This window comes from Falco peregrinus, chromosome 7 (assembly GCF_023634155.1).
Source record: "Falco peregrinus isolate bFalPer1 chromosome 7, bFalPer1.pri, whole genome shotgun sequence".
NCBI classification, from domain to species: Eukaryota; Metazoa; Chordata; class Aves; order Falconiformes; family Falconidae; genus Falco; species Falco peregrinus.
In genome coordinates, this window is record NC_073727.1 from 48,564,010 (window position 1) to 48,624,957 (window position 60,948).

The 60,948-nt window shown below is 39.4% G+C and overlaps 1 long non-coding RNA gene across 1 annotated transcript; it reads left to right on the forward strand.

The window, feature by feature from the left end:
• Nucleotides 1-35,428: 35,428 nt before the first annotated feature.
• Nucleotides 35,429-53,831, forward strand: LOC114013936 (uncharacterized). The gene is made up of 4 exons (XR_003557201.2): nucleotides 35,429-35,543; nucleotides 40,287-40,498; nucleotides 40,783-40,942; nucleotides 53,449-53,831. It is a non-coding gene; the product is annotated as an uncharacterized LOC114013936 (long non-coding RNA).
• Nucleotides 53,832-60,948: the final 7,117 nt, after the last annotated feature.

Genomic DNA, 60,948 nt, shown 5'->3' on the forward strand with positions numbered 1-60,948 from the left:
ATGGGAATTTTTTTTGGGGGGGAGTGGGGAATAATAAGAGGTGAAGGAAGAATCAAAGGGTAAGTAAGAGAGAAATTACCTGGGGAGAGAGAAAGGAAGGGGAAAAAAAAGTGTAGGTATGTATTTTGTTATAGATTAACAGCCTACACAGACAAGAATCCTAAGGTCCCTGCTTGGGGTGGGTGTCCGAGGGCATTGAGGAACGCTGGTGAATGCAGTGTAAGGAAGCTAGTGCCAGAGCGCTTTTGCTCAGCTGAAGCATCTGTCCGCCTTGCCTGCCCGGGCGCTCACCACACCGGTTTCTCACAGCCAGGTGGGCCCCAGGGAGTGTTGTGGCAGAGACACTCTGTGTGTGCTGTGTTTCTGCAGCAAAGCACAGGGGTTCGCCCAGCGCCCCCAGCTTACCAGGGACCTTGGCAAAGGAGGATGCAGGCAGTATCTAGCTCTTTGTTTTCTTACAGGGTCCTTCTCCAAACCGTTTCTTCAAATTTCTTAGATGAGGTTCCTTTTTTTGAAAGGGACAATTTATGCAGCTTTTAAAGTATTGGATATACTTTGTGTCAATAACTCACGTTTATTACAAACCAGGCACTAAGAGACATACCCTGTCGAGACTATCTGGCACAACTCTTGACTTCAGACACATACATTATATTGTTTGTTAGCAGATACAAAGTTTTAAGAACTTTTCCCAACTTTTTCAAACAATAAGAAAGTTATAGCAACAGCTGGTTGGAGAGAACAATGCAGTTATCTAAGAGTGATTTGTTATCTACTATTTCCCCCAGTCAGCTGCGATATTTAAAAGCCACCAGTCTCCTGCCAGGTCTCCCCTGCCTCGCCAGCCCCTCTGCCCCATGCTCCCTGCCCAGCCCCTCCACCTCTCTGGCCTCTTAGCTGGGAGTTTCTGGTAAAGACTTTTGCAGCTAATTTGTGTCTTGAAAGACACAGGTGCAAACATCTTCTGAGCCTGAGAGCTGATCAGGGCAGGAGCCAGGAGTGAATCACACCCTATAGATGTCAACATTTTTTGTGCTGTGACTTTCTATGAATGAACATATGAAGGGAGAGGTGCTGTTAACTACAAAGGATTGAAGTGACTTCTGTCTTCAAAGCTTTGCCGCTACTTGTCATTAGTTATGTTAATTCAAAAGGAGAAAAAAAGGAGACCTTTTGACTGATGAGAATACCTTGACAGACAGTTAAAACCTCTCCTGGAATATTAAAGAGGGATTATATGAGATTCCTCTCCAAACAGCAAATTAAGCAAATATAATGTCCCCTGGAATAAGCCAAGAGCCCCTGCATCCGTAAAGATACAAAAGTCTTCATGAAAAGATGAACCTATTTAAAATATTGAAGTAGTAAATAGAAAAAAAAATACTTAATGTGAGCTTTCTTCATAATAGATTTTGTTGACAGTTATTAAAATAAAAGTCCAAGAAAGTGCTGCAAATCCCATACAAAGGCCCTTGGAGGGGGTAAGACTTAAGGAAACAGACCCCTTATTGTCTTGGTGTTGTGGCATGTAATCTGCAGAATGAAATGCAGATCTTTGTTAAGGTTATTACAGACATTGCATTTCTTCCAGAAGTGTCTCCATACAGAAAGAAGCATGGACTACTCTGGAAGGTCTTTATGCTGCAGAGATTGAGGGCTTGAAGAAAAAGGGAGTCCAAGCAAAAGTCTCCATGCAGGCACAATATTTTATATGTTTGAGTTTGTTTGGTTTATTTAAACTCCTTTTTCCCCTCCTATTAATAGTTGCTTAACATGTCCATATTTTTAAATGCATATCCTTATTCAGACCAAAGACCTATCTTCTATCCACCATACGAAATTATGTAGCTCCACAGCAGACATCAGAACTAAATGGTTAAATGTTAGATTAAAATCAGCCCAGAACCTGTACAAAGTCAGTTTCAAGAAAGCTGCTGTAAATTTGGCCCAGAAAGTCTAAGGAACCTCATAGTTTTGCCGCAACAATAGGATAGAAAATGGCAGCAGAAATGTTACTCTTATTTTTTGTCTGACACTGTCTATGTGACTTCAGAAAACTTCATTATGGAAAACTATATTCAAAAGACTTGTATGAAAAATTAAAAATCCATTAATATATTTTAAAAACATGCCATCAACAATAGTATTAAAGTTCCCAAGGAAAGGCACAATATACGATGCTTATTTTCCCTTGTACAAAAAGACTGAGCAGAGAATAATGTACTACTGATCAATAATTAGGATGATAAATGTCTGCAAAGTTGTTCTGTCACATTATACGACAAGCACTGATTGAGAGGTGGACTTCCGATGACAGCTGTAATTTTTTAAGCATAGGTGGTAGCTGTGTGTATGAAGTACGCAGGCTTGCCAAGACACCTTTGCTTGGAAATCCCTAAAATCAGAACAATGGGAAATTGTTAAACCGAGCAGGTGTTTACTGCAGAAAAAGGCAGTCTGAGGTACATGAAAAAAGATTAAATCCTCTGGGAAAATTTATCTAAAGTGCAAGCTGTAAACCCTCTGCAAAACCTTTCCATTATGTCCACGGGTACTGAGGCAACATTGGCTTCTCCTTAGGAAGGGAACACTTTAAAATCTGGGGCAGAGAAAGGGAGGGCTGTGATGTGTAAAGCACTGAATCGGATTGAGCTGTGACTCAGGGTACTTAAGACAAGTCCAAAGTCCTTTATTTATGTCCCATGACAATGGAGACAACTGTTTATGTGCAGGTGATTGATAAGTGACATATATCAGCCTAGCAAAATCCTGTTTATTTTATCAACTAGAGGAACTGAAAAAGAGTAAAGCAGCATAAAGGCAGGGCTATACAGGGATGCAGGACTTTGAGTGAGAGTGTTTGTAACGAATAAGCATCATGTCTGCACATTCATGTACTTATATGCATATATATGTAATAGAACAGTTTATATGTCATAAGAACACTCATTTTCAATCATAATTCCTTAGACTGTGATATCTCTGAGACAGGGCTCTTCCCCAAGCCGCAATTTTTCTACTTCTTTTTTTGCCAACAGCCCATCTTGTTGGTGGGCTATGTGTGGAACGAGGCCAACAGTAAACATTGATAATATACCTGAGTAAGTAGAATTGGTAGCAGGACTCACAATTTAATTCCGGGTTGTATAGGCTGCTGCAGGTAAAGAAATACCCCGCTGAAATGACCCCCACGCTGAAGCCCTGCCTCCAGCCAGAATGGGTACGGAGAGCCTTAAGCAACCTAAGAGGGGATTAAGAGTTACTGGCCATAGTTTACTGTCCTCAACCAGAAGCAGCAGCACTTGGGCAACAAAATGAGTTCATATATTCCCTCAATTTTGCTGACCCCTGAGGGTGATACAGATGCCAAGAACTCTCACCCTGCTTGCACTGTAGCAGAGGGCATAAGCAGGAGCTCCTAGATGCTGTTTAAATCCAGCTGGGGACCCTCCTTCTTTCATAAAGCAGCAGTAAGTCAGCAGTACTGTCACTGATGAATTCACATCACAAATCCATGTTTACAGATTTGCATCAAGGTGGGATAATGTCAGCGAGAAGCTTCGCAGACTCTAGGTCATTTGAGGTTATATATACACTCGGGGCTGCCCAATTTCATGTATTTCTAGTGGGACTGAACAGGTCTCTGGGATTTCTTCTGATAATAGTCCCAATCAATTCTGCCCGGTATTTGACATAAAACCCTGAGCTAGGCTTGACATTTCTGTTCATGTTCTAACTAGTACATCAGAGGAGTTTAATGTAAAATGGAGGAAAGGAGTGTCTGAATCCTCCAGTGAGAGCTAGAAAATGACTTGCTAAATCTTACTTTCTCATGCATTTAGAAAGCAGGAGCATGTCACGTGAGGGAAGGATAGTTTATACTACCATTGCTGTCATTTGAAAGTTATTTAAGAATGGGGATAATATAAAGTAATAATTTTGCCAGAGTTTCCTGCCAAAGATTTTAGCTTATCTCATTCTCATTACCCACCCACACCATTTTCCTTAGTTTCCTCATATTCCAATTATTGCCTGACAATATCCTGTATCTCCTGCCACCTCCTGGCTACAGGAATGATACTAGAAATGGCAACGAAAATCCTTGAGTAGAATAAATTCTTCCCTATGAGCACTTGCAGTAACATCCAGATAAAGGCTGTGATGGATGGCCCTCGAGGTGTGTTTCTTAACAGCCTGGGACAGATGGTTGCTCAGTTATCCAAATCCCAATTTTCCTCCTACCCTGCACAGTTCCAGAATATTCTTTCTTCAGAAAGTCTTGCTGAGCACTGCCTTCCAAACCTTTCCGACTACAGATTTTGCAATAATTGAAAAGCAGTGTACAGCTTAGCTGACAGCCAAAACTGCAGGTGATGCTTCAGAAGCCCTCATTTACAGAGTCAGGGATATGGATTTCCATAAGGACAGCTTTGTAAGTTCACCTTTTCCTTTTTTAATTAACCCCTACTTGCATTATACTTTGCATGGGGATTCATTATCTGTTTTACTGATAAGTTTTGATAAGCTTCTTATGTTGGTTAGAAATAAAAAGTGATGGTAGTCAAGGGAAGTTTTAAAGTGGCTATGTTTTAGATTTGTGAATCTTTATTTTGAAAGCCACGTAGGTAATGCTTGGGCTTCATAAAGGCAGAAGCTATAAAAACTTCATTGCTCCTTCTAACACTTTACAAAATAACTTCTTTTGCTATTGTGCTCTTTGTAAGAAATTATTCATGGTAGAAGCAGAAACCATATGGGACTTTAAAAGAGTATTTGCCTTTACTTATTTTCAGTTTCAGAATGATGCTCAGGTGCATTCCCATAAAATAATTATAGCATAATCTACATTGAAGGACCTCTTTGGAGGTCATCTTGTCCAGCCCCTGCTTAAAGCAGGGCTAACTTCAGTATCAAAGCAGGTTGTACAGAGCCATTCCCAGTCGAGCTCTGAAAACCTCCAAGGACGGAGATACCCAGACTCTGGGAAATTTGTTCCCATATTGAAGCACCCTCAGTGTGAATTTTTTCCTTGCATCCAATTGAAACTCCTCTGCAATTTGTGACTGTCACCTCTTGTCTTTTCATTGTGTGCTTCTGGGAAAAGTCTGACTCTTCATATTCTCCCCTTTAGGGAGCTGAGGGTAGCAATTAGATTGCCCTTAGCCTGCTCTTCTCCAAGCTAAGCACACCCAGCTGCCCCAGTCTTTCATCCTAGGTCATGTGCTCCAACTTCCAGTCCTCTTTGTGGTCCTCACAACTTTATCACAAATGATACAATAAATAAGTAATGCAACCCAAATGTCTTTTGCAAGTGGCCTGGGTAATGTGAAGAAGGATTTCCTTATTCCATTTGGATTAAAATAGAAACAATTGTTTTTGCAGTGCTTTTGTGCAAACTGGAATAGGAAAGAACACAAATAATGACATTGGGCATGGAAATACAAGGACAGGAGGGAGCAGAAGTGTCACTGTGTCCCACTAGCCTTTATAACCTGCTCCCCTGTACTATGTGTGAGAAGCCATGAAGCTAATATGGCACGGCTGATACACTGCAGCTTGCTTTTTTGGAATTCCCCAGGCACGGATGGAGAGCAGTGGAGGATATGGAGCACTAAATAGCTGCTCTTGGTGAGAGATCCTGCAACATGATGCCAGTGGGACTCAGTCCCTCATAAAGGCTGGGCTGCCCTAAAACTAAAGGAAATCACTTACTGGACTTACCCAAAATCAGATCTGAAAAGTTGCTTGCAGTTTCCAGAATCAGTACCTTATTTAAAACACTGGGTCTGATTCATCACTCCATTATAAAGGTTTAATGGAGTGGTGAATCACATTCATCATTTTCAAAAACTTGGAAGCATTGGTAGAACTTCTCTCAAGTCATAAGTTTCAGAATGTGTTTTGCACATTTTAGCATAAGAATTTACATTTAAATTTAAGAAGGGGGTAACACACAATAATCATAATGAAAGGGGTAATAGCAAAATTTTCACTGTACTATTGTATTAGAATAATCACTTTCTGGAAACATTCCATAGCAAGAAAAAGAAAACTTGTAGCACTACTGATTTACATTTTTGCCTTGAGATTACGATAGTCTGACACTCTTTGCCAGGTTTAAGTATGAATGCAATTGAAAAACATGATTTCAAGACATTAATTTCTGGAATATTTCATTTCTGGAGGGTATTTTTGACTGCTTGTTATAATGTTCAAAATCCTGTGTCCCTTTTTTATCCAAGTCATCTTTTTATTTATCCTCACTTTCTTCACCCCTTTTATCTTCTGTCATCCAACTTGCAAGTAGAACAGGGAGAGAGGAAGGGGAAAGGGTATAAGGGACAAGGAAAAACCAGTCCATTCACTTTAATTCTCTATATAGGTTTAAAAATATTCTGCAAGCATTTTCAATTTCTTTATCGAAACATTTCAACCAGCTCTAGCAGTTTAGCTGGAAATTGCCTAAGGTAATTCTATCATGAACAGGAAGATAGATATCCTCATATCATTCATGTTTCCCTGGGTATGATGTTTGGCAAATAAAAGAAAAATTGTGGCAGATGAAATCGACATGTCCTTTCCCAATTCTTATTGTCGTTTATTAGCTGGAACAGAACTGCTTGATTGTTTTTCATTTTTTTTTTTTGGCTGATCTTTCTCTCTTATTTAAAAGGAATAAAACCAGTTGGGCTGGAAAGTCTCTCACAATCTCATAAACTGCCTCTGCATTATACTGCACATTTTCTTCTGCATGGTGTCAGTTATAGAATATTTCATATAAGAAAGCTTTGGGAAATCTGAACTGTGATTGCAGTATATGCATTTTTGCTCTCGAAAGGCAGTGTATTTAAGCAAGACTCATACCATGATTCCCGAGACCTGTTTCTAATCCTGTTAATGCCTCATTTTATGACCTTGGGCAAAACTCTCTGCCCTTCAGGCCAATCATCTGTTACCTAAGAACAGACATCTGAGATACTTTAGGGGCATTATGAAGCTTGATCAAAACCTGTAGACTTCTCTGAGGTGCTCGAAGGAAAGTGTTACCAAAGTGGTGTACATATACCCTACCAACAAACACCTTCTGCAAGCCTTATCCTGAGGCAGAGAGTAGAGATCATAGGCTACACGTTTTGTTTAATTTGCTGTCCTCTGCCTGCTACCGATTGCATACATGAGCAGAAACAATCACTGCCCGTTTCCCCATTCATGTGCTTTTGTAAGCAAACGCAAGCAGTGAAGAAAGCATGGTCTGACACTGACCTTTGGGGCTCCACTGGGCTGTCCACTTTGCCAAAGCTAGGATTTACTGGTTGTTCACTGAGCTGCCATCAACACAATATAGTGGTTTGTCCTCTCTCTTACTGGTTTTGTACAAGAGAACAACATGAGGAAAAATAAACTTCAACCTAGGATGCCCTCAGTGCAGGGTGGGACCACACTGGGAGTACAAGGTGTAAAGGAGAGATGAAAAGCAGGAGAGAGCTATCCATCTGAAGGATGTTTTATTCCGTGAGTGCTTTATCAGCCATAATGTACCCGTCACTACCTCAGCCAGTGGGGTGGCAAAAGACAGGCATTATTAAATCTGTCTTCTTTGCTAAACCTCTCAATACTCGTATATGCAATAGTTTCTAGGTACTCATCACTAATGGAATGTTTAAAGCTTTTTAAAGATGACCTTCCATTGATATTGGTATTGGTATCGAATATACATCAAAAAGATATATTTGTTTATCATGAAACTTCATATGAAAATGTTGAGACCTGAAAAAACGCATGCATTTGGGGCCACACACACACAGATGTCTACATCTGTGTTTCTATTTCTCTTCTTCTTGCAATATTGGGCCTTAAATTTACAAATATGCTAACACTGGTCAGAAGAAAACAGATTCAGTTTGGATAAAATTGTTAGATAACAGTTTAGCTTGAAGGGCATTTTCCAGATGTGAAATACCCATAATTTCCCATAATTGACTAGAAAATATATGATTTTTTTGAATTTTGCATAGTTTTATAGCATTTACAGAAAATACACTTCCTAGCTAAGGGCTTTCATGGCTTCCCCCAATTATGTCAATGTGACAAAACAGCTTACTAAAGCATGCTTTGAAGTATATAGATTATGTATATACTGATCAACAGGTATACATCTCCTGGTAGTTTATAGTTACATGGTTAGATCCTATGCTAGACACCAAAGGTAGATACTTCTCATCATTTATTGCAAATGCTCCAAAACTGACCCAATTAAAATAAATGTACAAGTGCTAAACCCCACAAACTACGGCCACCTACTTCTGCATTTCTTCAGGAAGCATTATTAATTATTGGAGTGTAGTTTAGAACATGTCAGCACTTGCCAGGAAGGGTAGCTGAGACGTGGAGGTCACCTTCTGTTGCAGGTGAAATTTCAGTCCTCTTTACCAAATGGGTGGTACGGACAAGGATGCTTGGTGAGCTTTTTGAAGAGGGTCTCCCAGATCCTACCTGTGCTGTTTTACAGCTTACTTCCTCTGAAAGTCTTCTTCAGGCCACAAAAACCTCTTCCAGTTATTCACAGTTAGCCTCCATTCTCCTCCAGACATGGAAAGTGCACTTATCCCTGTTTTCTGACTATATACTCATATAGGGTTGGTAAATTCTTTACTTTGGGATTAACACTCCTGTTCCAGCCCCACAGACAGTCAGTCATTTTACTTATTGGTATTACACCGTCTGACCTTCTTCAGTATCGGTCAAGCACACTTGCCTCATCATTTGCCTTGTTGCCACCTGGCCCTTCAGTTGCTGATCGGGTTAGTCCAAGTTACACAGCTTCTCCAGATAAGACAGCATACAGAGGGAAATCCTACTTGGAAAAAGGAGATGCAAGGGGAGCAAAAATATTCTCCTGAAGCACTGATCTAAGTTACCCCTTACATGCAAAGACTGTCATATAAATGAAAAAAAAGCAAATTAAATAGTAATAAAGCTTCCAAGCTATGAATTGAAGAAATCTGAAGTATGGTAGCATGGTGTTCACATTTTTCTCTGCCTTTTCTTATATGATACTGACAGATTATTTCAAATCTAAAATGTTTTATTTTAACAATGTTAGGATTTATGCAATATGCTCCCATGCTGGTTCATCTCCTTTAGCAATCTGTCCTCCAGGCTGAGATGCTGGTCAAAATGTGGATGTAAGTGTTCAGATAAATTACATCACTGGCATAATATACATAGCTTTTAACTGACTGGTGAATTCAGCTGCTAGTCTGATGATCACACATATCTTATTCCTTTCAGTAATTCAGGTAATATTTGGCTGGGTTTATAGCGCACTTCATGTAGATGCTTTATCCAACAGACCTGAAGCCAGGAGAGCTCAAATGGGAGGGATTTGGAAAGATGAAAATATAAGACAAAAACATATAAATGGAGTATCTTGGGTTTTATCCAAGGAAAATATCAACTGCTGTGCACAATACTTTGATCTTAAAGGTTATGAGGCAATTCAAACCCTTACTTCAGTTTTACTCACAGCACAATAATTACTGCTCCCTTCTTAAAGTGAAAAACTACATCCTTCCCTTTTTTTCTGAGGGTCACATTATAGCGTCCTGTGTACATTCCTTCATCTCTGCAGAAGCAATGAGGCAAGAAAATCAGAACACAGGAAGGCTTCTAGCAGAGGCATGTCCAAATGAACAAGGAGAAAGGCAATGAATGGGGAAAGGGAAGAAAGAAAAGTAGATAAGAGGGGCCAATAGACTATATAACTAGGCTTCTGGTACCTGGCAGGTTGCTAGCAAGATGACAGTGTTGCCTTTTCTAAACAGGATCTTTGATGTGGGATGTGCAAAAGCTGGAGCTTCTGCCCCAGTACATCTCCAAAAGGTCACTATTTTTCATAACCTACTATGGACGTGTTTAACCTGCTGCCTATAGCATGGCAAGTAGTTCAGCTCACTGGCCCCGTTGCTGTCTGCTCTGCAGATCCTCCCTCATCTTGTCTTTTCCTATGATCCAAAGTCTGTTCACATGATAGGGGAACTTGGGACTGTAGAGGAATAAGGCAGTGGGCTGGTTAACACTGACAACATGCAGCTGTGGCCTTGCTTTGAAGGCAGTGGGTTGATTGACATGGATGATGTGCAGCTGTAGCTCGTTCCCACAAAGCGGTTAAATAGCCCTGAGGAGTATAGGATGAGAGGCTGGATGGAGGAGGAGTCTGGAGAAGAAAGAGTGTGGGTGTAATGGAGCTAAGGAGCGGTGTGGTCTGGCCTTGGGAGGATAGACAAACAGCATGGACAGTGCAATCTGACCCGTGGTAAAGCCTTCTTGCAGCTTGCCTGTGCTGTGACAATTGGTGCTCTGTGTGAGACAAACTGATCCAGACTCCAGCTACAACAGGGATGACCGGTTCACAGCCACAGTCAGGTACTGTTAAGTGTGGTCCATAAAAATGGAGAGGGCCTTGGTGTCACTAGGCACAAAAGGAGGTGTGTAATAGGGTTGCAGAGATGATGGGGACATTTGCTTCAGCAGTGCACTCTAGGTCTGAAATGAAAAACTAAACATGAAAACACCTGCTGAATGCAGGTTTGTAGAAGAAAGAGACCTTACTCAGGGGCAAGGAGCAATAATGAGTCGCTCAGGCCAGTAAATAGTACAGATAACTTTTTATTAAATATATTGGACAGTTATTCTGTTTTTTCTTCTTTCCTTTACATATGGCATGCTATTCTGATTTATGTTATGAGACTTAAGGTGCTTAGTTAACTGCAAAAGCCCCATTGTTTTATCTGAATCCGAACCAGGTTGTTGCATTTTATGACAAGGTGTTCTACAACTTAAGCAAACATTGTATTTAAAAAGCAAGTCAACAACCTCTTTGCATTGTTTCTCATTTCCAGCTTTTCAATTTCATGACCCTTTCCTTTGTTTCTGTTTCATAAGACAGCTTTAATGGAATTTTCCAGACAAACTGCTCTATGTTGATACTTATTTTGGACACTGTATCCAGTATCTTCCATAAGACAATATTGAAAAGAAGTTTGAAGCTATTTTTATTTATACTGTGTTTGAAATGGACTTAATTCTCATTTGAATGAACGGTTCATGCCATATTTCCATCGTTCTTTTTAATGAAATAGCATTCAGGATATTTTTTGAACAATTTTGCTGCACAGCCAGCTTTATTCTCCAGAAGTCTTTGCATATGATTCCTCCTGAGCCCTTCCTGAGGCTGGATGCCAAGTACAAGGCATAGCACTGGAGGTACAAATGGTGTTCTGAAATTACTTGTTTTATTTTCAGTCTTGTTTATTGCTGAGATGATCTTTGCTTTCCTATGTGTGTGTGGAAGAAGATGGAGTTCCTTAAACTGTGCTTATTGCAGTAGAGGGGCTTTACAGTAAAAGCTATTACCTGTGGACTGCCGGTACCAGAACTTTCCAGGTAGCAGAGAGTGGTGGAACAAATTCTGTTTAATACCTCAACTTTTGGAGCCAGATTGACTTCAAAACTTTTTGACAGTCAAATGTTATATAGTAAATTGCAATATGTGTATGTATTTCTAGAGGGTTAGTGACTAGACTTACTTGAAATGATGAAGTTATGGTGCTGTTTCCCTTGTGAGATATTTAAGTTTTGTTTTTCCTATCATTTCAAAACCATTCAAAAGTACCCATTTAATATAGTCACAGAAGAATTACTCTTCTTTCTTTTTTTCCTTTTTGAGTTCAAATGAGGCCACACTTATAACTTCATTAGTTCTCCAGAAATCTAGAGAAGGAATGATGTTCCACATATGAGATCAAACAAATGGGGTGGGATAATATATTTCATGGAAGGCTGTTGTTCTGCTGGAATTTTGATGGCTTCTAAGAGGTAATTGTAATCCTTCCCCTTCTTGCCATTAAAGTTCATCGGACCTTGTCCACACACGCAGGGACAAATATCTACTTTTAAATCAGCAGACCAGTTACCTGTTAACCCCATAATCGGGGAGAGACTGTCACAGCAGTCACAGCATCCCGCTGCTGGAGCCCACCAGAGGCAAAGGGCCTTGTACTCAGGTCACAGGCCAGAGAGTGGCCAGTGAACACCCATGTGTGTGCCCAAAAGCTGAAACGAGTTTCACTCCTGTCAGAGGTACCTATGGAGAGATGTAGCATTAATTATACATGCAACTTGGGATCCAGCAACATCATATGAGGTTCTGTACTGCAAGCCATGGGTTTCTGATGCTGTCAGCAGCTTTTCAGTTCAGCACAGCAGCGGTCTAATTAAAATGGCCATCAAAGCAGAGCTGAACTGCATTAAATGGCTCTTATTAATGTCATATTTAATTTAGTGGTTCACTGTTGAAGGCATTCATTACTGTCCTTTGCTAGGATTTGAACTTCTGATCAAAGTTTTGTAAATGATATTTACATGTCAAGAAATCTAAACATGCTGTTTACATATCTCATAGCTCTTCTGTCTTCTTACTCCCCACTAGATATGTTGCATCTGGGTTGCCAGCTAACCTTAAGCTGCTGCTTTAGAACATCCTGAGAAACTTTGAAGAGGTGGGGGAATTGCAACAAGGGGGAATGGCACCAGCTTTTATTCCTGTTTTATCTCTGTCCTTCACACAATTTTTTGGTCTAATTGCACAAGTCAGTCTGGTCTCTTCTGTTTCATAGACATGATGGGATGGCTGGACCTTCCCATTGATCAGCAGTGTTCTGACTGTTGTGCACTAAAATTACAGAAGGCTGAATTCCAATCTTTGATAGAAATGCCTGCTATTTTTAGAGGTCAGATGAGCTGTGGAGGGAAATTCTCACCTTCAGGCACTGCAGAATTACTACATTCTTCTCAGAACTGTTCCTTCTTGTGGGATAGTCAGGAGCGAAAAAGGAATCTGTCACCAAAACCCACATATACACAGAAGAAGGAGAAAAAAAGACATTCTAAAAAGATACCGTTACATTTTATGCTCTTTTACAGATGGCTGTGTTTTTATTTTAAAGCTTAGATAACATTTTTCTGAAATAGAATGGAAGAAAACATAAACCTAGATAAGAAAAAACTATGACTGAACTCTATCCAAATCACAATTACATAATATTAGTGTATATGCTACCAATGTATACACTGCCCTACTGTAAAATAACATCTTTCAAGGAACATGTGGAAACTCTACATTACTTATTTTAGTATGACAAGAAGTCACACTTTTTGTGTGACAGAAGCATGACAAAATTAGAAAAACATCTCTGCTGAACACTCTAAGTGAAGTCACTATGAAAAATTCAAAATTTGGAGTAGAATGGAGATATTTGGCATCTTTGGTGAACCAGGAAAGATGTCAAAATGTGTATCAGAATTGCAGCCAAGGAGAAATTGATGAGTTTGGACAGAATTCACAGAAACATTTTTTTCTGTGCCCATGAAAATTACTTTTTTGTGTCTGTCTAGTCCCCACCTAAACAACAATATTAATTAAATTAACATCAAAAATATTTCAATAAATTGGAGGAATTCCAGTTTTGGAGAGGGGCAACAAAATAGTTCTTTTGTAGTGGCATGATAGGACACTAATATAACCACACACCAAGAAGCTGGTTATTAGAGGAGAATAACACTAAATGTTTGAAGAATATAAACACTGCATAACTGGAAGAACAAGTCAAGTGATTCAAACGCTGCTCATCTGAAATGAATGGGATGAAACTCTGCAAATGCTCAGATGAATGTTAGAATGTAATATTTTACAGTTTCAGGATATTAGAATGTCAGAAACTGTTACTCCACAGAAGAGCAAGTCTCATCTCATTATTTAAAAGAGGATGGGGAAGAAAACATGACTTTTTAAAAAATCCTATGTATCTCTGAAAGTGAGTCTTTAATTTTGAGCAAGTTAAATCTTTTGTCATGAGTAGGATTATATGGAATTAGTAGTTCACTGAGAGTCTTTACTAAAAGAAACAGAGATGTGCTTAACGCAAATGCATTAGTTCACTGTAATATCCTAGCACAGCAAGTCAGCCTTGTAATAAGCGTAGCCTGCCTTTCTGGAGCACTGAGCTTCAGTGCAAACCCTTGGATGTTTTGGCAATATCTATACCAGTAATTGAAAAAGGAAGTTTCCTAGGGGCTGTAATTCAATCATCTGTATTATAAAAAATTTTACGATGGTACCAATATGCTTTAGGACCACAGCCCAAGCATTGCCACTTCTTTGTTTGGGTTTTTGGGTTTTTTTTTAACAGAAACTGTAGCTGTTACAATCCTGAAATTTTCCTTGGGAGTGTGTCATTTCAGCTGAATCTTTCATAATTATTTGGCTAGCAAAGCAAAAAATTGTTGCTTTCTGGCTGAACTGATCTTAATGGAAATATTTTGGTTTGGTTTTAATTTTTTAAGCTGTTTCAATGAACTTTAAGTTAGAAGAAAGGAAAGTATTTTCATTACCTCTCTGAACTATATTCTTGGCAGCTCTCAGGAACTTTCTGTCAGAATTCTACAGTCAAATTAAAGGACTAATCAAAGGTGATTTTTCTCTTATACTGATTTGATTCTCCTCTTCTTCTGTACACAGCCTTTTTTTTTTCTTTCCTTGCCAAAGACCGTGTATTTTCTCCAAACTCATTGATTAATCCTGATTAATTGATGACTAATTAATTGATTGAGTAATTGATGAGTGAAGTTTTCTTTTTGGAGTACAATGGGTTCACCCAAAGTTACCTTGAAAAATAAAAATTTCAGGCTCTCTAACAAATCTCCTTCCATGGTTGATATCAGTGTGATATAGTTGTTCTGGAGAAATATTAAGCACACAGGCTGACTAGGGTATTAAGGTATAATACACTGGTTTCCATTTGTTTAGTAGTAGTTTTGCCTTATTTACAATTTGATAATTTTAATTACAGCAGGAAAAGAAACAAGTATGTTCTCCTGTCTATAGTCACAGACAACTTCGGTTGTTTGTACTTCAGAAAGCGAAGTGAGGGTGGCCCTCTCTTTCCTTCATGGTTTGTTTGCTTCCTGCTGTTTTTTAGTTTACGTTTTTATTAAACCTGTCAATTTTTGTTTGTCAAATACATATGTTCTGTAGAATTCTCTAAAACAGAACAAATTTCAGGTAATAGTGTGCTTTTATGGGTTTCTGTATGTATTTTCCTATCCTTTGTGGGAGCGGGCAGGATATGGTCCGTGGCTCCAGAGAAATGACCAGGGTTTGGTCAGCTGTAGAGGAAGAAGTGGTCCCTGGTGCTGTTCCATTCTAATAGAACTACCAGAGAAACCATGTTCTTAAGAAACACAGACTGAATTGGACGGCAAGTAAAACCAGGTGGGAAGTAGAATTAAACTATGTTTAGTGATTATCCTATTGTAGAAGCACTGTTGGCATGTTTTGGGGAAATCATATTATTTCCACTTCTCATTCTAGAGGCAGTGAATATATAGTCATGCACTTGAGCTGTGGTCAGCTCCTGTCCCCCAGGGATTACAATTTCTCACTGCAGGTAAGTAGGCCGTCAGGATTAGTGAATGAGTGCAACAAGACTCAGAAGTTTCAATGATTCACTTTTCTGATATTTTTTTTCTGCAGGTAGTACTCACACAAAATCAAGTTCCAATTTATCCCTACCTACCAACACCCTGTTTAGCCTCCCTTAGTATAAGACAGCTGCTCCACTGGGTGATTTATTCCATACTCTTAATATCATTTTATTAAAGAAAAGAGCCCTTGAATCCACTGCCTTCTGCATTGATAAATCTGACACCTCCCTGCCCTTTGACTTTCTTAAACATATTACTGAGGTAAGTGTAGCCAAAGTGTTAAAAGATACAGCAAGCTTTCCTTTAAGAAACAGGAAACTAAACATTAAATGTAAGTCTGCTGAAATGAGTCTAGGTGTACACTGAGGGAAAACAGCTGAAATATTTGATGTGTTATGTTGTTATGATACAACAAAGAACTAAGTGGGAGTAATTAGAATATTCTGACGTGTGAGCTGAAGCTATTGGACTCTAACAGAAACCAGGGAAATGTGACTCCCCTTCCCCCTGTCAATGCTTACAAGGATTATCTTACACGGCTTCTTACAATTCTTCTCTGATGATTTCCAGGTACTTTATAAACACAGACAAATCAAGACTCATATAGGAATGGCTCTCTGTACTGTAGCCATACATGTAATTTAAATGTTTTCTTTACATATGCTGTAAGAAGTCTCACAGAAACTGGTCTCCGGAGAAAAGTCTTGTAGGTAGCAGTTCTCCTAGCCCACGACTGGTCTCTGGAGAAAAGTCTTGTAGGTAGTAGTTTTCCTAGCCCACACCAGTGGTGGGGGATGGTGGGCTCTCAAGGATGACAGAAAGTGTGCATTTGGCAGTGCATTGCCTGCTTCCCTATGGGAATGGTTTCGTGGATTGTTAAATTTGGCACTGTATGCTTATGTTTGCTTTCTGTTGTCAAACAAGTCTGAGGTGGGATCCAGGCAGCCTGATACCCAGCTGATGCAATGCCTAGCTCCCTTGAGCCTCTTCCTTTCCAGACGTGAGGCAACAGAAGTGAGTGATTGCAGCCAACCTCGTTGAGCTACACTTAAAGAAAAAGTATGCATTTAAACTATGATACTTCTTTATCAGGCTCATTTCCTTTGTAGTTTGACCTAATTAACCTCACATTGCTGAGGCAAGATTTTGACCACAACACTATCCAGTTAGTTCAGCCACTGTCCCATGGCTGTGCTGTAGTTAAGTATTAAGATCCAAACTGGTACTATCAGTGTGCTAGTGGGGCATACCTTAGAACAACAGCATGGCATCAAACCCAGTAATGCACTTCCAGACATAGCTTATTAATGGCACATGGGTAGAAAACAGCTTCTGTGGACTATTTTTCCCTATGAACACAATTAGTTGAACCAATTGTGTACAAATAATTCAATGCTGTTGTCACAAACATATAATTAAAAAAACTGATCAGATGTTGTCACAAACATATAATTAAAAAAGCAGATCAGTTTCCAACACGTGATGCTCACCAAATCCCCTGCCAGTAGTTTCTTTTGGGTAGTGGGTACCCAAAGCCATAAGGTCACTTGTGCCAAGGAGCTCCTCACAGCTGGTGATGAAACCTGTGCGTCACCAGGTTATACCCACCACCCACAGAGTTCTAGCTAGTTTCAATAGCCTAAAGCTCCTTAAAATGGGGGTAATTATCTGTAATGAGGTACTGCTCTTCTCAAAGTAATTATGGTATATCATACCAATACATGAAAGTTTTAATGAATGTCTCCCATAGCACTAGTAAATTCCCAGCCTACTGGGTTTGTACATGGCTGGAAACGTGTGTATAATTTTACATCTATTCCTTCTATAATTATTATAATTACAAATTATTTCCTCCTCTATGATTGTGGAACTATTTTCCTTTGATTTGAAGCAAGTACGATTAATTACATCATTCCTCATTGTCCCATATGGTAAAATATTATTCTTCCTTAGTCCTGAAGTTTCCAACTTCTTCCTTTATTATCTCCTTGATTTAAGAGAACTCATAGAGGAATTTTGTTTATTTTAACTACTACAAAAATAGCTGTAAACTCTTCTTGCTTTGCAAAGCAATGTTCAAAACCAATAGTCCATCCTATTGAGAAGAAGAGAGCTTGAACAAGGACAAAAGGCAATTTCCTGCAAGCAGGCACCCTAGGACAGTTAGACAGGCCGATAACTCGGAAAGACCTGAGGTGTGGATTTTCTGTTGGTTTATTTTTTCCTTTGCTGCATGCAAATAAACACTGAAGAACAATTCTTGAATTATGTCAGATTATTCCCAAAACTCAGCTTAAGTGTGTTGTGCTTTTAAGCCTCTTGTAGACCACTGTTGATTATGGTCTCGTCTCCTGAGAAACATGTTCTCGCAAGGTATCTTCGAAGTATGTAGAACATTCTGATAGGACTGCAGTTCCTCTGCAGCCAGTAGCCTCCAAGGCTGTCTTACAGAACACAGTGTGGAAAGAAGAGAAACGGCCACTTTTAACCCCCACCTGGCATATAATAGAACAGTAACAATTTCTGTGGGAAACAGGAGTCTGAATTTCATTTCCCATGTCTTCTTGAATGGTCTCATGGCCACCTCTGCTCTTCCCCTAGAGCAGTACTAGCCAAACTCGTTGAAGATGGGTCACTTTTGTGGCTAGGCTGGGAACTTTGGGGCCAGGAGCTGGAAGGGGAAGCCTGCAAGGTAGGATTTCCCACTAACTTAATGGCTGTGTGTCTCACATGAGGAAGGACACACAGGTTTTGCTCTTTGCCCTTCCCCCATGAGCAGAAGAAAAGTGGGAAAGAAAAGCATTGACCAAACCTTGATAAAATACAGTTGCTTTACAGAAAGGTAATTCAGGGGGTGATACCTAGAAAGTAAGTGCCTCTTCCGTGACTCTGTTTCACACTAGGAAGTACCAGTAATAGAAAAAGTTTGTAAGTAAAATAGAAAGTTGAACTGTAAAGAGTGAGAATAAAGACAGAATTGAAACAGCTTCAAGAGAGTTATCCAGCACTACTAAGGAAAATATTTAAGAGAGAACTTCACAGCCAATAATTAATTTGCCTGAAAACTGAGGGTTTTCATGAGTGAAATAGGTCAGATTAAGCTAGCTTTTGAATAAATTATATTGAAGTTGTATGTATTCTGCCTCCTAAAATAATAGTTTAAGGTAGAAGGAAAAATGTTAAATAAGAAATACAGTGGGAATAACATTTACATTGTGATTGCATTTAATTACAGGAAAGTTGGAAATTATGCACAGAGTTTGAGAACTGACAATTCTCAGGGTAGTTAATGCAGAATTTAATTTGTGAATTAGGGTTGTTTGCAACACTGACTTAAGAAGTCAGAGACTTTCACAATGAAGAGTGTGTTGAGGGGAGCAGAAAGAAATGCTTCACAGGGTGGGAAAAGGAGATGGGAAAGGGGAGGAAGGCTACAGGAAAGAATGCAAGAGGAAAAGCAGGAAAAAGATGGGCAAGAAAAGCTGAGGAAAAAAATTCTAAGTAGCTAAGTTGGTAAATATGGACACATGTAGTAGACTGTTGGGTTGGCATATGAAAATGCATCAACATCGAGACCTTATGGTATTTAGCAGCCATTTCAGAATTGCTGTGACACTTCAGAATTCCTCTCTGTGCCAGGCAGCTATTGCTCCATGTAAATGGCATACTGGGGAGAGATGCAGGGGAAACCCCCACAGATATGTACCTCCCGTGCGATGCAGAGTGAAATGGGAGCTGCACACAAGGACAATGGAAATGTTTCTCCGGAGAATCCTCTGCTGGGTCATTACAGCCTCTGAATGTGGCTGGTAGTGCAGCTGCAGTAATGAAGGTTGAAAAATATCTTCTCAGTTCATAAAAAAGGAATAAAAATATGCTTTGCTTATTTAATATTCACAGTGTATCTCAAAAATCCTGAGCTAGGTGCTTGAAGCCTTTATTGATTCTGCAACAGAAGTGAACTTGCCACACTGACATGCAGACAGCTGCAAGCAGGTGCGTGTTTTGCTGTTTTCATAATGCATGAAATGGTCTAGAGAGCTAGACATCTTGCTCAGCATTTCTAAAGGTTTCAGATGAGTACAAAACTGACTTCTCAGCCTATTACTAAGTCATAAAAATGTGCTTATTTTGCTATGGACTATGTATGCACAGATATTTTTTCTGTCCTGTTTATCCAGCAAGCTGGTAGCCATCTAGCCGCATATATAGGCAATGAAGGCTTATAGGGTACAGCTCCGGTAGCATATCCACAGAACTAGAATAACTGTATGTGGTGACGCAAGTCAAGGCAGACTTAAAAGAAACACTATGTCTGCGTGGCTGGGTTCGGACAAAATGGCCTTTATTGTTTATACAAACTATTTATATATCTTAGACAGTGCAGGTGTTAGACCCTGATAGGTTTTTGTGTTCTTCTTGCTTGCTATTTGCTGTTGCTGTAGGTGCCTGTATGCTGCGGTTCTAAGTTCTGATTCTTCACATCCTGTTCACATACCTGACAATTTGTGGCTGTCTTAAAGGTACACGGCTAAGTCTTTGAAGTCAACTAACTTGTCTGCAGACCCGCTGCAGACCCCAACAACTATTCTTATTTGTGAACATGGATTCCTACAAATGCATTGTGAAATCCATGCACAAAGAGCTAAAATTAATGCCTTATGCCATCATAATATTCTACTGACTTGCAGAACCTCTGTCCTGCAGGACCTGACAATGGAAGAGGCTTCATTTTGCTCTGTCAGAGGAGCTCAGCTTTGATACTGAAGAGCTGCAAACTGGGTTCCAGGTAGGTAGGTACTTCATGCTCAATAATCCTTTGGCCCATGGCATTTGAAACTCATTAAAACCAACCTTAGTCACATATGTTACCAACAGCCTACAGTCATCCAATGGTAAAAAATTTCTGTCATTATGCAAATGTAGTGTTTTAAGACTAACTTCCAAGAGGTTGTAAAATGCATTCCCTTTATCAACCCCCTGAGCAGCTGCTACTGCCACCACTAAATTGTGCTAGTGATGGTGTCTGGCATCACAGCATAGTGGGTTTCTCCCACTGTAGGATGTTTTTGTGTATGGTACTAGATATACAGCCTGTACTTGTGGCTCAAAAAGAGTTTTCACCACTTGCAAAGGTAGTGAAGTGCTGAAATGCATGACTGACTGAAAAATGTTTCTGGGTTGTTTTTTCTTCGAACACAGATACTAAGAACAGCTTTGCTCAATTTCCACATATAGCACAATGAAGACAACTTTTTAGTTAGGTGAAACAGAATTTGAAGACATATTTCATGGGGTAGTTACCCTGAAATACTTAGATTCTGCTTTAAATGTGGGGAATTTCAGTAACAGGTGCAATGCATTTATAAATTGTGTTGGTTTTGTAGCTAGTGCTACTGGGGCAGCTTTGCTGCAGCTGGACCTCTGTGATTTCAATATCTCATTCAGCTATGAAAAGCAGAAAGGGAATCACACGCTGAAAAATACCTCAGGCACCCATCTGAATTTCTCTGTTTTTTAAATGACCTTAGGGTTGTAAATTTCAGGATTTTTTTCCTTAGGTGAAAGGATTTAGGGCACTTACGAAGGTCACATTTGTGGTTAGCCTTTTTCTAAGTAACCTCAGGGTCTTCCATCTATATTAAGAATTGAAGGTATAATTCCAGGTTTTATTCTTTTCCCCTTTTCATTTGTTCGGTGCAGAGCTCTCGTCACTGTCTCAGCCCTTCAGGATATCTCAAAATAAACTTGTTGGGGCAAGGTAAGATTTTGCTGAAATTTGAGTTTTAGGGCATTTCTGAGGTGCTCTAGGCTATTAAACCAAGAGAGTAATTTAAGCAGTCACATCCTTGTTCTAAGGGCATGCTTTCCATTGAATTACTTTAAGCTATCATATCTTCACACAACTTTTGCCTTCATATTAATTTGACAGACTTTTCAGGAACTTTCCCCCAAGATTCTTTCTTCAAAATGTTTGATGTTTCAAATGACTCAGATGGGATTTAAAGCAGCAGACCTCATTTTAGTAGCAAAGTTTCATCAGTATTAGATTACATGCATATATGTGCTTTCCATTTGAGAACTGTTACTCTCTAGTCTAGCAATAGAAATCTTTAGAGCTGTTTTTTTTAAAAAAGCAATCCAAGTCATGTGTTGTGTGCTCAGGAATAAAAGCAGGAGTGGGTGTAAAGACTAAGAAGATAGTTTTGAAGGAGTGTGTAGGGCAGAAAGACAGACTTGCTTTCCTCTGCAGTCCTGCTCACCCTGCCCTTTGGCAAATTGCCCGTGGAGTAATCTATCTCTAGAATCACACATGAAATTTGTCTTGGAAGAGTTTTATTTGGAGAAGGGGAAGAAAGAGTTAAAAAGCTGCTGATAAGCTATTGGGGTGATTCAAGGACCGATGCTTCACTCTTGTGATCTTTTATTTAGTAGTCAGCCAAGATGCCTAGGAAATCAAAATATATAGTAAATTAAAAATATTAGTGGCATTTATGAGCTTTCTTTCCAAAGCCAGAGGCTTTAACCAACCCAGCAACAAGTACAGCTTTTCATGCTCCATGCTCCAAAGCCTGAACCCTGTACCCTGGCTCTGAACTCTTCAGCTAAAGACACTCCATGTAAATGTGTGTGACTAAGGGTTTGGCCTTAATCTTTTACTTATTTTCTTTCTATCTTTTCAGAATGTGCAGAACCATTCAATAAATTGGATGGTTGGTGTTTTCTATTTTATAATTACTAATGTTGATTGCATCCTTGGCACTAATGTTATTACCCTCAGAGTGTCAAATCCTATTGTAAAAGAGAATATAATGCCCAATCCCAATTTGTTCTTTTCCTGATTTTTGGACCTTTATGGGATTCTTAAATCGTGGTAATGTAACCACAATCTTAACTCTAACTTGTGTCCTTGGGTAAAAATCTTCTACTAGAAGGCAGTAGCAATAACAGTGACAATTTTTCTGTTTGTCTCTGGAAACTCCAGAGAATCTTGAAATAAAATAGGCTTTTGTGTATTTAGATTTTTCCTGTATTAACTATATTCCACATCATAATCCTTACCCTACCGTAGCCAGGGAATCTGTACAATGAAAACACAGTAGAAGTCCTTATCAGGTTGATCACTTCTTACTCTGTAGTCTGGGAACGATCCAAGAATAAAATAGGATTTTTAGACTTTAGAATTTTTAGCTGTTACCCATAGGCCTAAGCTTTGTTACAGACAATGCATCGATATTGATGATAAAAGAGAACATAAGGCCTTAGGCTACAGTCCTAATCTTAATTATATGTTGGCTCTAATCCTACAACAAGAATTAACAGAAGGTATTGGTTACCGGTCACAAACCCTGCTCCTGTCTAAAAGGACAATGGAGAATCAAGTAATGAGGGAAATCACATTTTAAATTAGCATATAATTGAATGTCCTGGATATGCACAACACTTCTTATTATCATCAGAGCTCTTACAGGATTCAGAAATAAACAGAGCACCCAAAGAGCTGAATTTCCCAACCTCAATCCCAAAGTAATGCTAACTGCAATCATACCCAGAGTAGAAAGTGCTGCTTTTAAAAATTATGTATGTATTAGACCTTATCAGCACCAGCCCTCCTCCAATTTCCTTAGACCAGTTTCCTTCATTCACTTTCTTTGGATAGGGAAGAGGTCAAATGCTGGCTTGAAGGATTTAGCAGCATCTCATTTGCCCTTGACAAATGCTGTTGCACTGACTGTCTCATGACAAGGAGTGTGTTGAACAGAATCTTCATTATTGCCCGACAGCAATTATCGTATATGTCATTCTGAGCAATAGGGACAAAAAGTGTTTACAAAGAGAGAAAAATCAATTATTTGCAGGGCTGGGGGCTGCCTCCTGATTTGGCAAGCCTTTGCTCAGTAAAATACTCTTTTTACACATTAATTTGTGGGTTGCAGTTTAGATTACAGTTACTATTTGCAGAATAAAGTCATATTCAACCATTGGTTGCTCCTTGCTGCCTTCCAATCAATAATCCAAAAGCACTTTGAAAACTCTGATTGAGTGTCAGGGTTAAACAGTTATGATAATGTTGTCACATGTAAGAAAGAAAACTGTTATGCTATTAGATTTGAGATGTACCTCAGATTCTTGTCTTTTTCATCTGTATTTACTGCTTACCTGTATTTTTTTGAGGTTTCAATGGAAATTGTCACAGGGAGAGAAAACTGATTATCTGAAAACCAGTCCTCTGATGGGTCTGTGGGAAGTCTTTTAAAAAAGAGCTAGAGAATGTTAGTTTATAGCACGCAGATAGATTGTGCAAAGATTTCTAAGATCAACTTCATGCAGAAAACTTAGAAACTGTCAATAATCAGATTGACCTTTTCCTCATGTAACGATACATATTTGTTATGAATGAATTACTAAAAAACACCCCAGGACTCTGATGTCACCTTTTGTTTATACTGATAATTAAAACTAAGTACACTTACAGAAGGCCTATGAAACTAGATAAACTTCTAGATTAGATATCGGTGAAAAAATAATAGTACAACAATGCATAAATTGAAGTATGTACAGGGTTCCCTAGGTCGCTTTCACCTCAGTGAAGTTGTTACATGATGGATATCACAGAGCAAGTCAGTGAGAGAAAGAGAAATTAGCTGCATGTTCTGCAGTGAAAGGATAAATCCTAAGTGTAGGTAGAAATGATATTTAACATGAATTTTATATTGACATATCTTATTAGCTCCATAATATGCTATTCTTTTGTTAATACCTTTTTAAGGAGATACCGATTAGTGCAGTCCTGACTTCTCAAAGTTTTCATGTGATAGCATGTCAGACAATATTCTTCTGTTCACATTGAGAAAGAGATGAAATCATGAAGTTTATATTCCCTTTGATCCAAGATTCCAGTTTTAGAAATTAACTTGAAGATCACGTGCTTTGTGCCATAGAAAGCAATTTGCCTTTTTGTAGAGCACTTGATGGCAGAACGGGTAGTGTCAGTTAGGCAGACCTAGAGAAGTCTGGTTTCAGATATATCACGCCATAAACCTAGTCTGTGGCAATATCATGCTGACTACCTGGCACTTCGTCTACTCTGTTTTTCAAAGCATTTTCGAGATCTTTTAAAAGTTGCAGGTGGTGTTTTGTCACTCTACCTTACGTCTCCTTCTAAACTAAAAATTAGAAAGGCAGAGGTCAGAAGGACATAGTCCAGCCCCCCTGCTCAAGCAGAGTCACCAAATGCAGGTTGCCCAGGACTGTGTCCGGTCAGGTTTTGCGTGTCTCCACAGATATCAATGGATATGAATGCCTGAAGAGACTTCACATACTGCACCCGCTCTGGGGAAGGTTACCCCAGGTAATGTGGTAACCATTGCACTGGGTATCTGCCTTGTGGGATGTGCGCTCTAATAGTCAGAGGAGACGCAAGCACTGTCCCTTTCAGACAAAACCCTCATTTTGGCTGTTTTCCACCATATCCTCCTGCCTCCAAGCAACACTGTTTTTACCTTCAGATGCAACCGTAGTTTCTGCCAGCATCAGGCATGGCCCTAGCAAGTTCCTCTAAGTGGTGTCTGCTCTGAGTGTGGTCTGATCCACAGGACACATTCCAACCTGACACTGCTGCCTGCCTGCTCTCCTGGCAGGAGGGGTGTTGTGGGGACCAGCATTGCAGCAAACTTCCTTCCTAGTTCTCCTCCTGGTAAAGCTTCCTCACCCCTATTTTTGAGGTCGCTGTCTCAAGCAGTCACAAGGACCCATGGTTTTCCTTTGAAGATCTCCTTGTCTTCCTGGTGAAACCTGTGGGAGGGACAGAAGAGGACCAGAGATTATTGTGGGCAGCCTGAACCCAGGCTAATTCAGGCAGACTGTAAGAAGAAATACAGATGCCAGGGGTCCTGGAATGAAGGTCCAGCCTTCCCAGCACAGTGTATTTGCAGCTCTGACCATCTGGACTTTCCTACACAGGCAGTTTCCATCTGCCACCTGCTCGATGCCCCAATTTCTTTTCTGAGGTTGATCCCATCTGGTTATAGCTTATGGTTCCTTTTCCTGCACTGTAGGAACTGCACAGCTCTCTAACCAGACACTGCACATTCCCACACAGGCACTGTCCATCCCCTTAGGAACTGTAAAATTCATTGCAGTTAAAATATTTCCTGGTTCATTGAATCACCAAGGAACAGCAAAGAGTACAAACAAAAAGTTTGGTGAAATGTAACCACATCTCGCAGTCCACCTGAACTACTGTGCAACATATAGGAGCAATTGCATCTGTACAGAAACATTCTTCACCATGATATCTAGCTAAAACTAACATTTATGAAAATATTCCATAGGAGATTAAATGTGGAACTAAATGGGCATCATTACTCTCTCACTAAAAACATCACTCACTTTACCAGCTTCTGTTCATCAGCTTTGGAAACGTATAAAATTTAAATTGACCCTGCAGAGATAAGCATGTGGTAGCAGTGTGGTTATGCAAATATTGGTGTTATGTTAATGGGCTCCGCAGTATAGCAAAAAGAGCTATAGGCATTGCCATTACTGTACTAGCAGTTGTTTATTAACATGGAAAGAGGTGGTCCAGGAGCTATGAACAATATCCTTTTCTCACAGGCAGTGTTCCCAAGCACTTGGCCATCTGCTGGCATGCCTACCTGTGATAATCACCCCTTCTCTCTGCCAAATTTTGTGCTGCACTACGCGTGACATTTTAAATGATTTAATGGACTAATTTGCATTTTTTAAATAATTTTACATGCCAATTAATTTCAGTTTATGGCTAATCTGCCCTTCCACAAACAGCGTTAGGGGAAGACACAGAGAAGCACAAACTTTGCCAGTTCTGAGTACAGATATAGTTCTGAGAGGATGCTTAGGGCTGTTGGGGTAAGTGTAAGTGGTGGGGCTGGTGGTGGGGTAGGAAAAGTGTGCATGGGGGGGAGTCTGAACTTGATGAGTTTGTGATAGCAACATATGCAAGAATGTTATGGTTTGTGTGCACAGCTGACAGGCAGTAGGGAGTAAAGTGCTAAAACTGTGACCTGCTCCTCTGGGTGATGCTGGGGTGCCTGGGAGAGCTGGAGTAGTTGCACAGGTCATTCAGACAGCGGGAGCCAGGGAGATTTTCTTTCCCCCCCCAGAGTTCAAAGGCAGAAAAGGGCAGCCAGGAGATCAGTAGGGGTTGTCCAGATGTAGCAGCTTTTGCTAGGAGCTGAGCAAACTTAAAGGACATAAAGCCTGGAGCATAAATTTCCTGTCTTTAGGCTTAATTGTCGAATAAAAGAGAAGGGGAAAAGGCAGAAAGGTGTCCCTGCCTCATTTTCAGTTCCGTTTATATTATGAAACTGTAGATACCCAAAGCAATATATGAACTGGACATCTAGAAGCTAAGCTGTTACAAAGACTCATCTTTCTTCCTAAATCTTTCCAAATGATGTGATTAAACCTTCTTATTAAGAATTTTGAAAGACTTAAAAAGCAAATTGCTCCTCCAGGGACAACTCCCCCCCACCCACCCTTGCCCAAGTCAAAAAGCTTCAGACACTCTGGATGCTCCGGAAATTTCCTCTGGCCACTGGCAGCCCTGACTGGCAGCATGTCCCATTTCTGCAGTCAGGCAGCCTCTGCTGGGGCTGTGGGACAGGGGCAGGCTGTAGGGAGGGCTTCCAAAAAAGCTGTCAGAGGATTTGCAATATGAAAGACAATGATTAAAATGCAAAATGCTGCAAGTCTCCAGTATCTACAAAGTCTTTGGAGAAGTCACTGCTTTCATTTTTTATGATTACAGATGGCCTAGACTTGCTCTCTACAACGATGATTTTTCATGTTACTTCAATATCTGTTTTTATCCATTGTGCTAAAATGTCTGTGGCTAAAAATTAGAGACATTCTCAAGGCTAACAGATTCAAAGTATGACATATTTTCTGTGTTCAATGCACTTCAAAATCCTTCTGACATGCTATACTGATAGATTTCTATCAAGAACAGTCAATTCATTTTTATTTCATCAGTCCTTCTGAAAAACAAGCGATGTGTTGTGATGAAAATTGTTTTATGAAGAAATTGTAGTTTATTACCAGTCTTCCACATGACCATCAGGGAAAAAACAGCATAAACACAAACTACCATAGAGTTCTGGGAAAGTTGTGCTCCTTCATTTTTCTTAGCTTTTAAAAGGAATTCAACTGTACTTATCAGCATCCCTACACTGAGAAAAGTGGATACGTGAGGAGTTTTTGTTTGATGGTGTGCACTGTTTTTTTTGTTGCCAGATATCATATGCAAAACAGATTTTTAGTGTTTCTGACCATTTGCAATATCTTAACAACTTCTGTACATTAAATGAGTGCCTTGCACCTTGAACAATAAATCTGTAGCAGTTTATAGCAATCACCCACAGTGAATTAAGTCACGATCAAAGTTTTCATTAATTTAATTTGGGAAAATGCCGAAGCCCTTCCATTTCTTCTTGAGGGGAAAATATACACAGTTGTGAAGGTTAGAGAAAGGCTTTAAATAGTATTTGTGTTTGGTTTTAAGACTTCAGAAATGAGGCAAAGAATCATAGAATTATTTAGGTTGGAAAAGGCCTTTAAGATCATCCAGTCCAACCGTTAACCCAGGACTGTCAAGTCCACCAATAAACCACGTCCCTAATCATCTCACCTATGTGTTTTTTAGACAGCTCCAGAGATGGTGATACCACCACCTCCCTGGGCAACTTGTTCCCATGTTGGACCATCCTTTCAGTAAAAGAAATTTTCCTAATATCCAATCTAAACCTCCCCCATCGTAACTTAAGGCTGTTTCCTCTTTTCCTGTGGCTGGCTATCTGGAAGAAGAGACCTACCCCCACCTGCCTACAGCCTCATTTCAGGTAGCTGTAGAGAGCGATAAGGTCTCCCCAAGGCCTTCTTTTCCCCAGACTTAAACAACCCCAGTTCTCTCAGCTGCTCCTCATCAGACTTGTGCTCCAGACCCTTCACCAGCTTCGCTGCCCATCTCTGGACACTCTCCAGCACCTCTGTGTCCCTCCTGAAGTGAGGAGCCCAAAACTGAACACAGGATTTGATGTGTGGCCTCACCAGTGCCAAGTACAGGAAGACAAGAACCCGTACTGTTCTTAACTTGGTCTCCTCTTCTTTATAAGGGTGATTTATCCCCCATAATGCTGTGAAGCCAAATGACAAGTCTCTTAATCAAGGTATTGGACTAAGGCCAGTAGCCTCTTGGGAACGTTTACAAGAAGTTGTCAGCAAAGTGTGACCTCCATCAGTGCCCTGAAGCCCCTTTACCTGTATGAAGTCCCAATAGCGGTTGCAAAAATTAGTGTTTGTATAAAGTATACAAGGACTTGGAGTGATGCCCAAGGTGTTTTCTTGATCTCACACACTTCACATTTTTTGGAGGGGAAAGAAAATCAGGATACTCGAAAGTGTAATATTTATACTCATTCAGAATATGAATGATGTTTACAAAATGTTCTTCTTACCTATAGATTCAACAGCCCTATTTAAAGCCAAAAAAAATCTAAATCATTCCAATGACTGCTTGAGATGCAGGAACCTGAGCCTTTTTCATCCCATCAGATACTGTAATTAAGTATGGGGAATATGTAAATGTAACTATTATGTGAAAGAAAAAAAGAATATATGCTAAACAAAGTTATTGAAAACATGTCTGCTTAATGCCACCAGAAAGCTGTTAGGCATTTGGGATAAGAGTAATAAATAGCCTTTTTTCTTAGGCACCTACAGTGCCACACTTGATGTAGTGACAGAGCCCTTCAAACCCTCCAATGTAATCATCATCTTTACAGCACTTTGGCGAGGGAAGAAAACCACCTCACTCCTTTTATACTGCATGGAAGGACAGACAAACACCATTATTCACACAGAGTCACAGAGGACATTGTGCCTTAAAAAGATTTGAACTGAAATATCCAAATCCTAGGTTAGCAGCCTGGCTGCTTTCCCATCTTCCCCTGCTTATCAAGAAATCTGCACTTCTTTTTCCAGCCAGTAATACTGTATTACAATGCCAGCACAGAAAGAGGACCTTACACATACTAATGAAATAGAGCTACTGGATCTTTGTAAATTCTCAAGGCTTAAAGATATTTGGAACCTTGTGTAACCTTTGGAATTGCCTAGCAGCATTGGTAAAAGCCCTGTCCCTCTCAAGTTTTGCAACTGATGTGATCAGAACATCTGTACAAAACCAATCAATCAACCTGGTGAGGGACTCATTATTCCCAAACACAGCTGGAAGGGTGGCGGGAGCAGAGAGGGTGCAAAGGACCCAAAGATTAATATATGCAAATATAACACCAGTAGAGCACATGTCAGAAGTCCTTTATTACCACTAAGACAACTGGAGCACTCATATAATTTTAGAAAAGGAGTGATCTGAAGCATTTAAACTGGTGAAAGTGTAGAAAGATCTGTATCTGTACGTTGTCCTGAAGTCACCAGTTTTCCTTTGATGTATGAGACCAGTATTCCCAGAGCATCCTGGGCTCAGAGACAGAAATGTGAAAGTGAGTGAAAGGCTTGAGGACCTAAGGACTGAGCAAAATCAAGAACAAACAGACCAGTAATAGTAAGGTTAAAAGGCAGAGTGCTAGTGACAGGGCAGCTACTGTGTGTGAAGCAGCAGAGAAATGGTTCAGTGCAGAGCAAACCCTTGAGGCAGCAAGAAGAGTCTTCTGCCAGGAGCTGGAAAAGATTGCAAGGAACGAGACCCCTAGGTAAGAAAGCAGACAAAAATCTGGGCTAAGTCCAGTTATTAACGGACAGAAGAGCCCTCACTTAATATGGTGGGAGATCGGAGGCTGGTATTGAAAACTTCTTTGATGGTAGGAGGTTGAGTGGATGGAGGTGTCTTCCAGAGGAAGGCAGGAGTGAATGTAAAAGCCCTGGGAGGGGAACAAACGTGTCTTGCTCACAAGCCCCTCTCTTGAGCCTGTTCAGAGCACCACTGAGGTCAGCTTCTGGAATGGAGCATGCTGATCCCCCCAGTATGACACATGACAAACACACACGCAAATCTGTGGTGCTCTTTGCCTTCTGCTGTGAGATCAGGTGCTGCAGCTGCCTGCAGCCATCCCTTCCAGTTGCTATTGCACATGGATCTGGGGAAAGCCAAACTCACCTACTGTGTGTTGCTGCCTGTCTGCAACAAAAATAACCCCAACATGCCCTTGCTTTCCAAACTCTGATGTTGAATCTCCATTCTCATCCTTTAGCTCCTGTGCCTCTAAAACATCTTTCCTCCTCAGGCTTTAAAGCTGTGATGTTGTCCAAATTATCCTTCCCTTCCCTTGATTCCTCTTCAATTTTTTGTTTACGAGCCCATTTCCCCTGCTTTTAAGCAAATATCTTCATTTACCATTCTTGTTGCTTTTTTTCCTGTACTAGATTACAGCCTAATGAGTTTTACAATAGTACAAATAAGACTCCTCATACCTGATTGTCTCATATTTCCAGTTAAATTCTATCTCAGCAGATGACATCTTTACCTTCCCAATCACTTTGAGACATCTCAGCTTTCTTAAGTTCATCTTAAGCCACTGCACATATTTATTTTGCTCTTCTAATATCATCCAAAGTCTGTATTATCATTCCACAAAGCCATTTGGAGAATAGCAAATGTCATTGGTACCTCTGTGTTTGCATATATTTGTATTTAGTATATGAAGGATGGCAGAAGTAAAGTTAATCCTTAATATGTTATGTACCTGTATCTTTCATAATACCTTAGCACTGTTGCTCCTTTTCCTCCAGTACTTGTTCACAATCCTGCATGTGTTATGATTTGGCTTTTTTCAACCCAGACAGATGCATCCTGCTGATGTGTATGTCCATATTCTGGAGAAAAAAACATGACTTTCATTGGTTTGTAAAGTATCATACTTCTGGTGAGCTTCAGAGCTGCGTGAGCTCTGCAGTTCTCCTACCAGCATTATTAGGGTGCATTCCATATGCACCTAATAGAATGTTTTTCGTTTAACTGTCTTACCATGACCAGCTATAGCCACGGCACTGGCACTCCTGGAAACTGGATATGCGTGTTTTCTACCTGTATTCATCACCATCCACATTGAGATTGTATCTGTCTTCTGATTATTTTTTGTTCAGGTAAATGACTTGAATTTTCAGTTCTTTCTGTTTCCTAGAAATAGCTGTATACACCACACTGAACTTTATACTCATTTGCTCGGTGCATATGAGTGAAATCGTAGCCTTGCTGCTACAAACCTTTGGTGTCTTGAACAAAATAGATGCAAGTGAACAGATCTCACTAGAAATCTGTGTCCTTAACAACACATAGGGTGTATCCACAAGAGATATGGAGCTGTTTGCCTGCATGTGTGGGGAAGAGAAAGGAGCTCCTTTCCAGGGAGGTACCCGATACTCCCTCTTCACTGACTACGGGGCAAGAACGAGAGATTAACTTCATGTGGGCTATAGCTAGAGTTATATGTATTTATATATATATATATATGTATGTGAGAGTTGTGATTTCTAACCATTCCTAGAATCCCAACTTCTCACCTGTTAACAGGGCAGTAAATTGGTTTGAAGCAGGTTCTTACCTCTAGATGTTTCCCATTCACTCCATGAACAACAGCAAACCAGAGTCTGAGTGCACCAGTGGTTAGTAACTGTAATTGTGCAATTGTGAAAGAGCTTAGAAGTTTTTAGAAGTATGGATCTAAGTAACAAATTCCTCTGGTCTATGATTCCACTGCAGCTGGTGATTATTATAAGAACAAGGTATTTGATCTTTGATTTCAACACAAGCTGTGCCTGGGCATGAGGATCTAATGAGAAACTCTATTACACCCCCTCACCCTGCTGTTTCCATGCTGATTGATGGCTACGTTTTGAAAGCTATCACTTTCCCAATTTGTCATGCATTTAACAAGCACTATGCCATTATTTCAGAATTTTAGTATTTTAACTAGTGAGACATGCACTGCTGAATGAAAAAAAAAAACCCAACATTGAAGATGTCTCCTGTTTCTTTGTCAGCCACTTTAATCGGCTAGTGTTGCTGGACGTACCCTGTGTGCACACAGCTAGGTCTCTGAGCATCATTAAATGATAAATTAAGATCTGGCTGTGCAGCCTGTTCTATGCAGGCCTGCACAAACTTCATGCAAGTCCCTCTGAAAACAGAAGACTTTTGTGTGCTTGTAACAGTTTACCTGTGCATGATGAACTGCAGAACTCCTGACAGCCCTCATCTCTCCAGGTCTTAATTTCCAGGCTAAGGAATAAAAACAATAATGGTGTTTCTTGCCTTGTTGGCTGCCCCTGGAACATTTCAGGCAAGATTATGTGTTGGGGAGTCTGCATGATCATGTATACAAATGACTGCCTGAGACTTCTCTAAGGGGCTACTGACATGGAAGTCAATAGTAATGAAATACCTCAGTAAGACAAAACAGCAAGTTCAGGAGGGTAGAAAATGTTTTCAAGTGAAACAAAAATTGTGGGTATTTTTTTGTTTATTACACTGCAACACAGTTCTGCATTTGCTGCTTTCTGATTTACATGCAGTTGTTCACTGTGTGTAAATTGAAATTAATTGCTTAAATCCCACTTAGAAAAGCACACTGGAACATGTCTTGCAAGGGCATTTTCCTACTCTTTCTCATGTGCAAGTATTTAGAAACCTGACCACAGTTTTGGAGCATCTGGTAAACTCTGTCCAAGCCTCCTAAGCTTATTCGTTTTTTCACTGCCCTTTTAGAATGTATATAATAAGCCCATCCACAAATACCAGGTTAGATAACCATGTAATTGAAATTTTATTTTTCCCTGAATCGTGCCATCTCTGTAGAGCTAGTAGCAGCTGACAGCATGATTAGTAGGTTATACACAGTTTTGATTAGCACCAAGTATATTTTAACAGAGAAGTCAGAAGCAATCTGGAAATGTTTGTTGATAAAGATGATTGGGACGATAAATTCAAGCATGACTAGAAAGAACATGTGATTATCAAAAGTATGCTTCATGTAGTCATTTTAAAATTATTTCATTCCACACACTCTTGTAAAATTAGTCGCAAATAATGCCCAAACTGCGGTTGCTCAAATGACCTATGACTCCAGAGCATTTACAATACGGTTCACCCTTTAGCCAGGGAACTATTAAAAATGCCAAGTGGATGGGAAGCCGAAAGCTTAAAAGGTTTGATATACTGGTAATATTAATTTCCAGTGCTTTCCCATTATTTTCAACTCTGTTCAAGTGTTCAGCAATACCATTTTGAGTTCTCCCTTGTTCATCTTTTCTGGTCTTTCAGTGCATTTCAGTTCTTGCAGGTGAGAGTGGTTAAGACCCGTTTTTAATAATGCTGTGCTTGGCTCACAAAGCTCGGCAGCAATTGCAGTGCTTTGCTCCATAGGGCACTGCTCATCCTCAGAGCATTACCTTGGCTGGGGTGCTGCAGGCCAGGATGCTGATTCCCAGCTCAGTCCCGAGTTTCACAAACCCCAGAATCCTTCTGCTGCAGTCTTTCACATCTGTGATGTGTCAACAGACATCTCTAATCACCTTCCTTCTTCAGGCACAAAGGGACACCAGTAAGTTCAACGTTTAAAACTATTTTCAGGTCAATGCCTTTCCCTCAATGATCCAGCTAGCATCTGTTTCACAAATGTGAAATCTGCATTACAGAGTGACTTGACAGAAACGGCAAACAGCAAATACATTGCAAAGTCAGTCACAAAATGTTAAGCCAAATTGCTTGAAAAAGTGAAAAAACCTAGCCCCAATTTGAGCTTCGCCCCGATTTAAGCAAGGGGTTAAACTGGATGACCAACTTATTTTCATGACTAATTTAATTATTATTTAATGTATGGTCCTCTGTTTTGGCAGCTAGATAACTTCCCTTCCCAAAAGCACTGTGTGCCCAGCAGCCCTCATTTTATTTGGCTGTACACCAGATGGTCACCTCCGAGGCACAATCATGCACATATCAAAACAAACAGTTAAGGCTTCCATTTAAGATTCTGGATTAGGCTTAGAGAATTGGTATGTGTAACTTTTGTGGGGTCCTTTAGACGCTTCATCTGAACTTCTCATGGGTAATTTCTTTTTTTTATTTATTTTGTGGCTCAAAGGAATTACAAAACTGTGTATCTTACATCTTTTAACCTGTCTTCAATACAAAAAATATACTTGGGCAGATTTTCCCTCCCCAAATTAAAACAACTCACAAAAACAATCAGCATTTGAAGCAATACATCAATCATTGCTATCAAGCTCAGAACAAAAAGAAATAAATATATACATTTTGTGATTTGTCAGTGTGATTATTGTGGTTTGCTTTTTGTTTGTTTTAATTGATGCAGAATTGCCAAGTGTCAGTTTGAAAAAGCTAATTTTACACAGGCACCAAAAATGAAGGGAAAAGACTTATAGTTAGGATGCATTTTTTGTCATCATGTTGCAGGTTGGCAATCCATCATTCAGAAATTGGGTTTTGTCAATAATACTACTTCCAGCTCATCCTTCAGACCTGCTGCTATGTGTGGACTTTGACTTGATGCTTCTCTCACTTGCACCAGTGTAAAGCAGGACAGATGTCAGTAAAGTCAGTGAAAATGTGGAATTCTCAACGTGAGAGTGAAAGGAAAAATATTCCCCTATTCTTAGCAGTTGATTAGTTTAAACACCCTGGAGAAAAGCCAGAGGGCATTTCACACTCTTAACAAGCTCATCATTAATACAGATCCTGAGGCTGTTATTACCTCAGTAAAATATTTTCAGCTGTTTATAGCACCAGCATCATTTCATTTGAGAAGAAAGTAAATTCTGGTCTCAGTAAATATATTGCTTTATTGCGATCTCTCTTTTCACATACTTATAGGAACTGTATAATGGAAAACCTTCCTAGAGGTAAAACAGAAAACTAAGAAATGAGCCCTTTAAAATCACTACTCAAGATGAAAACCAACTTCAGCAAAGGAGGATGAGCGCAGGTATTTATTATATCACATCCTTTGTCTGACTTTCCAACTTACGACACTGCAGATCTATAATTTTTTTTCCGTGTCTTTTCCGGGCACAGCTCAAGTTTGCTAGGAACATAGATCTTCCTTTTCCTCTCACAAAACCCAACAGATATTGGACTCAAGCATCCATTTTTGTGATTGCAATCAGACAGGAATTTTTTTAGGGTCACTCCGCTGGTGGCTGACCATTTTTAGCAGTTTAGCAGGCAGGGCTCCTGTGGGGTGGGTAGGGTGGGCAAAAAAGCCATATTGTCCCGAGCAGACCTTTCCTCTCATCTCTCTGTGGCACTGGGTGGCAGATATGCCCTGGGGCAAAACGAGAGCATCAGCCCTGAGCTTGGCTCCAGGCCAGAGCAAGGGCAGCAGGGACAGGAGCAGCACAGGGGAAGCATAGGTGACATAAGTTAACATGCTTTAGCAAGTATTTAATTACCAGGGAGCTTTGTTTGAGTAGAAGCCTTAAAAGGGATAGAAGGTCATTTTAACTAGTGAAATGGTTAAACAATTCAGCAAAACTATTAATCAGAACATCTTTGATTTTCAGTGGGAGTAGCTACCAAGTAGCTATCAAGTTTGAAAAACAGGAACTGTGGACATTTTAAAAGATAATCACTTGGTGATTACTGGACTTAAATCTTGTCCAGAGATAAAAAGCCACAGTGTTTCCTCAACTTTTCATCTAGTGACTAAGAGACTAAGAGATTATGTTATAATTCCATATTTCCTTTAGAAAGAATTAAAATATAAGCGAGATTTCACTACAGGCATCCACATACAAGCATGGATGATTCATCAGTGCAGCTGCCAGCAGTAAGGCAGTGGTGTGGCTCTCATTTTGCCCTTTCTATCCTTTTATGCTGCTGTCTTTTAATATTTACTCTTTACTCATGTTCTCTTTTTTAGTATTTTTAAACATGGGTCTGCTATGCATGGTGAGGGCTCAATGTGGTGGGTGACACAGTAATGGGAGGGAGTTAGCAATGTTTGTTACATCAAAATCCTTTGTAACACCCCATTTTAAAGCCTCTCATGTTTGCTAGTTACTGCAGTTCTTCACAACGCAGTTTCAGCAGAATCTTTACTGAAACCAAAGTCAAGCATGATTTAAGTAACTTTCTCAGCTCTCTGCACAGCTTTGCTTGTTTTTGTCACTTTAATACTTTTCAAAATGTGAGCAATAATGGCAAAAGAAAAATTCCTGGAACAAGATGCTTGGTGGAAGGGGAAATCTGGGGGTAAGGGGTATATCAGTGACTCTATTTACTAGTAATCACAGGAAATCCAGACTCTACAAATATGACACATAACCAAGCTGAAATCTGACATGAACTCTAGCTCACTTCAGATATTGCAGTTTCTAAGACCTGGTTCTGACCCTACCATGTGACTAACTTCACGTATCCAGGCAATCTTAAACAACACTCGTATCTCTAAAAGCAAAATGTCATGGTCTCCATCACTGGATGCAGAGATATTATTAGGTATTGATAGAAGGCACTTTGAGTCAACCAGACGTTCTTCACAGGAACCATAAATTCTTTGTGTTCCTCTCCTCCTCTACTGGTGTAGGGCTGAAAGCAGTTTTCTCTGGACCATTTAATTGTACTGTCAGTATATGCTTGGCGGCCTGTTAATTCATGAGCCAGCAAGTCTGATTTATGGTGCATGTCGTCACTAGGGCAAGATGGAAGAATAAAGTGAAGAGGTGCTTTATATCATAGTAGTATTAAAATTCACACAGCAGAGTTAACATTGTTCCTACGCAATTTTTTGTCCTTTCTTACGCTAGGAAGATTAACTTATGTTTACACAACACAAAAAGTTGCCTGAAGACTGGATCAGAAATAGAATTTTCATGATGAAATGTTTTATTCCTTTTACATAAGCTTCATGTAAAATTAACAACTATGACAAAATAACACAGCCTTTCCTTCTCTAGGTATAATGAGATCATTGTTACTGCTGAAATTTGGGCCAGTGAATATTGCATTGTTCATACTGTCAAAATTTTAAAAGATCTTAGCAAATAACTAGTCTGACATCCCACACTATACAGGCCACAGAATTTTAACCAGAAATTCCTTACTCAAGCATAGTTTGTCACTGAGCTACAATGCATTGTCTGGGAAAAGTCTGCATATTTTAATCACCTCCTTCTAGTGCCATGCTAAGAAGTGCCTAATGCTCAAAAATACTTAATAAATAATATTAGTGAGCCTCTAAAGCAGAAGAAATTTTTTTTTAAAGCTTTGAGTCTTAGGAATAAGAACTGAATTCTGAATAAGCTTACCCAGCTGGCAGACCCAGAAAGACAGCATTTCTAAAGGGAATTAGGCACCAAGTACTAACAGACCGTTGTGGCTACCAATTTACTGTCAGGATCTGGAAATTCACCCAGGATGCCAAAACAGTGGTAACTAGTCCTGCTTGTGGCATGTTAAAGGTCAATGGACACATGACCTAAAAGCCATAAGTGCTTCTGAAAAAAGGCATTTTTTTTTAATAACTCTAGTGAATAATGGATATTTGATGCAGAGGAGTGAGGCATCGGACGCACATCAAGATCCAGAAGCAGCTGTAGCTTTGAGGTTGGTCTGCCTGCACCTCAGTAAAATACATGCATGAAGTTCTTTCTCAAAGCCTTCTGTAACAGTAAAGAGAACTTAAAATTCAACTAAAATACCGTTGATAACAAAAAGTTGTCTACTGTCATCACACTGAAGAAGATAAAGGAGTAAGCTGTAGATGGTGGAAATCCACACCACGCACGTTTCCTTAGCTACATCTGAGAATGGAGCTGCCCCTCTGCTGAAGCCAGAGGAAGTTTTTGTTAAATCCAATTGGAAGAGATTTTTTTTTAATCCAAAAGGTGCAGAAAGCACAGGAGTGTAAACAAAGCTGATAATGGAAGAAACACCATATGTGCCAAATTGAAAAGGGAACAATTACAAAGAGAAATGAGCAGAAGCACAGTTTAAATTTCATATGTTGAAGGAATAAAACAGAGAACAGAGCTGATTAAAAGGATGTTGAGTGATCATTCCTGAAAACTTATGGATAACAACCAATGCTGCTGTAAACAGGATGAGCAAAATACTTTGTCTGCACATTATGGAATTCTGAATAATGCCAAAGGATAGGTGTTTGAAGAGTTAATAATTTTAAATAATAATAATCATAACAACAACAATCATAATAATCATAGTTGAATAGTTAATCTTAAGTGTTGGCCAGCAGCTTCTTATTTTGCTGTCTAACCAGAAGGAGAACATCTCTTGCAGCAGTAGAGAGTTTTTTTATTTCAAAATGAACTTAACTGGGAGGCATCTTGTTTTAGACAGTATCTTTTATCATATCACTTTTCCCTTTCCTATACCTTCAGTTTTGAAGATTTTTGCTTCTTCCAATTAATGAAAGAAACTACTGCAGACCCTGGAGAATTTAGAGTCCGGTATCCGAGCTATACATGCAGGAAGCAGAAGAACGTGTTTCTCTTATGTCCTTCTCCTACCAGTATCACATGTGATATTACTAAAAAGCCAAAGCATACTTGACCATATTGGAGATTTTGTTCTGATGTTTATTCCCAGATCCCTGTCACAGGGAGGCTAAGCAAAAAATGGTTTCCTATCAGTTCCAAGCTAGTTCCAGCTGGACATGAAGATTTCTGGTCATACCTTCAAGTTGGCCTTCCAACTTGCTGATGAAACTGTTTTGTTCACCTACAATAACATATGACTCACACACTGCAGTGCTGAACCTATATTCTCAGAAGGGACAAGCATCTAACAGTTTGTATGAGAATATGTAAATGGCAGCGTGCACTCTTTATAGTTTGAATCTTACACATGGGGTTAATTTTCTATTACTATGACTCTACTAGTATTACTAATTTGATTTAACTCACCAGCTGGGACAGATGAAGAAACCATGACAGAGTTCAGAACTATGCCTTGGCATTTAGATGTCATATTATACCAACACTGGAGAAAGACTGTTTTAAGAATAAAGCTGTGTGCTACAGAGGAAAGCAAATGAATAAGCAAACAAAAACCCCTGTAAATATTTTCATGAGCAGCAGAAACCTCCTTTCCAACAGATTTCTGACCTTAATTCCCACCTGCTTTCTTCCTGCAATAATCTCAGCTCAGTGTTTAATGGCAGGTAAATAAAGAACATAACACCAGTGGTCCATAGATGAGAATGACAGCAGATCAACTCTTTTGTAGGATTGCTACATTTTTCTTCAAATGAGGTACTACCTCAAATTTTGCTTCAACTCATTCCTCCTTCCTTTTCTTGTGTTTCTCATTCTGATTGACAGTCAAAGAGTAAAACCCATAAACTGAAATCCCACCTCCTTTTTAATAGTCTTATCCATTTAGGTGGTTGTTGAGGCCAGACAGTGATCTTGAAGAAATGATCTGTCAAACATTTATAAATAAAATGACCTCTTCTATTTATGTTAGTTTCTTGTCTCTGCAGGAAAATCAGAAAGGAAAAGTTTGGTGTTTTCTTACCCTTTGGATATATTCTGAAGCTTATTAAGATTCTGAAACAGAGCTTCTAGTTTTATTTCAATTTTTCTACAAATGAACCAGAAAAAGTGTTGAAGAATGTTACTGTGTTTTGTATGTGCTTCTCTCTTTCATACCAGTTTAGTTCTTCTTTATTCCCCATCGCAGATGATCCTTATTCTGTGTAATCCAGGTATACCTAACCTGTCGCTCCTGATATGTCTGCTACATATTGATACAAGATTGATATATGCCCAGAAGTTATACATTGTATCTGGGGAGCAGAGGAAGAAGCTGCACATTGTCCTAGAGAACAACGGAACACAAAACCCCAAACTTGCTGAAAAAGTCTAGTGAAGAAATAACTAGGATGATGAATTGGGAACCCAATTTACAGTTCAACAGGTAATTCCTGGTAACTACCATCTATTGTGTTCAGACATCACATTTTAACACAATTTAAAACCACAACAGTTCCATCTAGCACCGTGTTCATTGCTGCTGAAAAATCTGATTCAGTCTGCTCATTTGAAAACCTAGCTCTTATGAGTATGATTTTTGTATGTATGTACTTTCAGTATTATGTATGTATGTTTTGTATGTATGTACTTTCAGTGTTAACTGGATATGTACATTATCCAATGAAGGCTTCAGTTCTGAGCGTTCTCACCTTTCTACATGCTGTACAGGTTGGGTTCCCAATAAGGATAGTCACCTAAGAAAGGAACTTGACTGCAAGACTGCCACTGTGAAATACATCACTGAGCTGAACAGCAGGAGAAAATAGAGCTAAGTCAAATGCTTCAGCCAAAGGGATTCCAATTAAGCTCTCCAGAGGTGATTTTAGAGGTGAGCAATGCTGCACTTTAGAAATACAATTTAGAGTTCACACAGAACAGCAGCCTATTTTCAAAAAACAAAAGGAAGAAAAAGCTTCCGTTGTTACCACAAAAGCCAAAGCTTGCTTGGGGAGCAAGAGCCTAGGGGAACAAGAGCTCCAGACACAGTAATGCAGCAATCCTTCTTCATATCAGCTGAGGACTCGACTCCTGAGCTCTCAAGGTGTTTTAGATATTTGGGAATATTTTTTTCCACTAGAATGGCTCAGCCTTTCCTGTGGGCATAATGTCACCACCACTTTACAGCTCACAGTTAGTGTTACAATTTAAGCCAGGTCAGGTTTATAAAGAAAATAGAATGTGTTATGGAAACCAGAGTGCCACTCATCTGAAGCTGGAACTCAACCATTTCACAGCTGGGATGCACAGCTGGCAAATGCACAAAACTGCCTTATGCCTCAGCCATACTGTTGGTGACCAGCGTGCCCCAACACATTTTTTTGCCAAGTGGTGGATTTTCCCTGTCAACTGATTTTATGGAGGTGCCGCTTCCCTGAACCCTAACTGCAGCATTTCTACTGTGTCCTCACAGATGGATAATATCATAGTACATCACAGATTCCTCAGATGTGTAGACATGAGAGTCCTCCAAAATTAGAACAAGTTTCTCAGATAGAGCCAGATAACCAAATAGTAGACTTCAGAGATGATCTGCTTATAAGAGAGGAAACAGTAAAAGCAAAACAACTCCCATTAGTCTCAGTACTAAGTTAATCTGAATATATCTTTTGCTTTCTGAAGTCTTGTAGTGCAGATAATGCAAAAGGAAGGAGGTAAGCATACAAAGAAGTTTTTAAAAGCATTTTCCTTCCTCTCTGGTAAGTCAAGCAGCCCTTTGGCCCTCCCCTTCAGACTGGGAAGCAGCATTGCCAACACTGACTCTTTCAGAGAAAGTTACTCCTTGTGTCTCTTACGTTGGTGACAGATGCAGGAACTCATCTTTTCAAGTAGAAATTTGCTTTTAATTAAAAAACATCTTTTTGGATAATCCAGTTAGCTTTCATTTCCCTATGTTGGTGAGATAATTTCCTTCAAGTTTCAAGCACTTTTTGTATTGCATAGGAGACAATTCGTATAAACTGTTTAATTTAATGGGACTTTAGAGGAATGAATAATTACAAGGGTGACATGTTCTGCAGGGAGAGATAAATTCTAATGCAAATACTAACTCTGCATTCACACAGAGTCTGTCCCAAATGCTAAGGTAAATCTTCATTGCAGAATTAACCATTTTTTTAAAACAATGTCTCCTTACATCCTGATACAAAAGCTTTATCTTCTCATTGCCTATAATTATACCAGTGAACTTTAAACCAAACTAAAATCTGAGCAGAATAATTCAATGTTCTGTAGTCTTCTAATATCATCCTACCATTCCAAGGCTCGTGTTTTCTGATTGTACTATTTACACGATTCCTTTGCAACATAAGCACCAGTCTGGTTTAAAACATCTGCTCCCTACCTGCACTTTATTCCATTGAACCTCCTCCATCTCACACTTTCCACCTCACCTCACCTAAATGATACTAGCTGCCTATCCATAACAATGACCCCAAAGGATTTAATCAGTTTGCAGAAAAGAAGTATGAATTTGGGGGCCACATCAGAAGAAGGACCAGTATGGGGACATCAGACAACTCTCTGAGGAATGGGATCTGCTGAGTGGCTGGCTAGTGATAAAGCACATGTGAAAAGCTTTAAGGTGGACTTAACTACAGCATCAGCCAATCATTCTGTTTTGTAGAGCAAAAGAGATTCATTTCCTTGTTATCTGCTCTCTTATTCCAGTTAATTGAGCAAACTCCACATTTATGGATCTCCTAGAGATTTATAAAGGTGTGTTCAGTGAAGTGCTGCAGACATACCAGCACTGGCCTGGGGGAAGCATAGCTACATTAGCACCAAGTTCCACCAGGGCTCATTATTTTCTTAACAATTTAATTTAGCCTGGGCACATCAGCATTCTGCTTTGACTCCTCTGCTTTTAGCTCCATGACTAAGTTGGCTGTCTTTCAACATTACTGGATTGCAGACTGTGAACAGACCCTAAGTCCTCCTGCAATTCTGCTACCTAATAGGATGTGCAAACAGAGAATCCCACCTTTCCCTTCCAACTCCTCCCCCACCCAGTACAAAAATGACTCTACGGGTTTCTCTTGATGTGTCTCCACCTTCTGCATTTCTCCTCACCTACTGAACTCTGCATGGCTAGGGCTGTGCTTACTTTGTGTACAAAGGGAACCATCATGGTTTGAAAAACATTGCAGGTCATTCCCAGGCACAGAATAAGGAAGCCATGCTGAGGCAGTATGGGATGAATGCAGTAGGTGGAGATGCTTCAAGAGGGCAGACATCAAAGAATAATTTAACTGCTCCAAATCATTTACCATTGTAGCTGATCTCTTTTTGCCTTGATTCCTTTTATTTTACATGAACCCCTTTCTCTACAGAACCCTATTTTACTTCTTTCACGGTCCACCCTGAAACAAGACTGGTGTTGACAGCAGTCAAATATCCTTGGCACATCATTCAGAACACTTGAACAAGACTGATTCAAAAAGTAGAATGGTTTTGTAACCAGCTAGGGTGGAAGCCATCTCTAAATAAAAGATTAGCTGCTGGCAATTGTCCCTAGTATTTGAAATCTCTTGCTAAATAGCAGTCTGTTGTGTTTCTGTTTGTTTTGCTAAGTCCTTCAGCCTATCTGCTACAGTTCTGACTCAGACTATAAGGCTGAGAGAATTTCTTTTGATCTGTTGAGAAGAAGTTAATCTTGACATTAAAAAAAAAAGTGGCTTTTTATTCTTTTTTTTCTGGAGCATGGAGAAAACATCTGATAAATGCTCTAAGTTATGTCTTCACATGTCAGTAAAAACAGCAGTAGGATATTTCTGCCTGCATAGCTGGGAGCCTGTCTATTCAGATAACTTCATTCAAGGCACCAGCTATGTAAACCTGGAGTCTTAGTTAGATAATTGGAGGAAAAGGATAATTACAAAATCCCCAAAAAAGACTTCTTCACTGAAAAGTCCAGAGGAACCCAGTTTAAACTCCATTTACTTCATTTCAGAGGCCATCTTCTGAGATGTTGGCCTTTTACAATTCCTTTCAGTTCAGAGGGAAAATGAAAGCAAACACAGAAAATGTAATAGCACTGCAGATGCCAGGGTGGTGGCCAGGCAGTCTCTAGCAATTGTTACTAGGGCTGAGCTGATCTTCAGTCAAATCACATTACCGGACAGTATGTGCATCTCACAATTTCCCTGCTACCCTGGCTGCAGCTAAAACGCATGACCTTACACCACCTTTACCAGGAGGTAAGATAACCCTTTTCATCTTGCAGCAGGCTCAGTGTAAAGATGTGTGCGTGTCCGTGATTGCAGAGGTAACTTGCTGCAGCTGCTCAGTCACCCTGTGGTCACTAGTCTGTATCAAATGACTTAACTACACAGCACATTTTTTTTGGAACAGATGTTTCTTGTTGACTTTCTGCATGAGCACCTTTGTAAAGATTGTCTACATAGTTAATCTAATTTTAAATTAAATTAGGCTAAATTAATATAGATTAGATTATATTAATTAGACTAGAAAGATCTAATTTTTAAAAGGGTACTTTTATTCTAGGATGAAAACATTGAAACGTCGAGTTAGCTATCACCCTTCTTCAAGTGCTGCTCAGAGAATGACTGTGATCGCTGTTCACCTTTTATTGCTGTTCTGTAAAATAAAGACATGTATGGTCAGCTTCCCCAGCTCATCTGAGTGAGAAAAAACTATTCTCATCACACTAACCTCCTTACAAGAATTTTTCTATATAGAAAAAATTGAACATAGAACTCACACGTGTTAGGCCAATGGGGCTTATAACATAATAAGTTGGGAATCTGGTTTTAAAATTAAAGGTATTGTTTTGATGTTCCTGTGGAACTGTTTCTGCAGAAGGAACATGAAGCTACGGTAACTCACATACATAGTGCATATATGAATTTGTGTCTGTGTCCTTAGCTACATAAGAATTTATGAAGTTCTGTCAGCACAGCAATAGGTACAGGGATTTTTCTGCACACTGCCTGCCTTGCAAATGTGAATTACAGGCTGGTGGATTTTTCTGTGATGGAGCATTTACAGTTGTTCCCTGCGGTACTTAAGGTTGAAGCTAGATTCCCTGCAGCAACCATGATGAATGATGAAAAAAAGAGTAACAATAGGAGGTGCAATTTGAGGTTTAGGTAAAAGGGAGACTTGAGCTGTGCCATATTCTTTTCCACTTTTCCAAAGGAAATATTAGGCACAGGACAATGATTTAATGGTTTCTGAAGACCAAAGGTTGCTCAAACATATAAGGAAGGAGCAGAAAACACATGCAAAGGCAGACATTTTGACATGTTCTTTTGTCATGCCATTCCTCATGATCTGTCATATGCCTTCAGTGAAATTTAGTAGTAGTATTCTTCTTTCCTGAGAGCTGTTTGTGAGATGTAACAATACAGTCCTTGGGATTTTGACATTGTAATTTGTTGCTGTGACAGTAACAGGGATATTATAAATTAAGCTCCCACAAGGTCTCTGTACCTCTAGATAGAGGCAGAGAAGGAAAGGGGTCAAGAAATTATACATGAAACTTATTAGAAAATATGACTTTTCTTTCAAACCATCAGCAAAACAGGGTTTGATGCTGTTCCAGCAAAAATCTGTGGGAGTTTTGTCACTGATATCAACGGGAGCAGAATCAAGCACAGTTTGTCATGGAGATTAGTATGCAAAAACAAACGATGTGAGCAGCAAAAAGTCTCTGCAATTCCTCATGAAAAATCCTTTCCTGGCTTTTGAATGCCTTTGCTGTTGTTGCTACTTTCCTACATGAAAAAGAAGAGCTAAACATCAGAAAGATGATATTGTTTGGTAATCTATAAAGGATATCATTCTGCTTTCAGTAAGAAAGATCTGGCTGTTTTCCCTCACTCGAGGAAGTCAGATGGTCCCAGGAAGGCTTTGCTTGCAATTACGCTCTCTGCTAAGATAACGGTACAATAGCTGAGTGCCAATTCTGAGCAACTGTTTCAGAGGGGTTGGGACTAGGTGCTTTGGCTCTCACTCACATAAATAAGTTTGAGGAAGGACTTTTTTCATGCTTAACATTAAAGGATTAGGCTGTAAAAGAAGGAGACTAATCCCAAGGCTCAACAATTATTTCTCAGTGTTCTTCAGTTAGTAATTTAAAAAATTGAACCCTTCTCACTCGATTGCACAGCCAACCTCGACAGTCAGAATCGAGGGATGTTAGAGCACTTAGGATATTTATCCCTTACAGCATGGGATTCTTAACCTGGAAAAAGATGAGCTCTTCTATAAAACTTTTCAGCCATTGATCTGAAAAATGGTGCCTATTGTTACACTCATGCTGTAGAAAGGGAAAGGGAGGCACAGGAATATAAGCAATGTTTTCAAGGTTAAACCATAAGGGAGTTACTCTATTACAGTATCGTGGATGCCAGAACATGTCTCTGCTTTTCCAGCCAGCCACGTGCTAGCAGGAACCAAATGCAGCACACCCTGTTCAATACATGTTCTTTCGACATATCCAGTGCATTGAAAGAAAGATCTCAGAACCAAAGGGAACAGAAGTTGGCAAAGTGCTACACTGCAGGAGAAGGAGAGGCCTGAACTTGTTTGTGCATGCTTCCAAAGAAGTCAACATTATTGTACAGGTGAAAGAAAAGCATCTTCTTTTTCACAGCAAAGCCATCAGAGCCCTCAGGTTTGACGTGCAATCCTGAATTGTGCAGTGAACACGCTACACCAACAAAAAGCAATTTATTTTTCAGTTCTGAGAACAGATTTCTGCCATTAGAGTTTTAATCAAGTTACAAGCCAGGATGTATGTCTTATGGCTTGGGCTGTTTTCCAGGTCCATGACAGATATTCTATACAGATTTACAGGGCACTTTGCCATTGTTCCAACCATTTCTCACATTTTATATTTCTATATATCATGTTGACTTCAGTTAAGTTTCTGCTGTCTGCATGATGCTTCTTGCATTCTCAGAAAGGAAAGAATAAAGTGTAATTTCAAAACCAAAGACAGATAAAAAGACAGGAAGAGAAGTGTCTGCAAGGATAATAGAACCAGCCTTAAAGAGAGAGAAGGAATAATTATAACTCTTAAAATTTGGAAACCAGTAAAACCTTCTCTAAATTACTGGTTTCTATACAATAGTAGCATAAATCTAAGATCAGAAATCATGGTATAAGATGTGAGAACAAGTACCTAATGTGGAAGAATTCTTGTTACCATTAGGCTTAAAATGCCCATTTTTTCACCCTTGCAAAAGCACAGTAAATTAGTTTTAAAACTCTTGTTGACCTAAATAATGTACTTTTTTTTCCCCCTATCACAAAAATATACATCTCCTTTGAGTTGTTCATAAGGTGAAGAAAAGTGGCTAAGTATCAGTTAGGTCCACTACTTAGTTTTCTAGGTAAAACACTGGTGTTTATTGTTCCTCCAGCCTCAGGGCTCTCATCTGTAGGGTCTTCCAGTGCTCCACAGTTCCTTCATACTGACAAACCCCCATGCCAGCTGATGAGGAAACATCTGCTATGGTACAAGCAGCAGGGAGAAAATACCCAGTTGTGAACAGAATGCAAAAGCCACCAAAAGCACTACCTGCCAAGTGTCCTACAAGCTCTGGGAACGCAGTGAATTGATGAGAGGCCACTTGCTGCGCTTAAGTGCAGAGAAGACTAAGCTAAGTTTGTGAGGAAGAAGCAAGGATTGTAGAGTTTGGCCTTTATGTAGAAGGTAGCCACATAAATACTTTGGAAAATAATCGATACTCTACAGGGAATAACACAGTGCACCTAACACAATTAATTTAGTAATGCTATGAATTATTAATGGTAAGCCACTGATTATTTAATTACTTCTAGTCATTATTTTTAATAACTGCAACCTGAAATTCCTAGTCTTACTGTCTCCACATATGACACAGCACACACTGAACATACTATATTCAGAATTCTCTGCCACACCAAAATCCATTGAAAAATCTTATGGGGATAGAGTACAACAGTAATTTGGTTTTGTGTACCTTTATTTCTATAATACTGACATTTTAATAGCTAAGCAAGTTCTGTGGTCATCTGAGATTTTAAAAGTTAGTGTAGGGATGCAGAGCTAGATTTCTATTGATTTTCATTGTAATTTTTCCTCACTATATTCACCTAGAGAAAAAAAAATATTTATTTTTTCATTTTTAGTTTTAACATTATTGTATCGGTTAATCCGCTTAGCTTCTTCAATACCAGAAATTTATTATTTCTACTGTCTTTCTGAGATGTTAATTGGGACTGAAGAGTAAGCCTTTCCTTTGGGTTTGGATTCAGCATAAATATGAAAAAAAGAGAGAAGCAAAGCAAAGCAAACAGCAGAATGAGTTGTCTATGAGGATAAATGTTCTCCTACTAGATATACGACGTGGATGGGTCAGATCTGCTGTGTTGGGTCCATGGTGCACCGGAGAAAAAACCAAACAAACCAAAAAAGCCATCCACTTCTGGCCCTTGGTTCACAATGTTACAGGTAATGGTGCAATATTAGGCATGTAGCACAAGGAAAGAAAAAAGGGAAAGAGTATTGCAAATTCTGAACAAACTTGGGTAGGAAGTGACCCTTGGCTGGTGTTACTGGCTTTCCCAGAGCAGTGACTATGAATTTCCTAACTCCTCCTGAGCCTGACAGTGACACAGAGGCCCTTGCATTCCCATAAAGGATCACTGAAGTAAGTAGGATGAAGGTTTAGGACAAAGAATTTACACTGGATAAAGCTGGAGCAACTACCATCTACAGTTTCCTCTTGCAGTAATTAGAGTGTTGCAAGACAGCATTTCAAGTCCTTTGAAAGATTCAAGGATAAGAAGATGACACTATTAAGGTTAAGAGTTGTTTTGCTGAAGCAAGAGAAGCAAGCACCAAAAATGTTCCTTGATGAAATATCAAAGCTAAGTCCATGTAACTTATATGCTTGCTGGTTTCTTTTGTGTAGTAGCAAGAGAAGGAGACTAAAGGGTAAGAGTCATATTCTTTGGTTTGGATGTGGATGACACTTCAAAATAACACCTTTAAAAACAAGTCTGCAGCTTGGCACTGATTTGGTTGACATCCATTAGAACCTACTGGACAGTTGTACAGAGAAAGAGATGGAAAGAGAATGTTAGAAAGAAACAGCATGGTAAGGTTAAGTATTATTTGAGGGATTCAAGAGGCATTGGTAAGGTGCTTATTCTTTTTCCTTCTAAATCACAGATGACAAACAGAACATGCCAGTTTTTCTTCTGCTTTATCTTCTTATGTTTCAATCTACACACAGTCACAAACACATTAAAAAAAACCAAAAAACAAAAAACAAAAACCCCAACAATTTTCCAATCCAGACAGGAATTTGGAATCATAAGGAAAACTCGAAGTTCATTCTACAACACATCTAAACTCATTTGGCAATAGTCAAGAGATGCCTACCATATTGCTATGATGTACTTGTATAAAATAGATACCTTTCCTTCTTCCCTAGCATAAGTAGCAGAGTCATGTAAAATAAATAGTATGTGTGTTTCATTACACTAAACTATACATTCTCTTTCTTTTCCTAGTTCTATTTTTTCCTCTCTGGATTATTTTCTTATTGGCTATTTCCATCTCATTTTATTTTTCCACTTCAGTCCTTAATTTCTTCATCTACATTTAAGAAGTTAAACTCTATTCTCTGTTAAATAATACCTCTTTTTTTTCCTCTGTCATCTGTTACTGGTTTGCCCTTATGTTCATTCCAGCTCTTGCCTTTCCTCTCTTCCACCCACTTTATTTCTACATTATCTGGCTTCATTTCTTCAGCTTCCCCTATGTCCCACTGTTCTTCAGCCCCATCACAACAACATGTCTCTCTGAAACGTTTATACATAACACTTTACAAATACCCAACACCTCAGTGCAAGGCAAGGACTTGTTTTTTTCCAGGACCAAAAGGAGAAAAATTGTGATGTGACCAAGATCACAGATCAGCATAGGTAGTAGGGTAAAACCCTCTTGCTCCCTTTTGTGGATGCTGCGTTCTTGGTCACACTGTCTCCTGTGCTTGTAGTTGCCCTGACTACGACACCATTATACCTGTAACAGCAAATGGTACCAAGTGACCTGGGGAAGGACCAAAATTTATTTCTCTTACTTGAGCTCCAGCAGCAAAGGCCTCTCCCCATAAATCTTTGGCTTTTAATTTAACAGACTCAGAAAAATCTCATGTGGACAGCTTATATCTCTGCCGGAATCCTACAGCAGCTGCATATTTCCTTCTGTACTGGATGTAATTTTAAGTAACTCTGAACCTCCATAAAAAAAAAACCCTATAGCTTTCATATATGAAAGGCTTCAGAAAAACCCCATCTGATATGCCCTAGGGAACAATACATGGATTATTAATTACCATTTCATGAAACTGAAAATTATCTCTTGAGTTTGGAATTAAGAAAGTGAACTGTCAAACCAATACTAATAACAGCTATACAAACTGCAGTATGCAGGAATATTGTGCATCCTTATTTGTGGTGCTGGAGCTGACAGTGAAATAATGGACATATTGACTTTTCAGATGTTTTATTAAGGGCAAAGCTTGGTGTCCTACCTTTTATTCTGATAGTATATTTCAATATGTTTTTTAAGGTTTATCTTTGCTGCAGGCTAGAAAAAGGTATTATCTTTGCGAAGAAGGGAGAACAAAACAAGGTGTAAACACCTTGTTTACAATTCTGCCAGGGGATGCTTGGGCTCAGACAATATCTCCACTGTCCTGCTGCTTGCCAAGGACCATACAACTCATTGGAAAACATTACACATACACTCTGCATTGCCAACTACTAACTGGTCCAAACAATTTGGTGGTACTGTATTACAGCAGTACATACTGTGAGAGTACTTCAATACCTATTTCCCTGCAGCAGAATGTTGCAGGGATTGCCAGATGTCCTAAAATTACTATTAACACAAGCACAGATAAAGGTAAAAATGAAGAATTAATTAATACAGTCCAGGCACACACAAACTATTCACAAATAATTCTGTAGTGGCTCATGGAGAAAAATATAAATAACTGATGTTTAACTACTGATACTCTGAACAAGCTCTAAGTGATTTCACACTCAGCATCTCTCAGCTAGCAATCTGTCAAGGACATTTCTCAACTTCTTTGGGAATCTAGTTCTTCTGTAAGGCCTTCATCTTGCAGCTTCCCTTTAGGGAAGATCATGGTAGTCTGTGAGCCTGTTTAACTTACATACTTAAGCTTCTCCAAGGGGCCCGCCAAGATTAAAATTTCCCCAGCATGCACACTGTCGTGCAGGAGTTCTGTGGGTATAAATTAGTTAGCTTAGCTAGGAGCTCAACTTTTTTTTCTGAAGGATTATCCACCACTCTTATAATTTTTGACTTGGTGATGCATCTGGGCATGGAGGGATAGATTTATTGCTGATCCAGAGGGCAAGTGGAATCTCATAACCATGATCCTGGGGCTGACATATTCCCTCAGTTTACTAGCTAACCTGTAGGACAAATTAGGATATAGAAATAGACCGTGATTCTTTGCTGCTTCTCCTGTTAATCAGATAATTAGTAAAACAGAATAATCAACAGTGAAATAAGTTATTTTTTCAGACTCCTGAAGTGCCCCAGGTTCTTTCTAACATTTAGAATCTATGGCTCTTTCTGAGTCAATGCAAATGGTAACACCCCATCACATGTGTGTTTTACCTGTTCCTGTGAACCTTCTACTCCAGGCATATTACCTGGAGTGTCATTTTTTGTCATTAACATTCCAGGTGTTCCTTTTACTCAAGAACTGCTTGCCATCAAGCCAAATCTATCTCCCATTTTCAGCAGACAAGATGTTAATGTTCTTCAGAAGTCGAAAAGCACACTCAAATAAGTATTTGACCTCTGACTGACAAGGACCCAGAGGCTAGAAATAAAGCAATGAGGCAATGCCTGCCTGACAGACACATGTACACCAAGAATGAAGAAAAAGTAAATTAAATCTCTGTTCAGACCAAAAAAGTGTAAATCTGAAGATTACTATTATTTTAACCAGAAATCCTCATCTCTGTCCTAGTCTTCATTCCTGGACTTTCCAGGCCTGACTGGGTAAAGCCCTGAGTAACCCAGTCTCAGCTAGGCGCTGATGCCACTTTGTGCAGGAGGTTGCACTAAAGACCTCCTGAGATCCTCAGTGACATGAATTAGCCTGTGAACCAATGCATAAAACAAAAAGGATTCAATCCCTAGTGGAGTTTAAATTTTAGTTTGTAATAACAACTAGTAATCAAATAAGAAAGGCCTGAAGTTTAATCTTCTTCTTCTCTATCCAGCTATATTGCTTTAATCTTCACACCTCCTGGCCCTAGGGCTCAGCTCAGCACCATTCCTCTAGATACACACTCTCATGCCTTGGACAGTCCAATTCGACACCCAGTCCCAGCTTGTCCCCACTATCGAAGAAGTTACTTTCTTCCTGGCCAAAAAAATATTGTCAATGGCTTTAATTATTTTTAAAGTAATTGCCATTTGTGAAACTCGTAATTAGGAAATTGTTTCTCAGTCAAAAGCCCTAATTCTTATTATAGATGTAGAAGAGGTGGTACAGAGCAAAAGTGTAAAATATTTTCAATGGAGAATTTATGGCCTAAGTTTTCCAATATGACCTTGTGTTTGGAGTGCTCAGATTAAGTCATTCACAAAGGGCCAGGTTTTTTTTCAGTGTACCTAGTAAATAAGAGGTAACAGAGAGGACTGGCTACTTTTAACACTGAAGTTGTTAAAAAAAATTGCGGATCCAAATCATTAAGGAGCCTACTGAAATTGGAGTCACTGACCCATGTGTTCTTTTTTTTAAAGTGTAATCTATGTCCTTTCTTAAACAAAGATTTTCAGATACACTGTAGCATAGGTTCATGCCAAGGTAATAGGTCAAGCAGCTGCAAGGAAAGACTTGGCATTATAATAGCCCAGGGGTTTGTTTCCACTCTTCTCACTGTTAATAAGAACTAACAGAGTCTGGCCCCAGCTTCAGTCTATCCAGTGACAGATCTCTGCGCTGTCTCTAGAGGATGGATAAAGGTCCTCACATTTCAGCCAGACCTAGGATGCCAAGGATGGGAATGGAAGACATGGAGTGTCTTTCAGGAGCTCTCTTAGAGGGCCATTAACCAACACAAAACATCCTCAGATGGGGAAATGTGTTAGTATTTGCTCCTGAGAACTTAGAATAAGGTTTAAAGAAACTGCCTCTCTTCATAATATATTTCTGAAGGAAAAATAAAATTGAAATGGGAAATTAATTGCCTGGGAATGGAAGGATAATGAGAAGACCTGTAGATATGAGGAAATTTTTCTAAAGATTTTTTTTGGCATTTCAGACTTTCTCCCCACTTCTGATCTTTCAAGCAAAGGGATCTTCCAAAGAAGCTGGAGAAGGAATCAGATATATATGAAGCCATGAGAACAAGATGAAGAGGTGATTAATGCTGCTCCAGAGCCTGGAAGGGAAATGGTAACTCCAAGGTTCTTCCTTTTCAGGCTTATTATTTAGACTTTCTGTGACAAACTGCCACTCTGTTTTTTTCTGTTCCTTGGAAACAATGAACATAGGAAGTCTTTTACATCTTAAAATAACTCTTTTTATCATTCAATACCATCAGCTCCAATACAAATCAAATAATCTGTCTGATTGTCAAATTCTGCCAATTTCTATGCTGCCTTTCTTTGTCAGAGACATTTCCTTACCCCATGAAATCCTCTGTAAATCCAGCCAACAGAAACTGTTAAATATTTTATGGGCTTTTGTTAATAAAAAAATATTCTACATCTGCCTTAAAATTGTTTTTTTAAGGGCTCATGATCAATCAGACGCAGGCAGCTGTGAGCTCAGAGACTGTGATCAATGGTAGAACATCTGATATATGTCCTGGTTTTCTTAATAGGTCTCTAAATAGATTCAGCAATGCATTTAGTTGTTTAAATATTCATACCTGTTCCCCTACAAGCAAGCATTAATATGTTTAGTTTGAAGGGATCGTCAAACTCATAAACTTTATCCCCAACCTCAAGCACCATGCCATTACTATGTCCTCCTAAGATACTGTTAACAGCCCCATGCTGTCATTCTGCAAGATGTATTAGCCAGAGGTAAGTTAATTATTAGTTGGAAGAAAATATACTGTGAAGCTTCATATGAAGTGTTGCTTGGAGAAGAAAAAAAATACAAAAAAGAAAAAAAGAAAGAAGAGGAGAGAGAATAAGTAAATGATAAGCTTTCAGCATTACATTTATATTTATGAGATCCTCTGTGATTTACTGCTCCAGCTTGTTTTCCTAAAAATGCCTTGGGTTTGTCTCAGCTAAAATACACTACAATGCTTATAACATTATTTTTTTTGAGGTGTCTCTTACTCTGCAACTATTCAAGTAGAAAAGTGGACGCCCCATGGCAAAACTTGTGTCATAGTAATGGCTTAGAGCCATCCCAATGCAGCTATAAACCCCATACGTGTATAATCCCTTATCTGTCCTCATTCATCAAAAACTGCATCAAGTCACCGCTGTAACCAAAGCTACCTGGTTTTCTCATTCAGTGTCTGGATTTGTAGCCAGCATTGCAACATGCCCTTGCAAGGAGGAAGCTGGCCATGGGCAGTTTCAGCCTTTGACACTCCATCAGGAGTAGCCACATGGTCCCCTGGATGCTGGCTCAGGGGCAGAAAGTTCTGAATAATATTATTTATTCCTGTTTTATTGACACCTCTGATGTCAGTAATGGTGTGCTAACATGACTATTTGTCAGAAGTAAAGGTAACAGAGCAGATCAATAGCTGACCTGAGGCTAAGGTCTCCTGTCAGCTAACACAAAAGCCTTCACATCTTTCACCACTTAAGTATTTCCTGACGATTAGTAACTGTTGGTGAATGTTAACTTTATTGGACCATATTAATATGATATGGGGGAATAATTCTACTATTCCTGTGGTATTTATAGCTTCAGACATCTTGCCTTCTTGGCTCAGCACAGAGAGGCAACGGTTTTTAGTGCAATTTTTTTGCATCAGTACTCTCTTCAGAGTGAGTTGAACTGGAATGGATTGAACCATGATGTGTGTAGAAAAGATGTATAAATAAAATGAAAAAGAGGCTTTGTCACAAAAACAAAGTTATTTCCATATTTTGACAGGAAAGCACTGACTTAGAGAATTACTGCAGAGCATTCTATAAACAAATTTCAAAGAAACAAGAATTGCTTTCATTATTAAAATTACTTTAAATTTTAAAGGGAGTGGTTCTTACTGAAGAAAGCAGTACTGTTAATTAAAGATTAATTTCTAGACAATTAAAAAGGAAGTTTAGTTTTATAATGTCAAAAATTAATATTTTTTCTCCTTAATCAGTAAATATAAGCATTTTTTGACCAAAACTTTCCTATTATCATAATTGAATTACTTTTTTTGGTAAAACTCATTTTTTGTCAGTTCTCATATATACAAAAGAAAACTGGATTTAGAATTTGAAAAAATATTTGTGTAAATAAATAAAAAAAAATATTCAAGGAAACAGAGGATTTAAGCTAGTTTCAGAAACCAACATGTAAATACAGAGAAATGAAATGGAAACTGCTTACTCAGAAAAAGGATGCAAGTGACAGAGAGTCTTAGAAGTCAGAGAACTCTCTTCTGAGACAGCTATTTGAAAAAGACCGTAAAGTGGTAAAGCACTGCTGATATTCCCAAAAGATTATTTTTTTTTCCTCTGAGTAATTTTGATAAACTGTGAACTGATTTTGCTGCAGCAAAATCGTAAGGAGAACAATTTTGAAAGTGGTGCCTTGGGAACTACATACGTAAATCCTGTTGTTTGCTAACAGGATTTGTGAACAGAAGTCCCCGTGCACTGCGTTACAGACTGAGCTCTGAGAAGATTAAAACACACTGAATGTTTCTTTTTCAAGCCTTTTTATTTTTATTCCTTTTCTTCCTCCTCCTCAGTATTCAAGATGACACCATCTTCACAGTTAAAGGGAGCTGGCTTGTACTGAGGCCCTTGTGAGCTGCAGTTAGTAGGTTGCAGGTAATTCCTCACTCTAATGCCAAACCTGACACAGCAGTTACACAGTTTGTTTAAATCCAGAGCAACCTCAGGAAGCTGAACAGTTATTTTGGAGCTCCATGGATGCAGTGAAGAAAATCAGAAGGATCCATGACTATCTATTGCAAAGAATGATCTAGAACAAGGTGAAACCAGCATGAGAAAAGAAGCTGGCCTGGATCTGTGCCTCAGATTCCCTGTGGGAGCAAATCTGTCCTTCCTTGGTTTTGAACTTGTGTCCTTACTTGGTTTGACCCTGGCTGGCAACTAAGCTCCATGCAGCCGCTTGCTCACTCCCCCTATGGTGGGATGGGGGACAGGATCAGAAGAGATAAAGACAGTTTAATAGTTAAAGCAAAAGCTGCTCACACAAGCAAAGCAAAACAAGGAATTTATTCACTACTTCCCACCAGCCGGCAGGGGTTCAGCCATCCCCAGGAGAGCCGGGCTCCATCACCCGTAACCATTACTTGGGAAGACAAACACCATAATGCTGAATGTCCCCCCGCCCCCTTCCTTCCTCTTCCCCCAGTTTATATACTCAGTATGATGTCCCATGGCACAGAATATCCCTTTGGCCAGTTGGGGACCGCTGTCCCAACTGTGTCCCCTCCCAATTCCCCGTGCCCCTCCAGCCCTCTTGCTGGCAGGGCCCCAGAACCTGGAAAGTCCTTGACTGAGTATAAACATGACCCAGCAACAGCCAAACCCATCAGTGTGCCACCAACAGTGTCCTCACACCAAATCCAAAACACAGCGCTGCACCAGCCACCAAGGAGAAAATGAACTGTGTCCCAGCTGAACCAGGACACCTACCCCGGAGCACAGTGACAGGAGTGGGAAGGGAGGGATGTGGAAAGGGTTCCTTCCACCAAACGTCCCAGCACCGAGTGACTGCCCATGGGTAGGGGTGGCTGCACCGCACCTGGTTGCTGCAACATGCCTGTTTGTTGCCTTGGAAAGAAAATACAACACACTGGTGAATCATTTAGTAATTCTTCAGTGATCTGCCTGGGTTCTAAAGAAAATATAAGACAGCCATTATTATTATCCGAGTGCCATGCAACATTTGAAAAATGCATTTCATAAATCGAGAGCTGAAGCAGAAGGTAAAGTTTAGCCATCTGCCAAAGGCCAGTGCAAAGTCAATGCACCATTTACTTTCTCAAAATAAGTTTAAAGGAGACCTACAGTTTCATATTGGCCTTTCTGAAAAGGATGAGCTTCAATAGCATTGAAATGAAAAATAAGCACCTTAAAAATGAATACTCTAATGGAGGAAAAGGAGAAGTTTCTTGGCATGGTGAAATAAATAAAAACCCCAGCTGGTATTACTGAGATAAACGTCTGCAGAAAGTTAGAGAGGCAACGTATTTTTGCAGCATCACAGCCAGGAAATTGAACAATATGCTGGCTTGAAAGAGATGCTGTATTCCAAGCAGAAACAGCCCTGCATATTTACAAAAAGTAAAACAACTTAAACATGTTAAACTCCTTTGAAATGTAATGTAATATTTCTTCAGTAATTCCATGGGAAATAAAATATTTATTTTAAATTATCTTTCTAAATGCCATCTAGCTTTTTCCATGATGGCTGCTTAAAGAAGAAACAGGTAGAAATAACACTGCAATGCTTCAGAGTGGCTTTTATTTTTGAATGCTGCCCATCCTTAGGACAACTTGGCCCTTGCTCTTGTCCTCATGTAATCATTTCTATGGAACGAAAATATCACTGCTTTGAACTAGTAACATCTTACATCAGTTTAGGGTTGGTGCAAAGGACGTTTCACAACGTGTCGGGTTGACAAAGCATCACAGGACAGCAAAAACCAATCAAGGCTATGAAATGGAGCAGTAGCACGTAGACTTTTCTTACTGACTTGGGGTTAAATGTTAATGGCTGATGTCTTCATTATTGTCTTTTTATGTATATATACAAATATTAATATGTATATGTATGCACATTTTAGGAAGCTTTTCATGTTAGGCACAACTTGAAAGGGGCTGTTAAGTGTGTTTGGCAGATTCTTCATCTGCATAGTGTCATCTATTTAATTAGTCATATTTTGAGGGTTGTTTGTTTGTTCTAGCCTGTTTTTATTGACTGTATTTTCAAATAATTATCTTCAGCACATCTCTGAAATTTTATAAAAATACCCCAAGCCTATAAATAATAGATCTTTCACTTGATTCCAAATAGTAACACATTATTCAGCAGGGTCTTACTTGTTTCTTTAAAACTTGGAAGGACACTCCTAGGAAACTAAGTTTTCAGAAAGCTGTGAAAGTATAAATGGTCAAGTGCACAGAACTCTGGTGTGAGATTCTACACAAGGATGCACTTCTAGGCTCTGCCACAGACTCAGAGCCTCTTCTTGCTACACCATCGAGCTATCAGGGCATTTAACTGCATGAAGCAGCAAAGGAGGAAAAGCAGCTAGCTTAAAAGAAACCAGAGAGTCTCAGAGCCAAGCTGTAGCTGCATAAATGTTTGGTAGCAATTGAAAGCGTGAATTGTGACAGCTGAAAAGCTTTGAAGTAATGTCTAAACTGTGTCCGGACAATTGGGAGAGGGATTTAAGTGGAATGGAGACAAATCACTACTCAAGTCAGCAGTTTCCAAGTTTCACATATTACTTTCAAAATTGTTGTGGATCTGTTACAAAAGTAAACACCTGCAGGGAAAAATTAAATGTATAAAAGCATGTATGTCAGATGACCTCCTTTTATCACAAGCCTGCAACTTCTTCTATGTAGCCTAAGCAGTTAGGTGTTTCCATTCTTCTCTTTTTTCTTTTTTTTCCCTATACTAATTTGCAAATAAAACAAAGAAGAGGAAAATAAAAAGTGAAGATGAAATCTAAAATATATGGCAAGTATAACATTAATTTCACTTTAGCTAATAGCTTTGCCTCATATCTGGTAAGACTATGCAGAGCCACAGCAATATGATAATTATTATGAAGCAGTCCATGAACCTTGCTAGATTTAACAGCTCAAACAAAATTGAAACCCACAAATGCTTATTTGAAATATATCCAAACATCTTTGACATAAGGGCTGACAATGTCATTAATATAAGCTTTATTTTTAGATTTCTGATATTGTCTTGTGCCTTCCCGATTAGAAATACAACAGAACAGCCCTTTTCACACCGTGTTTTGACACGTCTTTTTTTCAGCCTGTCTGGTAACAGATAAGAATCTGAAAATGGAAAATAAAAAGAAGTTAGTGTTATCTGTCTGCAAAATAAGGTATGTGTGCAATTTACATTAGTTCCTGTGTTTCTGAACTTAATTTGCTTGCTACATCACTGTCTAGGCATCCAGTGAACAGAAATCCAGTTTTCAAAGTTCCTTTTGCACATTTATAAGTATACACATTTTTACCTGGTACACATCTACCATTTGATCATTGGTGGAAGAGCTATACACACAGCCAAGTATTCTGCACATGCAGAGGGAACACAGGGCCATAGATACACAGATGCAAAAAGTCTGCTTTAAAACTATTCATAGCTTTAAAATAAAAGGTGGCAAATGCCAAGAAGTATTTGACATGGCTGGTTGACTACACCAGGGCCTGTTGTTCCATAATTTGATGTCAATATCCTAGGGAGGCAAAGCTCCTCTTTCTTTTCCCTGACTCATCAAGCTACATACTACTTTCAGAAATAGGACAGGCAAGGGTCCATAGGCCTGATGGAGTAAGTATATTAATAGGAGAAAAATCACCTTGAAAAAGTCTGTAGAAGAACTCATTGTCTTATAGCAGAACAAGCTGCTGACAATTCTTCTTAAAGACATCATGCTCAAAGTATGGTCTCACAGATAATGCTTCAGTACTTCAAAAGAAAGTCAGTAAAAGGCAGTCTAAGAACAGCAACTGTTCTGCCAGTGTGAGACCACAGGCAGCGTCACTGCACACAGAATCTAGAAGAAACAAGGGGTTTGTTTATAAGACCATTTTCTGAAAGGTTTGCCGTGGTGGACCATATATACAACTCCTGATCTTACGAATCAACAGAAATATCTCTCCCCTAACATGTTAGAAAACAGTGCAAAAGTGAAATGTGGTCTGGAGCTTAGTCATTCTTATAAGAGAATAAAATCCATCTGGGAGATCCACTCACAAAACATCTCCTAGCCTTTGTGGTGATAGGAAGGGTTCAGCAGGGAAGCTGTGGTGGTACCCGCTTCCCTCGACAAACTGCCAAGCAGGTGGTTCCTCACTGCTTGTTACATATACTCCATTAGAGAAACACGCCTCAAGTAGGTCTTTACAGAACACCCCCTCTGGAGTTTTTTCTTTCTCCAAGGTTTTTGAGGAGTTTATTGTGTCCCAAGCGGCTCCATTGTCTACCATTTCCTTTAGGAAAGTATAGTCTTGGATCTCACCTTCAGGCATCTAACTGTGCATACTGTGGCATTATTACAAAAGAGGAAATAAAAAAGCTTAGTGTTCTATGTCTCTTAAATAATAATCGTGTTTACGTCAGTGATCCCCTCACAAAGCAACCAAAGATGTAGCCCTCAGAGAAAGGTAGTCCCCATTAAACTCCGTGAAAATGTTTCAGCAATACGTGAAATCACATAGACATAGTCTTCCTATTTCATTCCAGCTCAGAAAAATGTAAATGTGGAAATACTGTTACAGGTAACTAAATATCCCTGGGCACTGGATAAGGACATCTGAACACACCTCAAAACCACCTGGATTTCAGTTATTCAGTGGAGTATGTGAAGTTACTTCATTGTGAAACAAACCCCTTGCTCTCACAGTGG